Raw genomic sequence first — 72,089 nt, 5'->3', positions numbered from 1 at the left:
CACCTTCTTAGCTTTGGGGGCTGCGGCTTTCTTGGCGGGCTTCTTTGCCTCGACGGCCTTCTTGTTGATCTTGAAGGAGCCGGAAGCACCGGTGCCCTTAGTCTGGACCAGGGTGCCCTTGGTGACGAGGCTCTTGACGGCGATCTTGACACGGGAGTTGTTCTTCTCCACGTCGTAGCCGCCTGCCGCCAGAGACTTCTTGAGCGCGGCCAGGGACACGCCGCTCCTCTCCTTGGAGGCGGACACCGCCTTGACGATGAGCTCGCCTACGCTGGGTCCCGCTTTCTTGGGCTTGGCTGCTGCCTTCTTCTTGGGTGCCTTGGCCGGCGCGGCGGCGGCGGGTGCTGGTGCGACTTCTGCCATGTCTGTCGTTCGGTCCGGTAAACACACACACTTACAACACTACGGTAGTCTGTGAGGAGGAGTACTTTGCTGTAGACGCTGCTCTGCGCTATTGAAGCTCCACACCGTGCAGGGGGCTGGCCTTAAACGCGACATGAGAACCATGTAGACTCAAGCCACCCAGCTCGGCTTCTCCGGGCTGGCCAAATGCTCTTTCACTTGTGTTTTCTGGTCGCCAATATCGGGCCAAAAGTCACCGACGGAGCCGCGTTTTTGGCCCAAAAGCGAACGGCCCAGCGAGCAGACTTGTGTCCGTTCAGAATAAAGTCATGTGGGCTGCAGAAGCCCCGTGCATTTTGCTGCGACTCGCTCAAAACCTCACCGTTCGACTGTCGGGTGGAGCGGTGCGCACTGCTTTTCCTGTGCTATTTGTCTCCTAAATGGCCTAAAAGTGCATCCGATTGCGAGCACCATTGATTGTGGAGTGAGCCGAGATGTCTGGCAAGGGAATCAAATGGTTTGGCGTCCCCTGATGTGCTCCTTGGTGTTTTAAAGGAGAGCTCTTTTGGGGACCTTAAAACACATGCACTTGTGAGGCCTGGCTGAGACTAGTTTCACGTTGTATTCGTCATGTGTCCAGGAGGCAAACGAGAAATAATACACTGTCCAACGACATGCTTACTTGCACTTTGTGTGTGTGTGTGTGATGTTTTATTAGTATGAGTTTATTAGTTGGATTTGGAGCCTGTGTGTTTTCTTGTGCTAGGTAGTCTCTCTCTCTGTCTGTGTGTCTCTTTCAAAAGCGTGTCAGAGAGAGAGAGAGAGAGAGAGAGAGAGATAGGCTTGTGGCCTTCTCGCAGTCCTTCCTCGCTTGACTCCGCAGCGTGACTCACTCGTGCCGGTCTTTGTGTCTGTGGGTCTTGGTGTCTGGCTGTGCGGCCGGCGCTATGGAGGCTGGCGCCCCATGTGCTTGTCCGCCCTGATATAGGCCTAGAGAGAGAGAGATTTGGAGCCTCTTCTTCTCTCTCCTCCTCCCTCTTGTACAGGTGTGTGTAAGGGATGTGAAACGGCTAGTTTCAATCGGTGACGTCACTTGCTCTGAGACTGTTGTTGATGATGTGTGCAGAGGGTCCCTGGTTCGGCCTAAAGTTACACTGTTACACAGGCTCCAGTCATCGGAGCACGAGTGGAATCCCACTCACTGCGTTATACTGCCATGCACACATTCCTACCCTGTTCATGTCAGCATCATTTATTCCCTCTCCCCCCTTTTTGACATGTCCTCCACACACACACACACACACACACATATATGGATTTGCTTTTTTCACTGACAGGGTGGGTGGCTCTTAACCTTTTGAGGGCATGGCAGATTTACGCCCCCTTTGGAGAAATTGGGTACCCCTAGTAAACTGAAAAAAACTATATAAAAAATTGCTAATATATGCATATAATAATTATTATTGGATAGAAAACACTCTAAAGCTTCTAAAACCGTTGGAATTATGTCTGTAAGTATAGCAGAACTCACAGGGCATGCATTCTTCCAAACTAGTTTTTGTGGCCATGAAAGTTGGAGCAACTTTGACGTCATGCCCCCACCCTTCCCGACCACTTATGGATCTGGGGACACTTTCCATCTCTTCCACTAGATGTCCTCTTTCTTTGGAGCGTTCAATCGTTCAAATCGCGCGAGAATTGGCCCTATAGGAGTGATTGGAGTAAGTGTCGCAATAAAAAAACCTGTGCGTTAGGGCGCGAATTGGTCACAGCCATTCCTTTGTTCCAGCACTCCTGGGAAGAGCAAACGATGCCCGGTTGAATTGAAGTTTGTTTTGCACGTCTAAAACATCATAAAGCTTGCTTCTGCACTTAGTTTGACCTGTTTAGTCGACATATAATGTGTAATTTTGAAGTTTTGATGCGCAACTTATCCGGACCGGAGGACGTTTTGGGTGCATTTCAGCTGATGTTATTAGCAGTAGCTAATACAAAGACGCAAGACTTGAAACCAAACGATGTATTGGGTAAGTATGAACCCTTCCAGAACATTCTGAACGAAGACCATCGAAGGTAAGGGAATATTTATGCTTAAATCTGTGTTTCTGTTGACTCCAACATTACGTGGAAATGTAGCTTGGAACTGAGCGCTGCCTCAGCATATGAAATAGTGTGCGATTTCTGTAACGTTAAAAATAAATCTAACACAGCGGTTGCATAAAGAAGCAGTGTATCTTTCTAACTATATGTAGAACATGTATATTTAGCCAAAGTTTATGATGTCTATTTACGTTATCTTGCCGAGCTACCTAGGTTTCCTGCGGGCATTTTTGAGTAATTTCTGAACATGAGTACACTGTAAATGGACATTTATGGATATATATGGCATATTATTGAAAAAAAAAAAATGTACTGTGTAACATGTCCTATCACTGTCATCTGATGAAGATTTTCAAAAGGTTAGTGAGCGATTTATTTTTTAATCCTGCTTTTATAATTTTATATTTTCTGGGACAAAATGGCTGCCGCTTGTCTTTGTTTCGGTGGTGGTCTAATATAAATGTGTGGTGTGTTTTCGCCGTAAAACATTTTAAAAATCTGACATGCTGGGTAGATGAACAAGGTGTTTATCTTTCATTTGAGCTATTGGACTTGTTAATGTGTGGAGGTTAAATATTTTTAAGAATATTTTTGCGTTCCATGCGCCACCGTTTGAGCTGAACGGGGGGGAGGGTGTTCCTCCAGAGGAACTCCTGGCATCAAAATTAAGAGAGCCTAAAAGAGCCTTTGGGTTACTACAGCACTCCAAATGGGCTGTTTACTTGGAGCTGGTGTACTTGGTCACGGCCTTGGTGCCCTCGGACACTGCGTGCTTGGCCAGCTCTCCGGGGAGCAGCAGGCGCACTGCGGTCTGGATCTCCCTGGAGGTGATGGTGGAACGCTTGTTGTAGTGGGCCAGGCGAGACGACTCTCCGGCGATACGCTCGAAGATGTCGTTCACGAACGAGTTCATGATTCCCATGGCCTTGGAGGAGATGCCGGTATCGGGGTGGACCTGCTTCAGGACTTTGTACACGTAAATGGCGTAGCTCTCCTTCCTCGACTTTCGGCGTTTCTTGCCGCCTTTCCCTGCGGTCTTGGTGACGGCTTTCTTGGAGCCCTTCTTGGGCGCGGACTTTGCTGGCTCGGGCATGATGCTGATGTCTCGCTGCTTCTCACAAACGAATGAGGGGGTGGAGAGCCCTTTCCCTCTTATGAAGACGAAGCTAAGCTAATTCGCCGGCCGTGGACACACCCCTGCTTTCTCATAGGCGCCCCTGCCATTTGCCCAGTGGAGCTGAGCGCGCATAAGAGCCTTCCACTCAGAGGCTTGCTTCCCTAACAAAGACCATAGCCTATGCTCTGTCACTGGTGGGGAATGGTGTGTTTCCAAAAAAGTCCTACAATGGCCAAAAATAAGGCTCCCCTTTTTGGTACTTGGTGGGGATTTCCCAGCCGTGGTGCCTTTATTTCGGGTGTCTCGTAATACGACTGTACGCAAAGCCTGCACTGAACATAGCCTCCCTCCTGTCATGAACACTCCCTCCCTGTCCACTCAAGAGTGGCTCATGGTTTAATACGACTGTAGGCAAAGCCTGCACTGAACATAGCCTCCTGTCACGAATACTCCCTCCCTGTCCACTCAAGAGTGGCTCATGGTTTCCTACGATAATGGATTTGACCCTTTTGAAGCGGATGTGGGTGGCTCTTAAAAGAGCCTTTGGGTTCAAGTCGGGATGTTGACGTTCCGAGAAGAGTGCGTTTAACCGCCGAAACCGTACAGGGTGCGTCCCTGGCGTTTCAGAGCGTAGACCACGTCCATGGCCGTAACGGTCTTCCTCTTGGCGTGCTCGGTGTAGGTGACGGCGTCACGGATCACGTTCTCAAGGAACACCTTCAGGACACCGCGGGTCTCCTCGTAGATCAGCCCGGAGATACGCTTCACGCCGCCACGGCGAGCCAGACGGCGAATGGCGGGCTTGGTGATTCCCTGGATGTTATCGCGGAGAACCTTACGGTGACGCTTAGCGCCTCCTTTTCCGAGTCCCTTGCCGCCTTTACCTCTTCCAGACATCGTGTGTTCGCTAGCTGAGTTCAAGTGAATTAATGACGTAATTTTCGGTGCTCGGGTGCTCTTATTATCTGCGTTTGGTGGACCTGATTGAAGCCAGTGGCACAGAAAGCGCGCGCTTTTGCCTGGCCTCTGCTGCAAAGGGGAGGGCAGGGCGTTCGTTCTAGGGAACAATGGAGGAAGAAGAAATCAAAGCTACTTACTTACATGCGCGGGAAACACACTCAAATACTGAGCTATGTTGAACACAAGGCCCAACTGTGATGTCCCACTCTTCACATTGATTGGTGTTGTTCTACTTGTTGTTGTTGTTGCACCTGATTCAACTCTTTCAATCAGCTGTGCCTCTCCAGGGCTACCACAAAAAATGGCTACTCTACCCCTGCCTGGAGTTGGGAAACACTGAACTAGTAGGATTCAACCCACTGCAGTTGCCAGTCACACCTAATAGAGATAGGCGTTAAAACCTCAAATAGTGTCACAAGTACAAAGGAGAAACGAAGTGCAACATACGGGAAACAAATACACAAGGAATGCCACAAACCCTATAAGGGGTCCGTAATGTCACCTCAGCAGTCATGTAGCTCTTGAAGGCCATGTAATAACGTCATTCTTCTTTTTCTTCCCTAGACAGGATCCAGGTGGCCATGGGAAGGGTGGTGATACCTCTGCAAGCTGAAACGCAGTAAAACATTCCTCAGACACCCACCCAACACACACACAATAAAGGGATCATTTTCCTATGCGTACAGAGGTGATAGGGATGTGCAAATATTGTATGGTACTTTTTTCAAAAAACAATAACATAGCCTTATATTACGGAAATAGTGGTATGAGGTGGATCCTTTATAGGCCAGAGAGCCTCAGCTGTTGCATTGAATGATCTCAACAGGTCATTTCAAAGGGGACAAATGAGGCCCAAGGGCACATACTGGCGATTGACCAATCGGTGCAGTTGATTCACATCTCAGATGTGACTAGGTATCATCTTACAACTTATTGTTGCCATAATTGTCTCTTACGTGCACTTAGTGGCTGCCGGCCCTCGGTTTAGTACATCGAGCAACAGAGGTTGCCTTTTAGGAGAATGACTGACAAGCGTTCAACTAGCTGGGATGCAGCTAGTGTCATCAAAGCACTTTGTCATAGCAAGTTAGAAGAAATAGGTTAAGGTTACGAAAAGGCTTAGGCTTACCCCAAATGTCACGTCCGTTCGTAGCTGTACTCCGTGTAGGCACAACAAGTCATCACACAGAGAGCACACTTGAAGCACAACTGCACTGCCTGGAAGGCCGCAACGGACTGAATTGGAATCCCTCAAACAGCACGCTAACTACATTCCGCTTTATGATGTCACAGTCAGCCCCTCGGAACACTGGTCCTCAACAATCTCAAACACCTTGGATACCCAAGCCAAACATTCTCGAATCACTCACATTCACAAATCAACCAGGGCGAAGAAGGCTGCCAGGAATTGAATGCTGAAAAGCTAACCTCCTTCACAGAGCAACATCATAGGACTGGGAGTTTGTGTTCAACAGCTTGCGTTCCCCTATTATCAAGGGCTTAGTTCCTCTATAGGCTACAGTGCAGATACTTCACATGCAGAGTACAACAACAAATAACAGAGGGCCTGTTACCACACCCTATAGGCTAGGAGTTGAACTTGGACCACAATGACATTGGTAGTAATTAGCCTGCAGCATAAATGACAGCTCCCTAACGGGGACATAAAGTGGAAATGGAAGTGCGACACATAGAGGAAAAGTCCTAATCCTAATCAAATAGACACATTTTTTTAAATTTTTATTTTTATTTATTTCACCAGGTAGGCAAGTTGAGAACAAGTTCTCATTTACAATTGCGACCTGGCCAAGATTAAGCAAAGCAGTTCGACACATACAACGACACAGACTTACACATGGAGTAAAACAAACATACAGTCAATAATACAGTATAAACAAGTCTATATACGATGTGAGCAAATGAGGTGTCTTTTTCAGCACCACGGAGCTCCGCTATTACCTGTCTCATGAGTGAAGATGCAACAGCAGACAATTCCTGCTCTTTTGTCCTGAGATGACACACTTTAGCCGTGTCATTGCTGCATTTAACTGGCAGCCTGTATTTAGGGCCTTTACTTTGTCGTATCATTTGGTCAAGGGGTTTCGATTCCTCAGCAAATCTTCTTGGAAAAATGAACTAAATCCCACATCAGAAGTCGACTTCAAATCACGCCAAAGACACACGACTCTACTCTACTTTTTTTCGACCACCTTTCACTTGCGCCGGACAGAGATATATCATTTTACTTTCAATAGCTTAGTCAGTCGCATGAATTATGGGGTGCACACAGCTAACGTTGTAATGATCGGATCAAAACATGGATTTTTGGGGCCATCGAGGAATGTCACATGGGCCAGAAATCATTGAATGGCCATTTTCACAAAGGAATAGACAGACTCTAGCATGTTACATTCCAAGAGCAATTGGAATCGAAAAAACACAACGTGCCCCACTTGGGGACCCGAGGACCGAGTTTGGGAAACGCTGGCCTGAAGATCAAATACCAATAGGGAGCCACTATGACGTGCTCACACGCTGACAGTACCAGCGTTTAACCACTAGATGGCCTCCGTGCTCCACGGTAAACTTTTCCCATCTCATCAGCGGCACTTTCAAAGTCAGTTGTTCTTAGCTACATAGTGACCATTTTTGACACTTTTTGCCCTATATCATTACTATCACTCATTACTGCTAGTGTATTTTTCCCCTCTTCTACTCTAGGCATACATCTAATCACATATAGAGAGCGTTATTGAAACGACTCAAGTCAGTTAAGAACCAACTCTTATTTACAATCACGGCCGGTGGTGATACAGCCTGGAATCGAACCACGGTCTGTAGTGACTCGAGAACAGGGAACATACACGGTGGGAAAGGGGCGTGTACAAATGGAACAATTGTGCCTTTTTGACTGAAATATGGAGGTGGCTCTTAAAAGAGCCTTTGGGGGATTTTGGAGATCAGGTCATCGTTTATGCGCGCTCTCCGCGAATACGACGGGCCAGCTGGATGTCCTTGGGCATGATGGTCACCCTCTTGGCGTGGATGGCGCACAGGTTGGTGTCCTCGAACAGGCCGACCAGGTAAGCCTCGCTTGCCTCCTGCAGGGCCATCACTGCGGAACTCTGGAAGCGCAGGTCGGTCTTAAAGTCCTGGGCAATTTCTCGCACCAGGCGCTGGAAAGGCAGTTTGCGGATCAGCAGCTCAGTGGACTTCTGGTAACGACGGATCTCTCTAAGAGCCACGGTGCCGGGCCTGTAACGGTGAGGCTTCTTCACGCCGCCGGTGGCCGGGGCGCTCTTGCGCGCAGCCTTGGTGGCGAGCTGCTTCCTGGGTGCTTTGCCACCGGTGGATTTGCGAGCGGTTTGCTTGGTTCTGGCCATGGCGCTAGCTAGCTTCCTTCTTTCACAGTCGGAGTATAGCCTCAAAATGCCTATGTGAAGTTTATAAAGCCGGCAGCGGCGTCTGCTCATTGGTCACCATCTCCGCACCGCCCTGATTGGCCCGTTGCGGAGGCCTCCTCCGCCGCCCATTGGACGGGAGGCTCGGCCTCTCCGTGCCGCCCCAAAATGCAACCCCCACCCTCGCCGAGGCGCGCTTGGGTCTTTTGTTAGGGCCGCGAGCAACGTTACACTTGACGCGCAATAATGCTCTCATTCTAGCCTACTAGTTGTTATCCTTCATTTAGGCCTCATGTGGGCACTTGATACGGTGCCGTCTATATGTGTGTGTATCTAACACGCCAAATAATTGGCCAGGCATAGAAAGGACACTTTGCGCTTTTGTTGAGCTAGGTGGTTGGCTCTTAAAAGAGCCTTTGGGGGTTGAGTAGTCAAGTTGCAGCCGCACCAGCGATTTTACTTGGCTTTGACGGCCTTCTCAGTCTTCTTGGGGAGCAGCACTGCCTGGATGTTGGGCAGAACACCACCCTGAGCGATGGTCACGCCGCCAAGCAGTTTGTTCAGCTCCTCGTCGTTACGGACTGCCAGCTGCAGGTGACGGGGGATGATACGAGTCTTCTTGTTGTCACGGGCAGCGTTTCCGGCCAACTCCAGGATCTCAGCAGTCAGGTACTCGAGCACTGCGGCCAGGTACACTGGTGCGCCAGCGCCCACACGCTCGGCGTAGTTGCCTTTACGCAGCAGCCTGTGCACACGGCCCACGGGGAACTGGAGCCCGGCACGGGATGAACGTGTCTTTGCCTTCGCCCTGGCCTTGCCTCCGGTTTTGCCTCTTCCGCTCATATTGGTAGCTTCAGTATGTCACAGAAAGTCTGAATGAGCCGCTGGCCACCTCGAGAGTCTTACTTATACCTCGCCACAAAAGCCATCGATTGGCCACCGGACCGGTGTGGCCTTATCCAATTGGAGTGAGGGAGGGACAGACAGACAGGCAGTCAGCCCTAAGCCCGCCCCCACCCACCCGCCCGCAGGCAGGCAGGCAGGCAGCAGAGTGACGAGGGCTAGGCTACTCTGTTTCCCTCCGACTTTTGTTACTTTTTCACGTTGGCGGGAGCGCCAAAGTGACAACTCAAATCACTGAAACATGTATCAATCAATTCGAGAGTGGCTCATAATACAAATGGCTGCTGTCCAACCCACTATAGTATGTATGCTTATTATTATCAGGATCAATGTGACATGCCAATTCTAACACATCACAACAATGTTGACTGGTGAGGGTGCTGCACTCTTGAGTGACAAATGTAAAGCCATTTAGCCACTCCAAAATGTGGTGCGTAAAAGTCATTCATTTCATTTCTTTTGCACCACGGGTAGGTAGGTGGAATGGAATGACATGCGCTTTTATGGAAAGAGGTGGGTGGCTCTTAAAAGAGCCTTTTGTGGTAACAACGTGTCGAGTAGAAAGAACACTGTTTGTAATAGGTTTACTTCTTCTTGGGGGCTGCCTTCTTGGCCTTGGCCGCCTTGGGCTTGGCGGCTTTGGGCTTCGCTGCCTTGGTAGCCTTCTTGGGGCTCTTGGCCGCTTTCTTGGCCGCTGCGGCGGGCTTCTTCACCTTCTTTGGGCTCTTGGCGGCCTTTTTGGGTGTAGCGGGCTTCTTGGCCTTCTTGGGGGACTTCTTTGCGGCCACGGCCTTCTTGGCTGCTACCTTCTTGGGCTTCTTGGCGGCGGCGGGCTTCTTGGCGGCCACCTTCTTAGCTTTGGGGGCTGCGGCTTTCTTGGCGGGCTTCTTTGCCTCGACGGCCTTCTTGTTGAGCTTGAAGGAGCCGGAAGCACCGGTGCCCTTAGTCTGGACCAGGGTGCCCTTGGTGACGAGGCTCTTGACGGCGATCTTGACACGGGAGTTGTTCTTCTCCACGTCGTAGCCGCCTGCCGCCAGAGACTTCTTGAGCGCGGCCAGGGACACGCCGCTCCTCTCCTTGGAGGCGGACACCGCCTTGACGATGAGCTCGCCTACGCTGGGTCCCGCTTTCTTGGGCTTGGCTGCTGCCTTCTTCTTGGGTGCCTTGGCCGGCGCGGCGGCGGCGGGTGCTGGTGCGACTTCTGCCATGTCTGTCCTTCGGTCCGGTAAACACACACACTTACAACACTACGGTAGTCTGTGAGGAGGAGTACTTTGCTGTAGACGCTGCTCTGCGCTATTGAAGCTCCACACCGTGCAGGGGGCTGGCCTTAAACGCGACATGAGAACCATGTAGACTCAAGCCACCCAGCTCGGCTTCTCCGGGCTGGCCAAATGCTCTTTCACTTGTGTTTTCTGGTCGCCAATATCGGGCCAAAAGTCACCGACGGAGCCGCGTTTTTGGCCCAAAAGCGAACGGCCCAGCGAGCAGACTTGTGTCCGTTCAGAATAAAGTCATGTGGGCTGCAGAAGCCCCGTGCATTTTGCTGCGACTCGCTCAAAACCTCACCGTTCGACTGTCGGGTGGAGCGGTGCGCACTGCTTTTCCTGTGCTATTTGTCTCCTAAATGGCCTAAAAGTGCATCCGATTGCGAGCACCATTGATTGTGGAGTGAGCCGAGATGTCTGGCAAGGGAATCAAATGGTTTGGCGTCCCCTGATGTGCTCCTTGGTGTTTTAAAGGAGAGCTCTTTTGGGGACCTTAAAACACATGCACTTGTGAGGCCTGGCTGAGACTAGTTTCACGTTGTATTCGTCATGTGTCCAGGAGGCAAACGAGAAATAATACACTGTCCAACGACATGCTTACTTGCACTTTGTGTGTGTGTGTGTGTGTGTGTGTGTGATGTTTTATTAGTATGAGTTTATTAGTTGGATTTGGAGCCTGTGTGTTTTCTTGTGCTAGGTAGTCTCTCTCTCTGTCTGTGTGTCTCTTTCAAAAGCGTGTCAGAGAGAGAGAGAGAGAGAGAGAGAGATAGGCTTGTGGCCTTCTCGCAGTCCTTCCTCGCTTGACTCCGCAGCGTGACTCACTCGTGCCGGTCTTTGTGTCTGTGGGTCTTGGTGTCTGGCTGTGCGGCCGGCGCTATGGAGGCTGGCGCCCCATGTGCTTGTCCGCCCTGATATAGGCCTAGAGAGAGAGAGATTTGGAGCCTCTTCTTCTCTCTCCTCCTCCCTCTTGTACAGGTGTGTGTAAGGGATGTGAAACGGCTAGTTTCAATCGGTGACGTCACTTGCTCTGAGACTGTTGTTGATGATGTGTGCAGAGGGTCCCTGGTTCGGCCTAAAGTTATACTGTTACACAGGCTCCAGTCATCGGAGCACGAGTGGAATCCCACTCACTGTGTTATACTGCCATGCACACATTCCTACCCTGTTCATGTCAGCATCATTTATTCCCTCTCCCCCCTTTTTGACATGTCCTCCACACACACACACACATATGGATTTGCTTTTTTCACTGACAGGTTGGGTGGCTCTTAAAAGAGCCTTTGGGTTACTACAGCACTCCAAATGGGCTGTTTACTTGGAGCTGGTGTACTTGGTCACGGCCTTGGTGCCCTCGGACACTGCGTGCTTGGCCAGCTCTCCGGGGAGCAGCAGGCGCACTGCGGTCTGGATCTCCCTGGAGGTGATGGTGGAACGCTTGTTGTAGTGGGCCAGGCGAGACGACTCTCCGGCGATACGCTCGAAGATGTCGTTCACGAACGAGTTCATGATTCCCATGGCCTTGGAGGAGATGCCGGTATCGGGGTGGACCTGCTTCAGGACTTTGTACACGTAAATGGCGTAGCTCTCCTTCCTCGACTTTCGGCGTTTCTTGCCGCCTTTCCCTGCGGTCTTGGTGACGGCTTTCTTGGAGCCCTTCTTGGGCGCGGACTTTGCTGGCTCGGGCATGATGCTGATGTCTCGCTGCTTCTCACAAACGAATGAGGGGGTGGAGAGCCCTTTCCCTCTTATGAAGACGAAGCTAAGCTAATTCGCCGGCCGTGGACACACCCCTGCTTTCTCATAGGCGCCCCTGCCATTTGCCCAGTGGAGCTGAGCGCGCATAAGAGCCTTCCACTCAGAGGCTTGCTTCCCTAACAAAGACCATAGCCTATGCTCTGTCACTGGTGGGGAATGGTGTGTTTCCAAAAAAGTCCTACAATGGCCAAAAATAAGGCTCCCCTTTTTGGTACTTGGTGGGGATTTCTCAGCCGTGGTGCCTTTATTTCGGGTGTCTCGTAATACGACTGTACGCAAAGCCTGCACTGAACATAGCCTCCCTCCTGTCATGAACACTCCCTCCCTGTCCACTCAAGAGTGGCTCATGGTTTCCTACGATAATGGATTTGACCCTTTTGAAGCGGATGTGGGTGGCTCTTAAAAGAGCCTTTGGGTTCAAGTCGGGATGTTGACGTTCCGAGAAGAGTGCGTTTAACCGCCGAAACCGTACAGGGTGCGTCCCTGGCGTTTCAGAGCGTAGACCACGTCCATGGCCGTAACGGTCTTCCTCTTGGCGTGCTCGGTGTAGGTGACGGCGTCACGGATCACGTTCTCAAGGAACACCTTCAGGACACCGCGGGTCTCCTCGTAGATCAGCCCGGAGATACGCTTCACGCCGCCACGGCGAGCCAGACGGCGAATGGCAGGCTTGGTGATTCCCTGGATGTTATCGCGGAGAACCTTACGGTGACGCTTAGCGCCTCCTTTTCCGAGTCCCTTGCCTCCTTTTCCGAGTCCCTTGCCGCCTTTACCTCTTCCAGACATCGTGTGTTCGCTAGCTGAGTTCAAGTGAATTAATGACGTAATTTTCGGTGCTCGGGTGCTCTTATTATCTGCGTTTGGTGGACCTGATTGAAGCCAGTGGCACAGAAAGCGCGCGCTTTTGCCTGGCCTCTGCTGCAAAGGGGAGGGCAGGGCGTTCGTTCTAGGGAACTATGGAGGAAGAAGAAATCAAAGCTACTTACTTACATGCGCGGGAAACACACTCAAATACTGAGCTATGTTGAACACAAGGCCCAACTGTGATGTCCCACTCTTCACATTGATTGGTGTTGTTCTACTTGTTGTTGTTGTTGCACCTGATTCAACTCTTTCAATCAGCTGTGCCTCTCCAGGGCTACCACAAAAAATGGCTACTCTACCCCTGCCTGGAGTTGGGAAACACTGAACTAGTAGGATTCAACCCACTGCAGTTGCCAGTCACACCTAATAGAGATAGGCGTTAAAACCTCAAATAGTGTCACAAGTACAAAGGAGAAACGAAGTGCAACATACGGGAAACAAATACACAAGGAATGCCACAAACCCTATAAGGGGTCCGTAATGTCACCTCAGCAGTCATGTAGCTCTTGAAGGCCATGTAATAACGTCATTCTTCTTTTTCTTCCCTAGACAGGATCCAGGTGGCCATGGGAAGGGTGGTGATACCTCTGCAAGCTGAAACGCAGTAAAACATTCCTCAGACACCCACCCAACACACACACAATAAAGGGATCATTTTCCTATGCGTACAGAGGTGATAGGGATGTGCAAATATTGTATGGTACTTTTTTCAAAAAACAATAACATAGCCTTATATTACGGAAATAGTGGTATGAGGTGGATCCTTTATAGGCCAGAGAGCCTCAGATGTTGCATTGAATGATCTCAACAGGTCATTTCAAAGGGGACAAATGAGGCCCAAGGGCACATACTGGCGATTGACCAATCGGTGCAGTTGATTCACATCTCAGATGTGACTAGGTATCATCTTACAACTTATTGTTGCCATAATTGTCTCTTACGTGCACTTAGTGGCTGCCGGCCCTCGGTTTAGTACATCGAGCAACAGAGGTTGCCTTTTAGGAGAATGACTGACAAGCGTTCAACTAGCTGGGATGCAGCTAGTGTCATCAAAGCACTTTGTCATAGCAAGTTAGAAGAAATAGGTTAAGGTTACGAAAAGGCTTAGGCTTACCCCAAATGTCACGTCCGTTCGTAGCTGTACTCCGTGTAGGCACAACAAGTCATCACACAGAGAGCACACTTGAAGCACAACTGCACTGCCTGGAAGGCCGCAACGGACTGAATTGGAATCCCTCAAACAGCACGCTAACTACATTCCGCTTTATGATGTCACAGTCAGCCCCTCGGAACACTGGTCCTCAACAATCTCAAACACCTTGGATACCCAAGCCAAACATTCTCGAATCACTCACATTCACAAATCAACCAGGGCGAAGAAGGCTGCCAGGAATTGAATGCTGAAAAGCTAACCTCCTTCACAGAGCAACATCATAGGACTGGGAGTTTGTGTTCAACAGCTTGCGTTCCCCTATTATCAAGGGCTTAGTTCCTCTATAGGCTACAGTGCAGATACTTCACATGCAGAGTACAACAACAAATAACAGAGGGCCTGTTACCACACCCTATAGGCTAGGAGTTGAACTTGGACCACAATTGACATTGGTAGTAATTATCCTGCAGCATAAATGACAGCTCCCTAACGGGGACATAAAGTGGAAATGGAAGTGCGACACATAGAGGAAAAGTCCTAATCCTAATCAAATAGACACATTTTTTAAATTTTTATTTTTATTTATTTCACCAGGTAGGCAAGTTGAGAACAAGTTCTCATTTACAATTGCGACCTGGCCAAGATTAAGCAAAGCAGTTCGACACATACAACGACACAGACTTACACATGGAGTAAAACAAACATACAGTCAATAATACAGTATAAACAAGTCTATATACGATGTGAGCAAATGAGGTGAGATAAGGGAGGTAAAGGCAAAAAAAGCCCATGGTGGCAAAGTAAATACAATATAGCAAGTAAAACACTGGAATGGTACATTTGCAATGGAAAACATGTGCAAAGTAGAAATAAAAATAATGGGGTGCAAAGGAGCAAAATAAATAAATTCATTAAATACAGTAGGGAAAGAGGTAGTTGTTTGGCCTAAATTATAGGTGGGCTATGTACAGGTGCAGTAATCTGTGAGCTGCTCTGACAGTTGGTGCTTAAAGCTAGTGAGGGAGATAAGTGTTTCCAGTTTCAGAGATTTTTGTAGTTCGTTCCAGTCATTGGCAGCAGAGAACTGGAAGGAGAGGCGGCCAAAGAAAGAATTGGTTTTGGGGGTGACTAGAGAGATATACATACACCTGTTTAGCAGATGTCGGGAAATGCTTGTGTTACTAGCTCCAACAGCACAGTAAGATCTAACCATGTTCCAACATTCCACACAATACACCCAAATGCAATTGGAATACATCAATATATGGACGAGCAATGTCAGACCGTCCGTAGACTAACATACCTTACAATACAATACTTTATATATCCACATGACATGAGCTATGCAAACCACCTCCACGTTAGGAATGTGCCCAGTGATATCTAACAAAAACACACACCTCCGTGGAACCCACATGGCAAGACAGGAAGGAAGACATGCAGGAGTGCTCATGAAGAAGACCGGAATCATCTCCAATCAAGTGAACAATGTCAAAGGAATAGGGCAAGTCATATAGATAGGGAGGCATTTCACCGCCACCCGCTGGACCACAAGTCATTTTGCCAACACTGGCTCATCATTCAAAGCCACATAGGGAGGGATCTTAACACCACCTGCTGGATCAGAAGTGCCACTCACAATGGCCACACAGACCATTTCTCCCTCAACCTGATGCAATTGTCACAACAAGTATGTGCTCAAAATCAAACATTAACTACAACAGATCATCAAATAGGCAAACACATGCTCATGTAGAGTACCTCAAATTATACAGTTACTTTGTCACCAAAGCTAATCTGTCATTCATCTACAAATACATGCTCTTCTAAAGCCACAATGCAATGTTCACATGGTACATTTCATTTCTTACAATCTATGTCACTATTACTTCATTTGACTGCTCTTAAATCATATTCACTTAACCCTTTTCTTCACCTGCTGATTTTCTGCTGCTTTTGTCTCTTGCAGATTTGGACGTCATGTGAATCAATGTTTCTCAAGTATCAAAAGAGAGTAAGTTACATTGACCTACTTTATGAAAAACGGAATGGTACTTTTCTCTCTAGCCTAGTGCACTCTTTATCTGTAAGCTCCCCTACTGGTGTAGGTAGCTCAAAAAAAAAAGGTACAGATGCCAGTACCCCATGTAGCCTATAGAACTTGATCTCGACGACCACATTTTACACCAATGCACCCCGACAATCGGTTGGTGGTCGGGAATCAAGTGGATGATTCTGGGACCAATTACAGGATGAGGGGTGTACTGAACTGTGCCTATAGCATGTCAAAAATCCCTCCAACGGGAAATAGGCCTTGGCAAATGGCCAGGGGCGCTGTCTTTTTCAGCACCACGGAGCTCCGCTATTACCTGTCTCATGAGTGAAGATGCAACAGCAGACAATTCCTGCTCTTTTGTCCTGAGATGACACACTTTAGCCGTGTCATTGCTGCATTTAACTGGCAGCCTGTATTTAGGGCCTTTACTTTGTCGTATCATTTGGTCAAGGGGTTTCGATTCCTCAGCAAATCTTCTTGGAAAAATGAACTAAATCCCACATCAGAAGTCGACTTCAAATCACGCCAAAGACACACGACTCTACTCTACTTTTTTTCGACCACCTTTCACTTGCGCCGGACAGAGATATATCATTTTACTTTCAATAGCTTAGTCAGTCGCATGAATTATGGGGTGCACACAGCTAACGTTGTAATGATCGGATCAAAACATGGATTTTTGGGGCCATCGAGGAATGTCACATGGGCCAGAAATCATTGAATGGCCATTTTCACAAAGGAATAGACAGACTCTAGCATGTTACATTCCAAGAGCAATTGGAATCGAAAAAACACAACGTGCCCCACTTGGGGACCCGAGGACCGAGTTTGGGAAACGCTGGCCTGAAGATCAAATACCAATAGGGAGCCACTATGACGTGCTCACACGCTGACAGTACCAGCGTTTAACCACTAGATGGCCTCCGTGCTCCACGGTAAACTTTTCCCATCTCATCAGCGGCACTTTCAAAGTCAGTTGTTCTTAGCTACATAGTGACCATTTTTGACACTTTTTGCCCTATATCATTACTATCACTCATTACTGCTAGTGTATTTTTCCCCTCTTCTACTCTAGGCATACATCTAATCACATATAGAGAGCGTTATTGAAACGACTCAAGTCAGTTAATAAGAACCAACTCTTATTTACAATCACGGCCGGTGGTGATACAGCCTGGAATCGAACCACGGTCTGTAGTGACTCGAGAACAGGGAACATACACGGTGGGAAAGGGGCGTGTACAAATGGAACAATTGTGCCTTTTTGACTGAAATATGGAGGTGGCTCTTAAAAGAGCCTTTGGGGGATTTTGGAGATCAGGTCATCGTTTATGCGCGCTCTCCGCGAATACGACGGGCCAGCTGGATGTCCTTGGGCATGATGGTCACCCTCTTGGCGTGGATGGCGCACAGGTTGGTGTCCTCGAACAGGCCGACCAGGTAAGCCTCGCTTGCCTCCTGCAGGGCCATCACTGCGGAACTCTGGAAGCGCAGGTCGGTCTTAAAGTCCTGGGCAATTTCTCGCACCAGGCGCTGGAAAGGCAGTTTGCGGATCAGCAGCTCAGTGGACTTCTGGTAACGACGGATCTCTCTAAGAGCCACGGTGCCGGGCCTGTAACGGTGAGGCTTCTTCACGCCGCCGGTGGCCCGAGCTGCTTCCTGGGTGCTTTGCCACCGGTGGATTTGCGAGCGGTTTGCTTGGTTCTGGCCATGGCGCTAGCTAGCTAGCTTCCTTCTTTCACAGTCGGAGTATAGCCTCAAAATGCCTATGTGAAGTTTATAAAGCCGGCAGCGGCGTCTGCTCATTGGTCACCATCTCCGCACCGCCCTGATTGGCCCGTTGCGGAGGCCTCCTCCGCCGCCCATTGGACGGGAGGCTCGGCCTCTCCGTGCCGCCCCAAAATGCAACCCCCACCCTCGCCGAGGCGCGCTTGGGTCTTTTGTTAGGGCCGCGAGCAACGTTACACTTGACGCGCAATAATGCTCTCATTCTAGCCTACTAGTTGTTATCCTTCATTTAGGCCTCATGTGGGCACTTGATACGGTGCCGTCTATATGTGTGTGTATCTAACACGCCAAATAATTGGCCAGGCATAGAAAGGACACTTTGCGCTTTTGTTGAGCTAGGTGGTTGGCTCTTAAAAGAGCCTTTGGGGGTTGAGTAGTCAAGTTGCAGCCGCACCAGCGATTTTACTTGGCTTTGACGGCCTTCTCAGTCTTCTTGGGGAGCAGCACTGCCTGGATGTTGGGCAGAACACCACCCTGAGCGATGGTCACGCCGCCAAGCAGTTTGTTCAGCTCCTCGTCGTTACGGACTGCCAGCTGCAGGTGACGGGGGATGATACGAGTCTTCTTGTTGTCACGGGCAGCGTTTCCGGCCAACTCCAGGATCTCAGCAGTCAGGTACTCGAGCACTGCGGCCAGGTACACTGGTGCGCCAGCGCCCACACGCTCGGCGTAGTTGCCTTTACGCAGCAGCCTGTGCACACGGCCCACGGGGAACTGGAGCCCGGCACGGGATGAACGTGTCTTTGCCTTCGCCCTGGCCTTGCCTCCGGTTTTGCCAGCATGAAAAAGATCAGCCACACGCCATTGTTTCTGTTGGATGACAGAGTAGAGGAAACTAGGGTTACAGACGTTATTTGTAATTTGACAAAAAATACCATATTATGTAGGCCCACAGAAATTATAAAGGTAGAGTGGTAATTACTTGACTGTTATGATACAAAATGTGGGGGATTTAATTAAGCAAATTCTAGTCATTTCTGTAGGACTATGTGCAACCACTGGGGGAACCCTGGACGTCTGACTGACCTCAAGGTGAGCCCGCTAACCACAGTCCCTGAAGAGTTAACTCCCTTAGGGGAACTCGTAACACACTTCCAATCCAAAGGCTAACATAGCGGTTACATTACCATTTGGTGCAGAGAAGTAACCAAGTGTGTCACAGAAACTTGATACTGTATCTGAGGGCGCATTGTCAAAATGTGACGATGTCACCATACACACTGAACTCATAAAGGAGGCTGCTACTCACTTGTCTTTTGGCTCGTGGACGGTCATTATTTATCTTCAGTGATTACTATCACCCTTTTCCACACTTCAGCACCAAACCTGAAAGAAATGGGTTGGATTGAAAAACATTATGTTTTTTTCTCTTTAGTCATGTCGAGGAATACAAGAAAACAAACTCATAGAATTGCATTTTATTTTATCAAATACATTAGAGAGGGTTTTAGGAACTTAAACTGGGCTAGTGGAATAAAAAATTGTATTTGAATGAATATGGGGCTATGAGATCTGAAAACTAGGGTTAGACTACATTTCCACAGTGCTGAAACTTCAATTGAATGACTGAAATGAAGATCTGCTGACTCTTTGCATGCTATTCAGTAGCATACTGACTAATAGCCTAGGCTACAGTTGTTTTTGCTCCTGTACAATGTAAGATTGATATTCGTAATATTACCAAACATCAAGGCATTAGACAGAGAGAGCATCATGCAATGTGATAATGAGAGATCAAAAACTTACAGCAACAGACTCAGTATCATCAACTACCCATTTCCAGACAGTTGTCAAGATCTTCTTATTTTTTAAAGTTGAGAGGTAGGCTAATGGACATTCTAAGAACTCAGATGTTGACTCCTCCCAAAATCAGGGAAGCCCTCACTCCTCCCAGCACAACTATGTGTGCGTTTCAGAAGCTTATAGTGACTAACTGGCGCTATCTTAATGTCTACTCTGCCCCACAGCCTCCCGACACGCTTTTCCATATTCCCCACACTACTGGGAAGAGAGCTGTGATGTATCAAAAGAATAACAACTTAAAATGAATAAGCTACATTATTTTTCTCTATCTGCTTAATAACTGTACGGGCCTCATTACATTTTCTATTGGGATCTGTAGGCTATGACATCTCACAAGGTAGCCTACTGTGTTCAGTCTTAGGACAATACTGGTCAAAATGGATGGTCTGATTAGATTAATCATTCTAACAATATGCAATTCAAACTTATCAATAACTTCCTTACTTTAACTTTTTCATTGCCCTGTGTCTCTGGGGTGAAATAAATGAGAACCACACCTCCCTGTCTCTCTCTATCACTCTCTCTCTGTCCCTCCATCTCTCTTTCTGTCCCCCTTCTCTCTCTCTGTCCCTCCCTCCCTCTCTCTCTGTCCCTCCCTCACCCAGGCATGCACATTCACAGACCTTTTTTCTTTAAAAACCGTCTCCTTTTCTCAAATTTAGCCTAGGTCTTGTGTTCCTCTGGTTAGCAAATGCAACTCAGCAAGTGCTCTACTCCCTGCACTTAAGGGGCTTGAGTGTCAGCAGTAGAGCACTCACATATGCCACGCTACACATGTATCAAGACAATTATGTGTTGCACAAAAGTACTGTGCATGTACTAGGCTAGGCTATAATGATCAGTCAGACAGGGTGCAGATGTAAAAATCTAAACAAATAGTTTAGGTGTATAAATGCAATAACCCTACCTTCCAAGCCTCTAAACATTACACGGTAAGCAAATGAGTATAGAGCCCACTACCATTTGGTCAACCAATAGCCTATGTACAGCCTTGTCTACACTGTGCAAAATCAGGAAAACTCTCTCTTAAAAACACATGAACTGTGCACTAAAATCCAAATGCATTGTTGGTCTACAGCACACAGTACACTGTACCATGACGTGCAAGGCATCAATGTTGCATAATTCTACATACATTTTCCTGACGCAGTTGTATTTACACAGACCGTAGCTCCAAATCAAACATATACAACTATCTCAAGTCAGTAGGAGTAGTCATGTCTGACGCAACAGAATGGAATGATGTTGCTGGCAGGATTGAGTTGAGCGAAAGCTGTGTGATGTTAAGCAGGACCTAGGAGTTAGGCCTACAGTGTCTCCTGACCCCTCCTCTCTCAGCCTCCAGTATTTATGCTGCAGTAGTTCATGTGTCAGGGGGCTAGTCTGTCTGTTATATCTGGACTATTTCTCCTGTCTTATCCGGTGTCCTGTGTGAATTAAAGTATCCTCTCTCTAATTCGCTCTCTCTTCCTTTCTCTCTTTCTGAGGACCTGAGCCCTAGGACCATGTTTCAGGACTACCTGGTCTGATGACTCCTTGCTGTCCCCAGTCCACCTGGCCGTGCTGCTGCTCCAGTTTCAACTGTTCTGCCTGCGACTATGGAACCCTGACCTGTTCACCGGATGTGCTACCTGTCCCAGACCTGCTGTTTTCAACTCTCTAGAGACAACAGGAGCGGTAGAGATACTCTGAATAATCAACTATGAAAAGCCTGCTGACATTTACTCCTGAGGTGCTGACCTGTTGCACCCTCAACAACCACTGTGATTACCATTATTTGACCATGCTGGTCATTTATGAACATTTGAGCATCTTGGCCATGTTCTGTTATAATCTCCACCCGGCACAGCCAGAAGAGGACTGGCCAACCCTCATAGCCTGGTGCCTCTCTAGGTTTCTTCCTAGGTTTTGGCCTTTATAGGGAGTTTTTCCTAGCCACCGTGCTTCTACACCTGCATTGTTTGCTGTTTTGGGGTTTTAGGCTGGGTTTCTGTACAGCACTTTGATATATCAGCTGATGTAAGAAGGGCTATATAAATACATTTGATTTGATAAAGGATTTTAGCTCTGGATAAGATCCCATGTGATATCAGAAATAAATAGGTATGAGGGGTTGCTTTGCAAAGACGTGGCAGTCCTTGTGAAATATCAAAATGTGTTAGTGTAACAGTATAACTTTAGACCGTCCCCTCGCTCGTACCCGGGCGCGAACCAGGGACCCTCTGCACACATCAACAACAGTCACCCACGAAGCATCGTTACCCATCTATCCACAAAAGCCGCGGCCCTTGCAGAGCAAGGGGAACTACTACTTCAAGGTCTCAGAGCAAGTGACGTCACTGATTGAAACGCTATTTAGCGCGCACCGCTAACTAAGCTAGCCGTTTCACTAGCTCAACGATGGACGAATGCCACACCCAAGCAAAATAACATTTACCCTATTGAATACAAGGTACATGCGGTACAATTTTTTGTGAAAGTAAGTAGAGATTCTTTTTTAATCCAAACTGAGATGAATAGTAGCCTAATCATGGCTAGGATAACTCTTAGAGAATCTTAAGTGATGAGCAATTGTGGTTGATCTTGCCTATCCAAAGACTAATACAAAAAAGTAGGCCTAATATTTAATAAAGGGCCTCATTTTGTACATAATTTAAGTAGCCTAATCTTTAACAACAAAGGTGTTATTGCGTTCTGATGGTGTTGGAGTCGTGCTTGGCTACGTAGTCATGGGGAAACAGGGAGTACAGGAGGGGACTAAGCACACACCCCTGATGGGCCCAGGTGTTTTCAGTATCGGCGTGGCAGTTTTGTTGTTACATACCCTTACCACCTGGGTCAGGAAGTCCAGGATCCAGTTGCAGATGGAGGTGTTTAGTCCCAGGGTCAGCACTATGGTGTTGAACGCTGAGCTGTAGTCAATAAACAACAAGTCAGAATAAGATCGTCGGCTAAATTACCAAAATGTAAATGTACATTTGTGTATATAGGCCTGTTCTTTGTCATCTAGGTAATTGCATCAGTTTATACTTAGGCTCCAGATATGTCAGCAGATATGTCATACAATATTTAGACCCAGTTGAATTAAGATATTGTGCAAAAACACACTGTCACTCTTCTTTACAAAATATGATTGAGGGTTCAAATGAGAACCACTAAGCCTGAGCTCCAGCTGAAGAAGGTGGGGTTATTTTGAAGAATAATTTAAGCTACTGTCATGTTAGGCTAATTATTATTGCTGATGACAAGCATACCCATAACACCATGCAGTTACCACCATGATTGAAAATATGAAGAGTGGTGCTCAGGGATGTGTATCGTTGGATTTTCCCCAAACAAAATGATTTGTATTCAGGACAAAAAGCTTATTTCTTTTGGTAGCACTTATTTGTTTTTCCTTTGCCTCCAACCCCTTTCCATGCGTGGAACGGATGTGGGTGGGGCAGGGTCTACATAAGGATGCTAAATGTAAAAAATTCACAAAAGCTCTGACGAAGGCCGTGAGGCCGATACGTAAACTTATTAAATATCAGTGATACTACCAAGAGCAGTGTGCGGTTTCCTTTGTCCTTCATCTTATTCAACTGTTGCCATGCACCTGCAAAGAGATTGCTCAGATGTGTGAGTGCCTTTTGAATTTTATATTTGAGTGACTCGAAAATTACTACAAAATATGTGGGCTAAAAAAACTAGCAAAACAATGTTAGCTGACATGGGCTAGTTGTTCTGGACATTTCCATGAATAGCTCTCTAAAGGTATGACTGGTATGACTGACATGACAAGAGGAAAACTGATGATGCACTACCCAATTTCGAAATTGCACCTTGTGCATTCTACTATTACAACTTTTAAGCCGGACTAAGTTTAGGGGGGGGACCACTGCGCCACCCTGCCGACCACTCTCGCTCCACAGTTTGGGAGCCACTGTTCTAGAGAATACAGACCATTTCCAATGCATATTTTGAGATTTGTGGACATGCACCATATGATGACAAATTCTGAATCCAGATGCGTCTTTTAGATATTTATAATATTACTCAGAATATCACACATGGACATTTCTTGATATGGACTCAGAACTGATATTTGAAAATAACAGAAGCTTTAACCTGACAAAAAAATTAGATATTTGCAAAACAAACTAACAGTTAAAACTAGGTAAATAAATAAACAAACATATCTAGCAATGGCACAATGAAGTCACAGTCAATTGTGTGGCGACAACGGTTTCTCAGAATCGTATCCCTCTAACCCACAGTCCTCTCAGCACATTCAAGATATGAAACTTCTCTGGGCTGAGGTCCATATCCGGATCTTGAAAGCACATTTTGAAAGCACATTTTCTGGTGCATTTCTGAGTTTCCAGCACATGCTCAATAATTTAACAATGTGAAATCCATATTTTTCTTACATGCACAAATCATTTGTGGATTCCCTCCGGTTATCATACATTGTATGGCCGGATATTGACTCATTAGACATAAGCTTATGTGGACATCTTATTTTTTTTTTTAAATACTGACAGTAGGCCTACATAGTATATTTGTGACTCGTTTCAGGAAACTATGCATATGTCGCGAGTAATAGTCTGTAACTATTACATGAGCCCTCTGAGGTTGCCCTTATCTTGATTAGTATATGACCTAAGAGGCTCACTGTCTCAGTGAGCTTGTCCAGGAGGGAGTGTATTTGAGATGGGTGTATCTAGAATTGAAAATTGATATATGCCATTGGAGGTCATGTTTTGGTCCGAAGTGGTACCAAGAACGAGATAAGGAACTTAGTTTAGGAGACCAAACTGAACAATAATTTATAGCTAATGCTATCTAGCTATGGGATACTCCTCTTTCAAGTAAAATGTTCTTTGTGTAATGTTCCTAAGATCTGTTATTCGTCATGTGAGTTGAGATGGGTGTGTCTTGGCTATAAATGATACTAAGAACTGTTTTGTAAGCACTCTCAGATCAATTCATTTATAGACACTGAATTGATCTGAGAGTCACAGGGCTACGGTGAAGCTCATAATTAAATATGGACTTTATAATATGACTCTGACTTGTGTGTGGTTTGCTCTCTCCTTATTTGGTAATACAGGAAATTTCCACGACACTGTATTCACTTGGGATCTATCACATCCCACAACTATCCCAGAGTATGTTTAGAATATTTATTTCTCACACAGAAGGACAAGTTGACCATGAAGGCCTGATTCACACAGTCTTCTCTGAACAGTTGATGTTGAGATGTGTATGTTACTTGAACTTGTGAAGCATTTATTTGGGCTGCAATGCCAAGAGTGTGCAAAGCTGTCATCACGCAAAGGGTGGCCATTTGAAGAATCTCAAATATAAAATATATTTTGATTTGTTTAACACTTTTTGGTTACTACATTTCATAGTTTTGATGTCCTCACTATTATTTTACAATGTAGAAAATTGTAAAAAATAAAGAAAAACCCTTGAATGAGTAGGTGTTCTAAAACTTTTGACCGGTACACAAACTCTTCTAAACTGTTTTGGCTAGGAAGCATGCCGACGCCTTTAGAAGTAAAAGAGCCTGGAAGATCGTTTTGGAGTTTAAAAAAATTGTCACACTGGGAACCTTTCAAGATCAAAAAGGTTCCTTTAGGAACCCCTCTGAAAAATGGTCTTTGTTCATGGACCCCCCTTTTGTGATGGGAGGTGTTTCATTTGGAACTTTTAAAATATAATATTGTAGAGGTGGCAGCCTATCAGAAGATCAGAGGCTTTGCTTTCACAGGGTTCTTTTTGGCCACCAGTTAGAGTAAAAATAACTTCTGTTCATCATGTTATGGTTGTACACTGCAAATTTACATTTTCCTTGAATATTTGTGCATATTACACATTCTAATATCATGTCATAATTAACATTGCTGATTGCAAAGTGGTACTATTCCAACTTTGCAAAGGATCTTGAGGAACTCATACACCTCAGTAAGTCTCATTGAATCTACAAAACTGTCAGTTTTCAACCTTAACATATGATGACAATACAACAGAAAAGATGAACAGGAATGACATTTACTCCCATGGGTGACCTAAAAATATCTATCTGAAAGCCAAGGTTCTACTAAGCCATGCCTCCAGTCCAGGGTTCCTCCAGTTCCTCTATTATAGGTGTTTTGGTGTTACTCTGGACCCTGATCTCTCTTTTGATGAACATATCAAGACTGTTTCAAGGACAGCTTTTTTCCATATACGTAACATTGCAAAAATCTGAAACTTTCTGTCCAAAAATGATGCAGAAAAATGTATCCATGCTTTTGTCACTTCTAGGTTAGACAACTGCAACGCTCCCGGATAAGGCACTGAATAAACTTCAGGTAGTGCTAAACACAGCTGCTAGAATCTTGACCAGAACCTAAAAAATTATCATATTATTCCAGTGCTAGCCTCTCTACACTGGCCTCCTGTTGAGGCAAGGGCCGATTTCAAGGTTTTACTGCTAACCTACAAAACATTACATGGGGTTGCTCCTACCTATCTTTGCGATTTGGTCCTGCCGTACATACCTACACGTACGCTACGGTCACAAGATGCAGGCCTCCTAACTGTCCCTAAAATTTCTAAACAAACAGCTGGAGGCAGGGATTTTTCCCATTGAGCTTCATTTTAATGTCAGTCTGTTATATCTGGAGTATTTCTCCTGTCTTATCCGGTGTCCTGTGTGAATTTAAGTATGTTATCTCTAATTCTCACTCTCTCTTTCTTTCTCTCTTTCTGTCTCTCTCTCTCTGAGGACCTGATCCCTAGGACCATGCCTCAGGACTACCTGGCCTGATGACTCCTTGCTGTCCCCAGTCCACCTGGCCGTGCTGCTGCTCCAGTTTCAACTGTTCTGCCTGCGGCTATGGAACCCTGACCTGTTCACCGGACGTGCTACCTGTACCAGACGTGCTGTTTAGAACTCTCTGGAGACAGCAGGAGCGGTAGAGATACTCTGAACTATGAAAAGCCAACTGACATTTACTCCTGAGGTGCTGACCTATTGCACCCTCGACAACCACTGTGATTATTATTATTTGACCCTGCTGGTCATCTATGAACATTTGAACATCTTTGCCATGTTCTGCTATAATCTCCACCCGGCATAACCAGACTCCACCCGGCATAACCATAACCAGGACTGGCCACCTCTCGTAGTCTGCTTCCTCTCTAGGTTTCTTCTGATGTTCTGGCCTTTCTAGGAGTTTTTCCAAGCCACCATGCTTCTTCACCTGCATTGCTTGCTGTTTGGGGTTTTAGGCTGGGTTTCTGTACAGCACTTTGAGATATCAGCTGATGTAGAAGGGCTTTATAAATACATGTGATTTGATTTCTCCTCACTGAACAGGCACATTCCTTTTTGTAGAAATGTGTCACTGACCTCTGCATTTCTGGTCACATTTCTTTTGTCAAGTTGGATGTTATCATTTGATTTACGAGGAGATAAGTAGGAAACAGAGTTAAAAGGTACTAAAGTACTCATATCAGACAATATCCATCCTACTCTTTTTTAACTTCAGTGGCTAGTTGGCCAGCATGAAAGCAGACCAGACAAAACCACTGTCATATATTTAAATGCTGAGCTTTTAATCACATGCTGAGAGTGCACCAAAAAGGGGAAATGAAATGTGGCCAATTGACAAGAAACAAAAGTAGTTTCAAACATAATATAACGTGTGTGAGTAACAGACAATGCCAACTGTGAGCTTTTGAATTCGCTACTGTTAGAGGGAATTTGTCATGTTCAGCCAAAGTACAATTGGTATTGCTTTTCCCTTCACCTGCATTGCAGAGTGGAGGGAAACATTTAAGTTATATTAATAAACTAGCTAACATGGAAACCATTTAAAATCTACTCGTACTCTTATGATAGTTAAGACATTATAGTGTTTACTATTATAAAAATAGTAACATCAATCACCTTGCAGAGTAAAGTACATTTTACAGTATTTGTTGCACAGCTCAGTGCTATTTTGTGTGAGCAAAATTGAGCCCATTACATTTGTATACGTAAATCTGGAACCCTCAAATTAGTATGATATGTTACATTTGGTATGACAGTAGGTCATACCAAACATACACAAATGCCTAGCAACCCAAAAGTTCAGTGTTTGAATCTCATTTTGGCAAATTAGCAACTTTGGACTACTTACCACTTTTTAGCTACCTTGCAACCCTTCTCTATAACCTTAACACTTTAACCTTTCTCCTAACCTTAACCCCTAATCTAACATGGCACATGATACTAAAGCAGTCAAACGTAATATATCATACTAAAGTGGCCAAACATAATATATCATACTAAAGTGGTCAAACATAATATATCATACTAAAGTGGTCAAACGTAATATATCAAATTAAAGGAGTCAAATGCAATATATCATACTAAAGCAGTCGAATGTAATATATCATAGAAAACGGTCAAATCAAACTGGTGTATGTAATACACTGCATCGCAGTGCTAGAGACATCACTACAGACCCTGGTTCGGTCCTGGGCTGTATCACAACCGGTCGTGATCTGGAGTCTCATAGGGCGTCATACAATTGGCCCAGCGCTGTCCGGGTTATGGGAAGGTTTGGCAAGAGTAGGCCGTCATTGGAAATAAGAATTTGTTCTTTAACTGACTTTCATAAGTCATAAGTTAAAATCTTTTTTAAAAAATTAAAAAATACTACGCACAGCCATTGAAGAGGAGTGGGACAACATTCCACAGGCCACAATCAACAGCCTGATCAATTCTATGTGAAGGAGATGTGTTACGCTGCACGAGGCAAATGATGATCACACCAGATACTGACTGGTTTAATGATCCACACCCCTACCTCTTTTGTTAAGGTATCTGTGACCAACATATCATATCTGTATTCCCAGTGAAATCAATCGATGAGGGCATAATGAATTTATTTAAATTGACCGATTTCCTTATATGAACTGTAACTCAGCTAAATCTTTGAAATTGTTTATATTTTTGTTCAGTATAGAAAAGGCATCCAGAAAAACCAACATTGGGTATGGGAATTTATACAATCAAAAAACATCATAACATACCTGGTTTAGTTCATGACAGCTTTAGTTTTTACTTAGTTTATGCCTGTGAGACAGCAGCCTGTAGGCTTTTGTTAGATTCCTGCACTGAATCATATAATCCAATAGTCATGACTGTCACTCTGAAAAAATATTTGTGTAGTTAATAAGACATGGTACATTTGCCCTCCATAATGGAAGAACAGCCCTGGTTTAAGATTATAGTCCAATACTGTGGTAAATACAGCACATAGCCATCTTCAGATGCAGAATCAATATGACTTACTGTATGTGACGTGAGCTGTTTTATTAAGATGGATTATTCCTTGCATCCATGAGCAGGTTTGTTAAACATAGATTGTATCTACTTACAAAGCTTAGCTACTCCGTAGTTGTGCTGTCCTCATCTCACCTGTTGTTGGTCATACACTGAAGTCATGGAATTATTATATTGTTTCTCTCTTCCAATTCAACCACTACACATGTACTCGTATCCCCTTCTCTGAAATACCTCTTTGAACAACCTTAGTCTAACCAATGATACCCTAGAGAAACTGCAGCGCAAGCAAGCAAGCAACAAGGACTTCTCCAAGAGCTGAAGAGCTCTGGGAGAAGTCCTTGTTGCTTGCGCTGCAGTTTCTCTATTACGCAATTGATTATTCCTGTGCTAGTTGGTTTTTACACAATCATGTCACATTTCTTCTTCCCCCTTAAAGAGACAAGTGTATTTTTCAATGACTAGTTATAGGAGAGAATGTAATGCATATTATTGCTGGCTAAAAAGGTGTTGTTTGCATACACTAGAAACGTTCCATTAGCATGCCTAGTTTACAACTACTATGAGTTTTCTTTTACATAATCAGGCTGTGAAATATTTTCTGATACTCTTGCTGTTGAAGTGCACAAGAAGCGAGAGTCAGATTTGAATTATCACTGTTAAAATGAAATGTGTGACTTGATTTTAAGGAATATTTGATGATATTTCAACATGCAACAAAATATTATGTAAGGCTCTATGCATGCCAGCACAATGCATCACCGGGGGCAAACTACCTGCCCTCCAGGACACCGACTCCACCTGATGTCACAGGAAGGCCATAAAGATCATCATGGACAACAACCACCCGAGCCACTGCCTGTTCACCTCGCTATCATCCAGAAGGCGAGGTCAGTTCAGGTGCGTCAAAGCAGGGACAGAGAGACTGAAAAACAGCTTCTATCTCAAGGCCATCAGACTGTTAAACAGCCACCACTAACATTGAGTGGCTGCTGCCAACATAGTGACTCAACTCCAGCCACTTTAAGAATGGAAATTGATGGAAATTGATGTAAAAAAATGTATCACTAGCCACTTTAAACTATGCCACATAATATAATGTTTACATACCCTATATTACTCATCTCATATGTATATGTATATACTGTACTCTATACCACCTACTGCATCTTTATGTAATACATGTATCACTAGCCACTTTAAACTATGCCACTTTGTTTACATACCCTACATTACTCATCTCATATGTATATACTGTACTCGATACCATCTACTGCTTCTTGCCTATGCCGTTCTGTACCATCACTCATTCATATATCTTTATGTACATATTCTTTATCCCTTTACACTTGTGTGTATAAGGTAGTAGTTGTGGAATTGTTAGGTTAGATTACTCGTTGGTTATTACTGCATTGTCGGAACTAGAAGCACAAGCATTTCGCTACACTCGCATTAACATCTGCTAACCATGTGTATGTGACAAGTAAAATTGGATTTGATTTGATTTAGTACACATGAGCATTCCGAGTGGAAATCATTAACTGGATTGATAAAGATATTGACCATGAGTTTTTGCCCTGGATGAAATAGCTGAAGGACTTCAACGTGCAAACAGGAAAACCTTTATTGTACTTCCCTTGAATGAAATGTAAAAAAGCTCATTAAAAGCTCTTACTTCCCAAACATTAGCTATATCAATATTGTGTCATAAAACAATATGTGTCATTATAGAGTGATCAGACAAGTCTTAAGTGTTAACTGTTATTAACTGAACAATTGTTTATCCCATGTGTAACTCTGTTGTTTTTGTCGCACTGCTTTGCTTAATCTTGTCGCAGTTGTAGTTGTAAATGAGAACTTGTTCTCAACTGACCTACCTGGTTAAATAAAAGTTTTATTAAGTATTGTTGTGAAAATGTAATTCATGGAGGAAGGATAGAGCTTTATCTTGTTGTATACAACATGTTGCCATATTTTTGATACTTGCTTTAGCTCTCTGTCAAAGTCTACTAATGTGCAATCATTAATACAATAAATCCATGTAGATGTCAGCTGCAGTTAAACGATATTCAACAATGTATGCTGTGTATAATTACTTGTCCACTGTCACTCACAATAACAGGCGACAATAATTACACATAACCAAACAATAAGACACTACAGTAGAGGAAAAGTTGCTGAAACATGCAGAATGGAGCTAATTGTCCATATTATTGATCATTGCTGGACTGACAAATGTGTCCACATGGTGTGAGAAAAGCTAAACGGTCTAGTTGTGCTTTACTTTGTACTGTTATTCTAAGATAGGTGTTGGTGAGTGTGTGGTCTTTCTAAATATGGCAAACTGAGGAAAGATTATGTCTCTAAATTATACAAATCATTTGACTAAAAGTAAATAAACTAAAGGAAAGGTGTAAACACTTACTTGCAATCGTCTGTCAGAACTATGTTCACCGGCGAGCGATGTCTCAACAGCTGAAGTTCAAAGACCAATAGGGACTTATCTGAAGTGATCTGTGTTCAATGGGAGTGGTAAAAAAGACAACAACCTCAATAATGACTAATGACTGAAATATTTGCATTACATTATATTTAATCTACCTAGTATGGAATAAATAGAATAGCCCCAAAATTGCAAGCATCAAGTTAAATCAAATGCACCTTGAACACAAACATTGGAAGTTGTTTTAAATATTTAACCAGGTCGGCTAGGTACTCTTCTACTGCATGTCATGCAATCACTAAAACATTCCATTCAACATCTGTCACTCTTTCTCACTTTGTTTTACCAAATCCTTATTGATGTCAACAAAACATGATTTAAATTAAAGTCAAAGTTGTGCATAAATATATCAAGTTAGGTTTTGGGCTCTCATTTAAAGTCACAATATGGATTTTTTTGTTTCAGCCCAATATGCTGGGAAAATGAATCACATGGCCACTTTCCTGCCAATCATTTTTGTCCCACGAGCACAAGTAGCCAAGAGAGTTAGCTCATTAGATTAGTCGTAACAGGAAAAACTGATGCATTGTGGCATACTAGGAAATCAGCTGGTGGACGAGCCCATTGCCAAATGTGTAGATAGGGTTTGTCATTTTAAAAAAAATCCAACTTCTTAATGACAGGCATCTGTTTTACCCGAGAACTCACAAGTTCATGGAGCCCGACATTGTGAGGAAAATAATATTACGCTAAGGCTGTTCTTCTTCGTCGGTGGCACTATCGTTCCGATTCATGGCAGTTAAAATGCTTTTGTATTCAAAGGCTTTTTTTCAACAATCTGTGCTTAGGAAGTCACATAATAAATTGCATGGACTCACTCTGTGTGGAATAATAGTGTTTAACATGATTTTTGAATGACTACCTCATCTCTCTGTACCCCACACAGACAATGAATTATCTGTAAGGTCCCTCAGTCGAGCAGTGAATTTCAAACACATTCAACCACTAAGATCAGGGAGGTTTTCCAATGCCTCACAAAGAAGGGCACCTATTGGTAGACGGGCAAAAAAAAGCAGGCATTGAATATCCCTTTGAGCATATTGAAGTGAAGTTATTAATTACACTTCAGATGGTGTATCAATAAACCCAGTCACTACAAAGATACAGGCGTTCTTCCTAACTCAGTTGCCGGAAAGGAAGGAAACCACTCAGGGATTTCACCATGAGGCCAATAGTGACTTGAAAACAGTTACATAGTTTAATGGTTGTGAAGTTGTCAGAAAAAAACGCATCTAACAACGCAATTAAGATATTCCACGAGTGGTCTGAGGCAGTCGGTAAATAACGAGTTTTCAAGTGCAACTTCAGTAATGATAGTTTTGGGACACAGCTTGGATATTTAACAATGCTTAAAATTCAAATAGTTCTGAGCCTTGACAGTGAGCGCATGCTAGGTTCGATTAAGGTTTCACTTGCTTTCTATGATCCATATAACACTAGTCTCGTGCATTAATGTTTGATCATTGCCGTACGGCTCTTTTTCTGATAGTCTTCTATTTACTTGTCGATAACAACCCTAAATTATTTGTATTATTTAATTCATTCATTTGAAGTGGTGGCTGCATGCATGCTATGCTGGGTCAGTTTGTAATTCAAGCCTATTTTGTAAAATTGCTACAGTATATTAATCCAAGTCCAGATCTCCCCATTATTGTTGAAATGTCTTCCGCCATCAAATCCCCTCATGCAGGCCTATACCCTAACCCCCTTATATATTATAGAGAACAACAATCTTTGATGTCTGAAAGTAGCCTACTTGTTTATTGATTAGTTCAATTTATTTTAAGCAATTTGGCGTCACAGTATCTTTCAGTATTTTTTATATTTGCATTATTATTTAAAAACGTGTAGATGAATGAAATGTGCAACTAGTGGATGTCAACTGTGTTCTCTCGCTTGAGAATCCCGTTCGAGAACCCATTGACTTCTCCAAAGTGTTAAGCTTTGTCATGAGACGCAAGGTGGATGGATCATTCAGTGATTTAATTTCACATAACTTTACTTACATTGCCAACTCATCTCTTCAGATTTATAATCTACACAGCGCAGTAGAGGTGGCCACTTGATTTATGATTTGCTGAATTGACACCTGTGGTTTTCCATGGTTGCATTAAGGATTCCTTCTCTAGTAAGGCACCTGCGTAGTGGTAAGTGACTCCCTGCTCTGCGTCTCATTAACCTCTCCTTTTTTCCTGCTGTGTGCTTTTTTAAATTCCTCCCGAGAAAAGTATAAATCTTATCTATATGCTACCTCTAATCCTGTCTCTCCATCTGTCTCTCCCTCTCATTTTATATGCTTTAATGGCATGAATGACAAGGTCAATGTTGCCAAGTGATCAATTATGAACAGCGAAAATAACAATAAGTATAGTAGATATAGGGCTAATTTAAAATAATATGTGTTATATATATATATAAGACATAAGCCTACATATCTAATACAGAAATGTAATAATTATTATATATAATAACATTTGTTGTTTTTGCTCTATTTTGTTACTATTAAGCTACTTGTTGCTAATAATGGCGCTGGGAGCGGAGACCCTTCGGCTATAGACTCTATTCAAACGTGATTTACATCTGTTAACATGATTGTTAGTCCCGCTTCTTCTGAAAAATAAGGTGGTTTATTGGACCTTAGAATTACTTTGTTCTGTTTACTGATTGACTGGGTCAGCGGAGAGACAATGACCTTAACCAATCAACTATCCCATACACAACAACTAGGATGGGTTTCTAAAATGACTTGTGCCATTTTTAAACACAATTGCATTTACAATTGTTATTTGTTGCACAATGACTGGGTTCAGGGCCAGCCCTCCCACTAGGCTAGATTAGGTAGCCGCATATGACGGCATTTGTATCTGTTCCTCCGACTTTTAGGTGAGAAAAGTTCAAGTTCAAACCGATTGCCAACCCCTGCTGTACATAATTTAGCGGAGAGGGGGGTGGCAGGTTTTTTTGTCTCATCCAGGGCCGGCCCTAACTGGGCTAACAAAAACACATGCTTGATCCAGTACTAGCTTTTTGAGAAGCTGCTCTTGCGCTCTCTGAGAGGTGATAGGCTATTCCACTTCTCAAATTAGGCTCTAAATGCTAACAAAAATATACACAGGCCAATTTAATTTGACAAAATTATGCAAATTAACCTCTCTGCGCACAGGGAACCCGGTAGCAGGCTGAAATTCCACAACATTTGGTGATCGCTACATAAATAGTTATATTAAACATTCATGAAAATACAGTGTCTCCCATGTATCGAAAGCCTAGAATCTTGATAATCCAACTGCGTTGTCAGGTTTAAAAAAGGATTTACTGCTAAAGAATACAATGCGATTATCTGAGGATAGAGCCCCATAAAAAAACTATTTCAACCAGCACAGGAGTAATAAAATCACAAACTGCATTAAAATAAAATCCTTTTTTTAGCCTAACACAAAACATTTTGTGAACCGCTTGTGTCGTGAATTCCGTCTCATTCCATTTTCGACGACACATTCCAGGGTAAATACCCACACAGAACGTGACTTTTCCAGTCATGTTTGGTTTCATTGCAATCAACTGGTTTGTTTGTAACACAACCAAATGTGATGGGCCATTTCGCGGGACGTATTGACTCAAAGAAACCGATTTGAAGACAACAAGTAATGACATCACTGTGCACCAATGATATGACCACTGTTTCGTTGATTGACTGTATTTTAACCCAATGACCACTGATTGTCTTGAAATCTAGCCGGGTAGATAGCCAATGAGCTGAGGTAAACGGCAATATGCAATGGTTATGTGTTGGTCTTGTAGTCAATGTAGTAAACTCCGGTGTAATTAGAGTCATTCGCTATTTCTACCGGAAGGAGCTATGCATATTACACACAGCATTGTTTGGTAAACGCGCAGATTCAGCTGTTTATATATCAATCATTATGGCGACTAAGTGAGGGAAAGCTAAATCTAAGTCTAGATATACAGATGTACACACAATTTAAGAAGAAATTGATCGGAAAAGTGAGACAGAGATGGTTGTAGGACGATTCATTTAGTGATTCCCAAGTGGAGGAATATTGTTTGAACGGAGAGGACAAGTTTTGGACTGGTAAGTTCTTCTCATGCTAATGCCCTTGTTTGAAATTAATAATCTAAAATATTATTTGTGATTTTTTTTTATTTTAGAAGCAATATATAAAAATGTAATGTAATGAAATGTGAGATGCGTGTGTCTGCCGCCCCACCCCAACCCACATGAAATAGCCTATTTGAGGCTGTTGAGGGGAGGGCAGGCCCACAACAATGGCCAAAGTGAAATGGAGACAGTAGATACAGCTGGTCTGTTGTAATATAATAAAGACAGTAGATCTAGCTGGTCTGTAGCCATTGCTGACTTTCTCTAGAAGTTCACTCCCACTATCATTGGTAGCTATGGTGATGTGTGTGTTTCTATGGGATTCGCATTAATAAAAATGATTCTGACAATTCAATTATTGTATAGTTTTTTCTGTTTGTCTGTGACGACGACGGTCAGTGATTAATGCAGTAGCTTAACCTAGCCTGTTAATGTTAGCTAGTTACAAGTGAAAAATATTTCAGCTAAAAGTAAACTATAGAGATTTGCAACAACATGTGCTACCATGTCTAAGAGACAAAAAATTAAGCTAATATGTAAAATTTAAGAAATTAGAAAAGAGGCACAATCTCTAAGCCAAAGAAAATCACTGCTGAAATGTATCAGCGTGCAGCAATGTCCATCAGCCAGTGTGGAGAACGACAACCCCCAGAGGACAGGCCGTTCATTTGCTGAGATGGACGAGTCCCTGTTAGCTGGTACTAGCAGCGGTGTGCTTGAGATTCCCGGATGTATTGTAATGTACTGAACAAGACTGGTTACTCGCATCAATGCCTCTGTCTCGTCATTTAACATTCAAACATGGTGTCAGAGTCGGATAACTAACCATGCTTTCCGCAAGTTTGAGTCACCTGTTCTGGTTTACCAAACAAATGCTTATTTGAGTAAAATTTCGCCGGAATTGGCATTAGCTAGCGTGAGTTTGCTAGTTTGCTAGCTCAGTGTTGTTAGCACCGGTTATACATGGCAGCGAAAATTCCCCCTCCCGCCATTATGAAGCTCAGCGGGGATTGGAGCACGAACTGGGATACGTTTAGAGGTGAATGGGAGGACTATGCGCTAGCAACGGGACTTCTGGAAAAGGACGATGAGGTAGTGGCTGCCACCTTGAGGACTATAATGGGAACTGAATGCCAACACGTATACAAACACAACCTGAACCTAACAGCAGCTCAGCAAGGTAACGCTGCAGCTATTCTTGATGCTCTTGAACATTACTTTAAGCCAGCAAAGAACGTCATCTACGAGCGTTATGTTTTCGGTTGTTGCAAACAGGAGGACGAGGAGTCCATTGACAGCTTTGTCACTAGGTTAAGGGAAAAGGCAGCTACATGTGACTAGGGTGCTTTAAGAGATTAACTGATCAGAGATAAGATTGTGCTTGGCATAACTGATGAGGGCACCCGCAGACGTTTGCAGAGAGAACGTGACCTGACGCTGGTCTTGGCAGTGGAGACATGCCGTGCAGCAGAGCTTACTGATATACGGATAAGGTCCATGGAGCTAGAAAGGCAACATATGGACAATGTCAATGATACAGTCAGGCAGCCAGTAAAGAAATTCCCCTTTGCCACAGCTAATGCTAATACTACAGCCAACTCTGCATTAGACAACCCCAATACATGCCGATATTGTGGTATTTCTTATGGACGAGGAAAAGAACACTGCCCAGCCTATGGAAAAATATGCAAATCCTGTGGTACAGCTAATCACTTCGCCAGGGTCTGCATGAAAAGCAAGAGAAAGGAGGGTAAAAGTGCACTCCATGGAAACAAACACAGATGAAGGGAACGATAGCACAGAGGATGTATATGCTAGTGAGTACATATGGGCAGTGAGGGCAAAAGGACAAAAGTGGTTTGTCACTCTGCTACTTAATAATAAACCACAGCAGTGCCTGCTAGATTCAGGGGGCACATGCAACGTTATGAGCCTTAAAGACAAAAGAAGGCTCGCACCCAGAGACAAACTCACACAGAGTAGCACCAATCTGAAACTGTATTCAGGCCAGTTCATGACCTCTTTAGGCCTGTTTGTGACAGAGTGTGTTTTACGTGGCCAAAAACACACCCTTGAGTTTGAAATAGTTGAGGCTAGTCAACAGCCATTAGTGTCAGCTTCTACATGTGAATGCCTTGGGCTTATTAACTTCACCATCCCAGCTGATCTTAACATTATAGACAAAGTCCAGGCTGGGCCCATGAGCAAGGGGACACTCCTAAGCAAGTACCATGATGTCTTCAACGCACCGGTCGAGTCAGTTCCCGGGGAAGTCCACTTTGAGTTGGACGCAGCAATCCAGCCTGTCCAGTGTGCACCCCACAATGTACCAGTGGCCATGAAAGCAGCTATGAAGGCTCAGCTTGACAAATACGAAGCAGATGGCCACATCATATCCGTCACCGAGCCTACAGACTGGATAAGTAATATGGTTATCGTCAAGAAACCAGACAAGCTACAGATATGCAATGATCCTAAACACCTCAACCTGGGGCTCTGCGACGTTCACATTACATTATGCCCACGTTGGAGGATGTTCTTTACAAGCTCCCAAAGGCCAGAGTCTTCACTCTCGTGGATGGCAGAGATGCCTTCCTGCAGTGCAAGCTCGGTGAGCCCAGCAGCTACATGACCACCTTTTGGACACCCTGGGGCTGGAAGAGGTGGTTGAAGCTTCCGTTTGGTGTTTCCGTGGCTCCAGAGGTGTATCAGCAGAAAAAGCATGAGCTGTTGATGGGACCCAGTGGCGTGGAACCCATAGCAGATGACATTCTCGTAGTGGGCTGTGGGGACAGTGATGAGGAGGCAGAATGTGACCATGACACCAAGCTGTTGGCCCTGATGGTCAGTTTCAGACAGGTCAAGCTAAGGCTAAGCATAAAAAAGCTTCAGTTTAAAGTGCCAGAGGTCCGCTTTCATGGGCACATCTTGTCCTCCACCGGATTGAAGGCGGATCCTGAAAAAGTGAAGGCTGTCTTGGAAATGCCCCACCCATCTGACGTGAAGGGAGTGCAGCGCTTCATCGGATTCGTCACCTACCTGGCCAAATTCCTACCGCGGCTCTCTGATGTGTGTGAGCCACTAAGGAGGCTCAATGACAAGGACACTATCTGGCATTGGCTCCCAAAACATGACGCAGCGGTGAGGGAAATAAAACAACTGCTCATCCAGACACCTGTACTGCCATACTACAATGTGTCAAAACCTGTCACGATTCAGAGTGACTCAAGCCAGTATGGACTTGGCTGTTGCCTCATGCAGGAGGGCCAGCCTGTGGCATTCGCCTCTAGGGCACTCACCCCAACAGAGCAGAACTATGCCCAGATAGAGAAGGAGTGCCTCAGCATTGTGTTTGCATGCCAACGCTTCCACCACTACCTGTACATCAAAAGCCCCTTATTGCTATATTCAGCAAGCCTCTTCTGAATGCCACAAAATGACTGCAGAGCATGCTACTGGCCCTACAAAACTACAACCTCAAGGTGGTGTATAAGCCAGGGCTAGAGATGTATGTGAGTGACACGCTCAACAGGGCTACTGCATCAGGCACTCACACACGCTCCATGCATGAACAACGCGCAGTGTGCAGCTTACAAACAGAGCAAGTGGATGTTGAACACATCAACCAGACTGACTACCTCAATGTTACGGACCAGCGCCTTATACAAATCAGACAGCACACAGACAGGGACGAGCAACTCCAGGCATTGAGGTCTGCGATTCTGATGGGCTGGCCCGACTGCAAGGAAGAAACTGCTTTAGCCTTCAGAGAATTTTGGCCAGTGTTCAAAACTGAGTAATATTCAAGTGTCAGGGAGTCGTTATTCCCCGGTCTCTGCGCCCTGAGATGTTGGCGCGTGTGCACTCAAGTCACATAGGAGGTGAGGCATGTTACAAGTCACATAGGAGGTGAGGCATGTTACAGACAAGCACGTGACACACTGTATTGGCCAGGAATGCAGAGTGAATTCAAAGACTATGTCAGTAAATGCACAATCTGCAATGAATATGCCATTGAGCAACAGAGAGAGACGATGATGTCCCACGAGCTACCGATGCGCCCCTGGCAGATAGTAAGTCTAGATCTCTTCCAGCACAGTGGCAAAGACTTTCTGCTGGTAGTCGATCATTACTCAGACTTTTGGGAGATTGACCTCCTCCCCGACCTCTCAGCAGAGACAACGATCAAACGCTGCAAGGCTCAGTTTGCCTGCTATGGCCAGCCAGATAGGGTAATTTCATACAATGGACCCCAATTCTCCAGAGTTGCGTTCCGAAAATGTGCTGCAGGATGGGAATTCGTGACACCCAAAAGCTAATGGGAAGGCGGAGTCCGCAGTAAAAATCGCAAAGAACCTCTGCAAAATAGCTCTGCGAGAGGGCAAAGATGCCTGGAAAGCAATCCTGTGTACAGAAAGTGGCACCACGCTCCTACTTTGTCGAAGTGAATGGATCATAGTTTAGTGGGGACGGGGACAGCAGTTGTTTTTGTCTCACCTAAGGCATGAAAACGTCCAGGGCCGGCCCTAACTGGGCTTACAAAAGCACATGCTTTCACTCCAGTACCAGCTTTTTGAGAAGCTGCTCTTGTGCTCTCTGACAGTTGATAGGCTTTTCCGCTCCTCAATATAGGCTGTGTATGCTAAAGAAAATACACACAGGGCAAATTAATTTAACTAAATTATGCAAATTAACATCCCTAATCTTAGTACCTACAATCAAAAATGTTAGCTAATTTGGTCAGTAGCCAGTAGGGCTAGCTAGCTAGGCTTGATAAGGGGAAAAAGCTAACTGGTAGCCTAGCTAACAAATGGCTAACTAACTAGTAACTTGGCTAGGTTGCTAGTTCCAGTTAGTTTTCTCATCGTGAATTAAGCAGGTAGAGTTTTCACGACCTTGTGGTATAGTTATGTGAAATTACAATATTTTCTTGCAATAGACACAATTTTGATTCATGATTTATGCATTGAAAGTTTGAAATGGATCACAGACCAACACTCTACCACCATGTCAGGTCTGGACTGTGAGGGACTGCCACTTACGACCCAATCTGCATCCATAATAACAAACAGGGCAGGCAGGGGTTTTGAGGGTGTGCAACTTTTATTTTCTGTTAAAAAATTGTTTTTAAATTCGCAAAGATTGGCCACATTTGCATCTTTCTTGTGATTGAAGCTCTGGGTTTGCTGCGCAAATCAAATACTCCTCTTATGGGTCTTCAAAAGGGTTATACTTAGCACCAAAACAAGTTCCCCTACAGGGACAAATCAATTAAAGATTGGATTATTATTCTGTTTTGTAAATATTGCAAGCGATTTGTTTGTGGAAAATGCTCAAGGAAAGTTTAGCAGATTTGTGTTGACTGATTAGGATTAGAGTGGTTGCCAAAGGTGGCATCACAGGTTCAAAAGGGGTGGGTCCAAATTTTGACGTGTCTTTTCTGGGGCCTGGAGTTTTTCCTGATCTCATGACCTGGTCATTATTATTATTATAGATAGCTTCCTTTTTCATCAGTGCTATGACTATTAGACTGGGGGGTTTTCTTTTCGGGTCATGTGAATTGGAAACACTCCTGGCCTAAGGTGGATCAAACCCTTTTAAACTACCACAAACTTTGTTCTTTTTCATTTCAACTTCAATGGACAACATACTCTGTAGCGTAGCGAACTACAATAGCAGGGCTGAGCGTTATGCAAAGAATGGTTACAATGTCTTTAAATATGAATTTCACTTTATAAACAAACAATGTTAAGCATGTGACTTTGACATTTTTTTAAAGACAGACATGTTTCAATGTAGAAAAGTATTTTACACTGTACACAGTAGACTTTGTAACAATGTTTTTTTGAAATGTTTCATAAAACCTATTCTTTCATAATCTGACCTAGTGTTCTTCTGTAATTATTCATCATTTTAAGTCTTACCCCAGTGTTCTTTTCACCTCATTTAACACCTGATTTACTTAACGAAAGGCACATCTCAATAGGTCCAGGTATCCTCATGATCTGGCACAAGTGGGGGGTGAGCCTTTCCTCTTTTGTTCTCTATTGCGCTTCTATTGTTGAATTTGTAGTTTTTTTTTTGTTACCAGAAACATTTGTGAATAATCACCAGCAGTGGAAATAAAATAAATTACAACATTACTGGACCAACAAACTGGTTGACTAACCTTTTCAGGAACTTCTGTATCTCTTGGCCTTGGATAGCAGCAGCAGATCGTTTAATCTTTCTGTGCCAAACACATATATTCAGTGAGTCTAAATTATTATTGTTAGCTGCCGGCTCATCAATCTAGCTAGCTAATGTCAACTGAAGATAACGTTAGTAGTTTTGTTGGTTTTAGAGGAAGACCAACCTATAGCTATCAGCTACAGCTAAACTGATTTTATTAGCACACACCTTGTTTTCCAGGAAAATTTGTGTTCACTCTCTCGTGAGGCAGGCAACCAGGCAGGCAGGAAAGGAGTGTTGTCAGTAGTTACCAAAGCCACAAAGTCAAAATTGTCTATATCGTTACAATTAGGCTCTGTAGCAGTCTGTAGCTAGTGATTGACAAATGACTGTGACTGACAAGTGAATCTACTTGTTGCAGCGAGTGTGTGGATTACCACGTGTAATCTCAGGGACAGGGTTGTATTCACTAGACACAGAGGCACACGGGCGAAAATTGGTGGGGAAGTACTATGTCAACTTGTCCAATAAGAAAAACCTACTTTCTTTTGTTGCAAAACATTTATATATCTATACCATATTTTTTTGAATGGAAATATTGGTGGGGCAAACTCAGTCAAAAAAGAGAATATACATCGAAACCACGACACTACACACTGAATGCACCATAATTGTAACGTGTGTGCTGGGAGTCGGGAAGCAAGTTCAGGGAGTGAATAATTTAATAAATGAACGAAACATAATACGAAACAAGAAACACAAACAACGCACAGACATGAAACTGAAACAGAAACAATAATGCTTGGGGAAGGAATCAAAGGGAGTGACATAAATAGGGCAGATGATCAAGGAGGTGATGGAGTCCAGGTGAGTGTCATTAAGTGCTGATGTGCATAACACTGTGTGCAATAATCAGCAGCCTAGTGACCTAGAGGCCAGAGAGGGAGCACACGTGACAGTCCCCCCTCACGACGCCGACCAAAATGACGATCCCGGGGATCAGGAGCGGACCGGGAACCTGTCAATCCGGCTGAAGCGTGGGAGCATGGCAACCCAGAGCGCCGGAGAGAGAACATACGTGACAGTACCCCCCCCCCCCCCCCCCCCCCCGGCACGCTGGTCCAGCAGCAGGACGCCAACCAAAGGGACAATCCCGGGGATCAGGAGCGAACTGGTCATCTCCGCTGAGGCGCAGGAACCTGACAAACCGGCTGAGGTGTGAAAGCCTGATGAGCCGGCTGAGACCTCCCCGGTTGCTTCGGTCGAGGCACGGGAACCTGTTCACCCAGCTGAGGCATGTGAGCCTATCAAACCCGCTGAGGCAAGGGAGCCTGTCGAGTCAGCTGAGGCATGGGAGCCTGTCGATCCCGCTAAGGTATGGAAACCTGTCGAGCCAGCTGAGGCAGGGGATCCCGTCAAACCAGCCGAGGCATGGGAACCTGTCAAGCCAGCTGAGGCATGAGAGTCTGACAAAACCGGCTGAGGCCTTTCTGGTAGCTGTGGTACTGACACCCAGACCCGACATTACCTTCAACATAACAACAAAAAAACACCCCCTGATGTTTCCCTTTGGTGAGGCGTTATTCTGCTGGGATTCGGGAAGCAAGTTCAGGGAGTGAAAAATGTAATAAATAAACGAAACATAATACGAAACAAGAAACATAAACAACGCATAGACATGAAACTGAAACAGAAACAATAATGACTGGGGAAGGAACCAAAGGGAGTGACATAAATAGGGAAGATAATCAAGGAGGTGATGGAGTCAAGGTGAGCGTCATTGGGCGCTGATGCGCGTGACGCTTTGCGCAATAATAAGCAACCTGGTGACCTAGAGGCCAGAGAGGGAGCACACGTCACAATAATAACCAACCCCATAATAATTTTGAGCAACACACACAAATGTTATAACATTTGCACCATGATCAGTTTTTGGGCCACTTCCCATATTTTGTATTTATTGCATGGGAAACCTTGAGCCTACTTTTGTAGAGTAAAGTTTATTTGACTTCAGAATCAGTTTCAGCATCCGTCTACAGCATTGCTAATCACAGTGCCATCCGTTTTGACCTGTATGCTGTCATCAGCTGGCCCTCGCTACATATTCGTCGCCAGACCCACTGGCTCCAGGTCATCTACAAGTCTTTGCTAGGTAATGCTCCGCCTTATCTCAGCTCACTGGTCACCATAACAACACCCACCCGTAGCACGTGCTCCAGCAGGTATATCTCACTGGTCATCCCCAAAGCCAACACCTCTTTGGGCACCTTTCCTACCAGTTCTCTGCTGCCAATGACTGGAACGAATTGCAAAAATCGCTGAAGTTGGAGACTTATATCTCCCTCACAAACTTTAATAAGCATCAGCTATCTGAGCAGCTTACCGATCGCTGCAGCTGTACTCATCCCATCTGTAAATAGCCCATCCAACTACCTACCTCATTCCCATATTGTTTTTATTTACTTTTTTTGTTATTTTGCACACCAGTATTTCTACTTGCACATCATCATTGGCACATCTATCAAGCCAGTGTTAATTTGCTAACTTGTAAGTACTTCGCTACTATGGCCTATTTATTGCCTTACACATCCTTACGCCATTTGCACACACTGTATATCAACTTTTTCTATTGTGTTATTGACTGTACGTTTGTTTATTCCTTTGTAACTCTGTGTTGTTGTTTGTGTCGCACTGCTTTGCTTTATGTTGGCCAGGTCACAGTTGTAAACAAAAACCTGCTCTCAACTGGCCTACCTGGTTAAATAAAGGTGAAATAAAAAAATAAAAAATGGTTAAGAGTGTTGGGATGCAGCCCATACATGTTCTTGGTGCAGTTGCATTAACACGATTCTCTGGATAATAATAAAGCAACAGTCTATAAAGCTAGTCCCTTCTTTCATCCATTACATAGCTACAGTTCCATTGGGTTATTACAGTCTGAAGTCAAACAAGCTAAATCAACATTTATGGAGACAGACACTATGTCTGTGCGACACAAACAACAACACAGAGTTACAAAGGAATAAACAAACGTACAGTCAATAACACAATAGAAAAAGTCGATATACAGTGTGTGCAAATGGCGTAAGGATGTGTAAGGCAATAAATAGGCCATCTGTAACACCCAACAAAATTAAGTTATGATTTATTCCAAAACTAACTAACTTATTATGAAATTCATATCAATTTACTATTCATATTCTGGTCAAAATAGAAGAAAAACACTGCAAATACCGCTGGAACATTTGGTTGGTTATTCTGTTTATGTTATTTTTCGACAACACAGCCCTCAAAACAAATAAGGGGGAGAAAAATATATTAATTCAAAAATAACAAATCATAGTTGTTATGCTGGAAAGTGGATGGTTGATGTTCGTTCTTCCCTGTTCTTGTTGTTTCTTCATTGAACAAAGAGACAGGATGTAGTTTATACCAAAACCTAGCTTGTGGTTAATAACCAATTAGAATTTGTTGCAGTAAAATTGGCCAAATACAAAGGATCCCGTTTCAGGCTTTATTAATGTGTAGATAGTTTGGACCAATGTGAACTTGCCACGTGTAGCTATGAGTCCAAACTGGAACCCCTACACAGATTCTAAACAGATGCTGAACTGAAAAACAACTAGTTGCATTGATCTCTAGTTCTCTGCGTTATAAATGTATCTTTGAGTATTATTACAGAAGGTTTAGGCCTACTGTAGACATGAGCAACATTGTTCTATTTCAATCTTCTGAATATGCTCATTCTGCATTGGATCTGGAAATTTCAACTCCCTACTTGCAGTAAATATCATATTTTAACTTAGCCCCCAGTTTAGTGTGAGCCAGGTGCTTCTCAAACTTCTCATCCATCTGTTTACTTTGGGCTTCACTTAGATGGTTCTTCCAATCTCCAACTTCACCTAGGCAGAAAGGCAAGGGGGGGGGGGGGACAAATCAAAGGCGAAGATCAACTTTTTGGACCTGTGAAAACATCAACAACTGACATCACCAATATCCTTGTATATTAATTTTAAATGTTTTAAACAGCCTTTACTACAACCCTTTTCAGTTGTTGTTTGTTTTGGGTGGTTTCAGTCTCCTCTTCACCAATTGAAATGTTTCCTTGATATTACTAAGGGTGTCCCAAAGGGGTTGATTTTGGCCCTGTACTTTGACTTTTCTATAAATACAAACAACATTGGTTGGTCTGTAGGTAATTGTAACTTCCACTTGTATGTAGATTATTCGGTTGTGCATTCTGTTGACAAGGCTGTCTTGGAGCTACAATCTGCCTTTTTGCTTTGCAGAAAGCCCTTGTTAAACTGAAATTGGTACCTGCAGGTAAAACTAAGCTCTGGTAATTTATGCATTTGTACCTCAGATGGTGCCCACATTTATTGTGTTCCCGCTAAAAATATCTGGGTATCTGGATTGACGAGAAGCTATCTATCAGAAAGCATATTGATGAATTAGTAAAAAAGCAAAGAATTAAAATGGGCTTCCTTCATAGGAGTAGGGCAAGCCTTTCATTAAATAGCAGAAAACAAATCATTCAATCAACATTCACATGGTCCCGTGTGGCTCTGTTGGTATAGCATGCCAGGGTTGTGGGTTTGATTCCTACAAAGGACCAGTATGAACTCACTACTTTCAATTCAGCAGACTGAATTAAAGTATTTCCTTGTTTACCACAGATAACCTACAGTAGCAATTTACTCTACACATTTTATGAATGGAAGCTCATGTTGGTGTACTTATTTTCTCATTTCCAATTAATGTAATCCATGAAGAACTAATACAGTACTGTCATTTCTTATTTAAAAAAATATATCTCTGAACTGTCCACATCTAAAATTGGTATCTAAATCAAGCCAATCATGATTGAGTTAATGTAATCTATGTTTTAATTCAATTATAGTTTAATCAAGGTATTTCAAGTGACAAATTATATTGTAATGTGTCACATTTATATTTTAATCATGTCTACATTTAAGATTAAACGTTTGTATGAATGTTTAATCCTATATTCTTACAATAATCAGTTTAGATCAATTACCTGCCTTGCAATTTCTAATGTTACTTATAGGTCAATATATCATTGGCAAGGATCCATGCCAAATCTTTTTCCTGTAGTCCACAATCATCTCCTTTGTCTTGATCATGTTGAGGGAGAGGTTGTTGTCCTGGCACCACACGGCCAGGTCTCTGACCACCTCCCTATAGGCTGTCTCGTCGTTGTCGGTGAACTTAATAATGTTGTTGGAGCTGTGCCTGGCCATGCAGTCGTGGGTGAACAGGGAGTACAGGAGGGGACTGAGCATGCACGCCTGAGGGGCCCCTGTGTTGAGGATCAGCGTGGCGGATGTGTTGTTACCTACCCTTACCACCTGGGAGGCGGCCCTTCAGGAAGCCCAGGATCCAGTTGCAGAGGGAGGTGTTTAGTCCCAGCGTCCTTAGCTTAGTGATGAACTTTGAGGGCACCATGGTGTTGAATGCTGAGCTGTAGTCAATGAACAGCATTCTCACATAGGGTTTCCTTTTGTCTACGTGAAAAAAGGTCAGTGTGGAATGCAATCGAGATTGCATGATCTGTTAGAGCGGTATGCAAATTGGAGTGGGTCTAGGGTTTCTGGGATAATGGTGTTTACGTGAGCCATGACCAGCCTTTCAAAGCACTTCTTGGCTACAGATTTGAGTGCTACGGGTCGGTGGTCATTTAAGCAGGTTACTTTAGTGTTCTTGGACACAGGCACTATGGTGGTCTCCTTAAAACATGTTGGTATTACAGACTCGGACAGGGAGAGGTTGAAAATGTCAGTGAAGACACTTGCCAGTTGGTCAACGCATGCTCGCAGTACACATCCTGGTAATCCGTCTGGCCCTGCGGCCTTGTGAATGTTGACCTGTTTAAATGTCTTATTCACATTGGCTGCGGAGAGCGTGATCACACAGTCTTCCGGAACAGCTGGTGCTCTCATGCATGGTTCAGTGTTATTTGCCTCGAAGATAGCATAGAAGTAGTTTAGCTCGTCTGGTAGGCTCGTGTCACTGGGCAGCTCTCGGCAGTGCTTCCCTTTGTAGTCTGTAATGGTTTACAAGTCCTGCTGGATTTAAGTTTCCTTGCATTAAAGTCCCCGGCTACTAGGAACGCCGCCTCTGGGTGAGCGTTTTCTTGTTTGCTTATGGGAGAATAAAGCTCATTCAATGCTATCTTAGTCCCAGGCTCCATCTGTGGTGGTATGTAAACAGCTACAAAACAATACAGATGAAAACTCTCTAGGTAGATAGTGTTGTCTACAGCTTATCGTGAGATACTCTACCTCAGGCGAGCAATAGCTTGAGACTTCCTAAGATATCGTGCACCAGCTGTTATTTACAAAAATACATACTCTGCCACCCCTTCTTACCAGACGCCGCTGTTTTATCCTGCCGGGACAGCGTATAACCAGCCAGCTGTATTTTAATAGTGTCATTGTTTAGCCACGACTCCGTGAAGCATAAGATATACAGTTTTGAATGTCCTGTTGGTAGTTTAATCATCCGCGTAGGTCATCAATTTTATTCTCCAAAGATTGCACGTTTGCTAGCAGAATAGAAGGAAGTTGGGGTTTATTCGATTGCCTACGAATTCTACAACTATGTGTGTTAACCTCTCTGAACCACCCATACCGGATCCGGGATAATTGTCATCAGCAACGCTGAATAGCATTGCGCCACAGTCAAATAATATTACTAGAAAATATTCATATTCATGAAATCACAAGTGCAATATTGCAAAACACAGCTTAGCCTTTTGTTAATCCACCTGTCATCTCAGATTTTGAAATGATGCTTTACAGCGAAAGCAATACAAGCGTTTGTGTTAGTTTATCGATCGCTCGACAAAACAATAAGTACACTTAGCATCAGGTAACTTGGTCACGAAAATCAGAAAAGCAATCAAATTAATCATTTTCCTTTCACGATCTTCGGAAGTTTTCACCCACAAGACTCCCAGTTAGACAACTTTTTTTATATCCAAATACCTCCGTTAGTTTGGTGCGTTATGCCCAGGAATCCACCGGAAAGAGCGGTCACGACAACGCAGACAAAAATTCCAAATTATATCCATAATGTCCACAGAAACATGTCAGACATTTTTTCTAATCAATCCTCAGGGTGTTTTTCAAATATCTGTTTGATTATATGTCACCCGGGACAGTTGGCTTTTCACTAGGACCGGGAGTAACAATGGCCGCCTTTCTCTTTTGCGCACAATTCACTCTGAGAGCCCCCACCTATCCACTTACGCAATGTGGTCGTTCACGCTCATTCTTCAAAATAAAAGCCTGAAACTATGTCTGAAGACTGTTGGCACCTTGAGGAAGCGATAGGAAAAGGAATATGGTTGATATCCCTTTAAATGGAGCAATGGGAGGCTATGGAACATGGAGTTTTCAAAATAGAAGCCACTTCCTGGTTTGATTTTTCTCAGGGTTTTGCCTGCAATATCAGTAAACTTCTTTTTTGCCTGTCAAATTCAATGGGTGTTGCACTTTCGTAAATTCATATTTCATCTTCTCTCTGGCACACTCTGAAATCAGAGTAGAAAGCCAAAGTTAATTTATGAATTTATGAACGCATCCGTTAATGAACAGAGCATTTGATCACCCTCACAGCTATCCTCCAATCAAGGATTATGTAAATGTTGGAACCGTTTTTTGTTTGTCCAGTCTTTCAAAAGTTCCTAGCTCATGTCTAAATTCTTAAAGTAAATGCATACTGCATTTCCAACTACTAATTTTGATAATGATTTGATTTTAAGCCTCAAAGTACAACAACTTGACTAGCTAACAAAAAAAATTATGTTTTTGTCTTTGTTATAAATTCTAATTCTATTTTCGCGGCGCCACATGTTGTCATGGAAAACATTAATGGTATTTTCAACAACCAATGAGCAACTCTGCCATAAATCCAGCACATATTGAACATTGAGATGGCCTAAAGGCCAATCTCTTTGTCAATAACAAGGAGTGGCAAAGAGTGGAATTTTAGCTAAAGAGACTGGTACTCAGTCTAGAATGCAGTCAGGTGGCAAGATCGGGCGACCCAACACAATGCACATAATGGGAGTTATCGATCTGTCATTCTCATTGAAAATAAGTCTAAGAAGCGGTAGATCTTTTCTATTTGCGCTATTTCTATACTTCCAGTTTTTACATTTAGTTTTTGCGTCTTTTATTTTCTTTTTTTTTTTACACAAGCTTCAAAAATATGAAAATACAATATGTTAGGTTATGGAAAAGATATTTCACAGCGGTTCAGATGGTACAATGATTCTCTACACAATGACGGCTTGTTTTGTCACATAAACTGAAATTAGGCAAACTATTAGAATTTTAGTAACCAGGAAATCAATAATGAGAGGAATAAAGTAAAGTTTCATCGTGGGGGACAATAATGAGAGGAATAAAGTAAAGTGAATACAATTTATTTGAATTATTATGAACTTACCTTTTCGGAAAAACACATTGCCATGTTTTCCATGGGTGTTCTTGGAACTTTCCTTCATAGCATTGAAGGTGCTCTGCCCTGCAATTGTCTGGACTTGCTCTTCAGTCAATGGGAAATCAAAGAACTTGGATATCTGCTGCACCCCCTGACCTAGATTCTGAAGAATAAACAGAGTGGAGTTTAAACTTGTACATCCAACTTTGTGCATTCCACAACTCTCAAAAAAGCCAGGAGGACATCAATATGATGTAAGACAATGATAAAAGTGAATATTAATGACATATAAATGTACATTACTCAGACATAATTAGGATTGTAAAACTCCCAGTAATTTACCACATCGGTAATGTTGGTAAAAATCCTTAGTGTCGATTGATGCACCCGTGAGTCAATTTAATTAACATAATACAAAAATCTGTCTTAAAATATATATATTTTTTCTTTATCTGTGTCTAGTAGTTAGACCATGTGGTTCAAGAGAGCCTAATTACTGAAAAAATGTAATTTCCAATTATTTCTGGAACTATTTCTGGACTTCTCAGAACTGCCGACTGGTTCGGCCCAAAAACATTTACAGCAAAGATATATTGGCATAGTAAAAGAAAATATAAAGGATATTCCATGCTGAAACCCTCATGGTAAACAACGGTATTCAGTAAATTGATTGGTTATATTTAGGATTATGTTATACAGCTTTGTGAATCAATGATTTTATATTAAAAACGTTTCATTGTATTATTTTTTTTAAATCTGTTAGTTTACTGGTACATTTCAAAAGTTAGGCCTAATATTTTCACGTCTACATCCGCTCCACCTCTCCGGCGCGGTTTACTCATCACTGGCTCTGATTACCATCATTATGCACACCTGGCACCATCGTTACGCGCACCTGCGCCTCATCATGAGACACACCTGGACTCCATCACTTCACTTATTACCTCCCCTATATCTGTCACTCCCTTAGTTCCATTTCCCAGGCAGTATTAGTTATGTGTTTCATGTCCTGATGCTACTCTTGTTTTGTATTGAGCCAGCACACCAGTCCGTTCAGCAGTCTGCCAAGGTCAGCGATGCCAGTTTGTTTCTCCCGGACAAATATGACGGAACCCCATCTAAATGCAGTGGCTACCTACTCCAGTGCTCCCTCTATTTTGCACACCAGATGGGAATTCCCACCACTGAGAGGTCCAAGGTTGCTACGGTTATTTCTCTGCTGACTGGGCGGGTGTGGGCTACGGCAGTCTGGGAGAGAGGTGAGGAGTCGCTGGCTTCATATGAGGGGTTCATGGCTCTGTTCAGAGGTATCGTTGACCATCCACTGGAGGACAGAGAGGGGAGTGAGCGCCTATTTCAACTACGGAAGGATGATCAGACTGCCGAGTAAGCGCTCACCTTCCGGACAGTAGCAGCATTCAGCAGATGGAATGAGCCTGCACTCCATACGCTATTCAGAAGAGGACTGCGTGAGGAAGTCCAGAAGAACTGGCATGTAGAGATGACAGCCTCTCCTTGGTCGCACTCATCACGATGGCCATCCATCTGGCTAACCTACTTCGGGAGCGTTGGTACCCTCATCGCTTCTCTCCCTCCCTCAGTGATGACTCTGTAGCAGAGCCTGAACCGATGGGCTGAGCGACGCAGACGGAAACTGCTGGGGCTCTGTCCTTATTGTGGTCAAGGAGGCCCTCAATTTCAGCAGTGTCCGTTATGTTCCAACTCGGGATCCACAAGAGCAGATGGACAGTCACATGATTTTCCACCTCCTGGGGAAGGTGTGAGTATCCAATCTTCATAATTTTCTGCCAAACCCTTTTCAGTGTTGATCACACTAGCTGGCTGTCCCTCACGTACTGTTTCTACAATGCTAGTGGATTCCGGTGCCGTGGGGAACTTTATTGACCAGACCGTTGCCTCCTCTCTGAACATCACCTCATACCCGCTCTCCTCTCCGTTTCCTGTCCAAGCCCTAAATTGGCCACTAGGATCCAGAACCATCACACACAACTCACCGTAGTCCATTAATCTGACAAACATTCCCTTCATTAGTGCATCAATATTCACTATTTTTGCAACACTATACATAATATGGGTTTTACCTCCTTCATTTGCTCATAAGTGACCATCAATATGTTAGGATTGTCCATTAGTTTCTCCCAGGCGAGGGCATGGTTGAAGTAAGAGCCCCAAGCCACTGTAAAGAATAAATAAAAATAGCATAAGGTGAATCCATTCAGCAGTCATGTACATAATGTTTTTGTAGTGCGCTGTATTGTACCATAACTATAGTGTGATTATCCATTTGTTAGTGCAATACTGTGGAAAGAATTTCATTTTCATTAATTGCATTTATCTGACAGGGATCTGACATCAGTGAAGACTTCTGTACCAGATGTAGCCAGCCAGATGTAGCCAGCTAAAAAAAACATTTACACAGAGCAGCTCAAAGGTTTAAAAACGGAAATGTCTGTAAACATTGTGCTGATTGGCCTTCAGCCACACTCTGGGTTCAAATACATGTGTATTTAGATATTAGTATTTTTGTGGTAAATATAATTATTTATATTTCAAAGTATTTCAAAAATAATTTTTGAAACCTGTCTGCCAACAGCTAGTTTTCAGCTAGTTTTTCAACAAAAATGCATCACTCTTCCTGGGGTGTATATGAACAAGATTTAATTTTGCTAAAACGCTGTCAGTTCCACTTTAATTGTTACTCAAGTGATTTGATATTGTTATAAAAACAGCTTCATTGAGCTTAAGTTGGAATGTGAAGCTAACTGAAGCTAGCTAGCTTTAGAAAATCCCAAATAGATATAGCTAGTTTTGTAGTATATGTCTCAGCACTCAATGTTATTAATGTGCTTGTTGAAAGCCAGACCACTTTAGAACTCTTACATACTCTTATTAGGTGTGCTTGCAAAGCAAAGCACAATTCTAGATTTCTTACTTGCTCATACTGTTATTTGATTTTAGTCAGCTTTAGAGCTAAACAATTTACGTAATTAACAAAAAACGAACCATGTGTCTAGACTGCCCCAACTCGGATTGCTTGAGAAATGCTTTTTATAGCAGTCATACTTTAACTACACTGAACAAAAATGTAAAGTGTTGGTCCTATGTTTCATGTGTTAACATCCCGGTTTGTGAGCATTTCTCCTTTACCAAAAGAATCCATCCACCTGACAGATGTGGCATATCAAGAAGCTAATTAAACAGCATGATCATTACACAGGTGCATCTTGTGCTGGGGACAATAAAAGGCCACACTAAAATGTGCAGTTTTGTCAAACACAATACAATGCCACAGATGTCTCAAGTTTTGAGGCCGTGTGCAATTGGCGTGCTGACTGCAGGAATGTCTACCAGAGCTGTTGCTAGAGAATGTAATATTCATTTGAGGCGGCTTATGAAAAGCTGTAATTTTAAAGAATTTTGCAGTATGTCCAACACGCCACAACCACAGACCAAGTGTATGGCGTTGTGTGGATGAGCAGTTTGCTGATGTCAACGTTGTGAACAGAGTGCCCCATGGTGGCGGTGGAGTTATGGTATGAGCAGGCATAAGCTATGGACAACGAATTGCATTTTATCGATGGCAATTTGAATGTACAGAGATACTGTGAGATCTTGAGAACCATTGTTGTGCCATTCACCCGCCACCATCACCTCATGTTTCAGCATGATAATGCACAGCCCCATGTCCCAAGCATCTATACACAATTCCTGGCAGCTGAAAATGTCCCGTTTTTTCCATGGCCTGCATACTCACCAAACATGTCACCCATTGAGTAACGTTCTCATGTTCAGGCTATCTTCACATTCTTAATAAAGTTTATAAACAGTGGTAATTACCATAAATTAGCATAACACTTAATTAATGGATTCAATGCCAAAAATAAGACCACAGTAGTAGACATTTTAAAAGCTACCACTAACCATTTCAGCTACAAACATTAAAACAATATTACAATTTTCTAAACTTTGTTATAAAGTATTTATGAAAATCTGTCACGTTCGTCATATGAAGGAGACCAAAGTGAAGCGTGGTATGCGTACATTCTTCTTTTATTATTCAAACTAACAAAACAACAAAACGAACGAAACGTGAAGCTAATACGAATAGTGCAGACAGGCAACTAAACATAGCATAAGAACCCACAAACACAAAAGGGAAAATGGCCACCTAAATATAATCCCCAATCAGAGACAACGATAAACAGCTGCCTCTGATTGGGAACCATATCAGGCCACCATAGACATATAAATACCTAGACCTACAAAACCCCTAGACAATACAAAAACTAACATACCCACCCTCGTCACACCTTGACCTAACCAAAATATAAAGAAAACAGAGATATTAAAGTTCAGAGCGTGACACAATCTAGCACCACACCATATTTTCTTCAGGAAATGTACTTTTCTAGTTATTATTATTTGATTTATTTGGCTGGCAATCTTTCCCTCTACCAATTTATTAAACCATAACCAGTCACTGCCATTACTACAGCTACTACTACTACCAGTCACTACCACTATTAAAACTTATTTCACAACCATAAATAATTTAAGACCAGCTAGAAAGCAGACATTTTATTTAAGAAATGTAATTTTCTAGTTGTGCTATTCATTACATCCAGCCTATCCAACATGACACTGCATTTCTTTCAAACAATACGAATGTGTTGAGTTGTTCTTTAAATCGGCAGGTAATCTAGTGGTATGATCATTGGACCTTGTCAGCTCGAATCACCGAGCTGACAAGGTAAACATTTGTTGTTCTGCCCCTGAACAAGAATGTTAACCCTCTGTTCCTAGGCCGTCATTGAAAATAATAATTTGTTCTTATCTGACATGCCTAGTTAAATAAAGGTAAAATAAAATAAATAAAACATCTCACCTTCACCCTCCATGAAGTCTGTGAAAAATGAATCCCAGGATTTGGCATTAGGCAAAACAGGGTTTGTGTTCATGAAGTGGTAGTATGATACGACTGTATCTTTTGGGTTTCGGAACACAACCAGCATCTGAAAGTCAAAGTTACCACAGATAATTGTTATACTATTGGTGCAATAGAGTTGTAAAGTTTGATATAAAACCACAACATATTTCAGATGAACATGGACAGAATATTTTCAGGCATTTCACAGGAAAAATATTTTGCAGTGAACATGTTGGTTAGTTAGTTGCCTACAATAGCAGATGACTAACATTATTAGCTTACTTATCTACCGCAAGTGCAGTCACTTGGAATCTGCATCCTAAGATGGAATCCGCAGTAGGGGAAAACAGCCACTGTCCGCCCCACCGAGGTGAGGAGCATTGTGTAACATGCAGTACATATTTTCTGTTCTATCACGTGTGCAATGATGTTCGGGAAAAAATATACACTGCTCAAAAAAATAAAGAGAACACTAAAATAACACATCCTAGATCTGAATGAATGAAATATTCTTATTAAATACTTTTTTCTTTACGTAGTTGAATGTGCTGACAACAAAGTCACATAAAAATGATCAATGGAAATCAAATTTATCAACCCATGGAGGTCTGGATTTGGAGTCACACTCAAAATTAAAGTGGAAAACCACACTACAGGCTGATACAACTTTGATGTAATGTCCTTAAAACAAGTCAAAATGAGGCTCAGTAGTGTGTGTGGCCTCCACGTGCCTGTATGACCTCCCTACAACGCCTGGGCATGCTCCTGATGAGGTCGCGGATGGTCTCCTGAGGGATCTCCTCCCAGACCTGGACTAAAGCATCCGCCAACTCCTGGACAGTCTGTGGTGCAACGTGGCGTTGGTGGATGGAGCGAGACATGATGTCCCAGATGTGCTCAATTGGATTCAGGTCTGGGGAACGGGCGGGCCAGTCCATAGCATCAATTCCTTCCTCTTGCAGGAACTGCTGACACACTCCAGCCACATGAGGTCTAGCATTGTCTTGCATTAGGAGGAACCCAGGGCCAACCGCACCAGCATATGGTCTCACAAGGGGTCTGAGGATCTCATCTCAGTACCTAATGTCAGTCAGGCTACCTCTGGCGAGCACATGGAGGGCTGTGCAGCCCCCCAAAGAAATGCCACCCCACACCAGGACTGACCCACCGCCAAAACGGTCATGCTGGAGGATGTTACAGGCAGCAGAACGTTCTCCACGGCGTCTCCAGACTCTGTCACGTCTGTCACATGTGCTCAGTGTGAACCTGCTTTCATCTGTGAAGAGCACAGGGCGCCAGTGGCGATTTTGCCAATCTTGGTGTTCTCTGGCAAATGCCAAACGTCCTGCACGGTGTTGGGCTGTAAGCACAACCCCAACCTGTGGACGTCGGGCCCCCATACCACCCTCATGGAGTCTGTTTCTGACCGTTTGAGCAGACACATGCACATTTGTGGCCTGCTGGAGGTCATTTTGCAGGGCTCTGGCAGTGCTCCTCCTGCTCCTCCTTGCACAAAGGCGGAGGTAGCGGTCCTGCTGCTGGGTTGTTGCCCTTCTACGCCCTCCTCCACGTCTCCTGATGTACTGGCCTGTCTCCTGGTAGCGCTTCCATGCTCTGGACACAACGCTGACAGACACAGCAAACCTTCTTGCCACAGCTCTCATTGATGTGCCATCCTGGATGAGCTGCACTACGTGAGCCACTTGTGTGGGTTGTAGACTCCGTCTCATGCTACCACTAGAGTGAAAGCACCGCCAGCATTCAAAAGTGACCAGAACATCAGCCAGGAAGCATAGGAACTGAGAAGTGGTCTGTGGTCCCCACCTGCAGAACCACTCCTTTATTGGGGGTGTCTTGCTAATTGCCTATAATTTCCACCTGTTGCCTATTCCATTTGCACAACAGCATGTGACATTTATGGTCAATCAGTGTTGCTTCCTAAGTGGACAGTTTGATTTCACAGAAGTGTGATTGACTTGGAGTTACATTGTGTTGTTTAAGTGTTCCCTTTATTTTTTGAGCAGTGTATATATATTGTTTTTGCAGGAACTTCTTTGTTGTTGTAATATCGCAAATGGAAATGGCAGTTTCACCATTAAGGATTCCAGCTTTAACCTACAAATATGTGTTTAATTATGAAGTCCAACACTCATAATACAAAAGTGCCACAGTGTCTCCTAACCCCTCCTGTCTCAACCTCCAGTATTTATGCTGCAGTAGTTTGTGTCGGGGGGCTAGGGTCAGTTTGTTATATCTGGAGTACTTCTCCTGTCCTATTCGGTGTCCTGTGTGAATCTAAGTGTGCGTTCTCTAATTCTCTCCTTCTCTCTTTCTTTCTCTCTCTCGGAGGACCTGAGCCCTAGGACCATGCCCCAGGACTACCTGACATGATGACTCCTTGCTGTCCCCAGTCCACCTGACCGTGCTGCTGCTCCAGTTTCAACTGTTCTGCCTTATTATTATTCGACCATGCTGGTCATTTATGAACATTTGAACATCTTGGGCATGTTATGTTATAATATATATAGCCTGATGTGCTGGATTTATTCCACATTACTTTGAAGTATTTATTTTACACATTTCAGGATCATTTGCATATTTTTAGGAATGCTCACTCTACCTTCCAAACTTTTATTTATTCTAGAATTGAGATAAATTGCTCTATAATTCCAACGCAAGACTTCAATTTCAATTGAAAGTGTCAACAGGATGTTTAATTGACATCTGTATTGGAATACGAGGAATACAATAGTTCAAATGAAAATGTGTCATTCATTCTACGCAGGGGCCAACTTTGGTTTTAGACGTAGGGGGAAGATATATTTTTTAATCCAGACGCATAAACACTCAACAGCCTAACCGACCGCTTGTAGGTGTCCGCATGGGCCTAAAGCACACCATTGCCTAATTTTGTATCACATTCCAATGATAAAACTGGAGGGGTGGGCAAAAATGCATTTTCAGAATGTGGGGGGTCCCCGACAGTCTCTGAGATACTTATTTATACTTAAAAAATATATATATATATTTATGAAGTACTGGGATATCATTTGTTTGTGTATTTGAATTCATCCCCCCTCTCCAGTGGAAGTTGCACCCCTGATTCTACACATCACAATACATTAATTAAACAAATTTGACATATTTCATAATTCCAAATACTATGAACCACACTATGTGTGGTTCAAACATTTAATTTTAAAACTCATTATCCTATTAAAGGCCCAGTGCAGCCATTTTAATCTCAATTTCAAATCATTTCTGGGTAACAATGAATGTATTTACTGTAACAGTTTTCCATAAAAAAATACAAATAAAAAAATATATTTCTCAAGCAAGAATTTTGCCCAAGACTGTCTGGGTGGGGTCTGAGTAATGTGGGGGAGGGCACCTAAGCAGTCCATTACCATAGGTTGTGTTCAGCTGTTCAGATGTTGCATGCATCAACCAATGGTTGCATGCCACATCATCATCTGTGCCATCGGGTACCAGATTGCTATAACATATGATGTGGTAAAATACCTATCCAGGCATTTGTAATATATGGCATGCTTCCGCAACGTCTGAGCAGAGGAACACGACTGTTGTGTGGATCAATCCACTAGACAGGAGGGGCCTAATGAGAGGGATATGTAACCTGAAAACTAGCTGTTATTGGTAGAGGAGTTTAGAACTCTTTGTAATTGGTCTATAAAAGTTTGGACACCTACTCATTCAAGGGATTTTCTTTATTTTTACTATTTTCTACAATGTAGAATAATAGTGAAGACAAACTGTGAAACAGCACATTTGGAATCATGTAGTAACTAAAAAAGTGTTAAACAAATCAAACTATATTTTATATTTGAGATTCTTCAAAGTAGCCATCCTTTGCCCTGATGACAGCTTTACACACTCGGCATTCTCTAAACCAGTTTCATGAGCTAGTCACCTGGAATCTATTTCAATGAACAAGTGTGCTTTGTTAAGTTCATTTGTGGAATTTCTTTCCTTCTTAATGTGTTTGAGCCAATCAATTGTTGTGACAAGGGAGGGGTGGTAGCCCTATTTTGTAAAATACCAATTCCTTATTATGGCAAGAACAGCTCAAACAAGCAAAGAGAAACAACAGTCCATCATTACCTCAAGACATGAAGGTCAGTCAATCTGGGAAATTTCAGGAATTTTGAACGTTTCTTCAAGTGCAGTCGCAAAAACCATATACGCGCTGATGAAACTGGCTCTCATAAGGACCGCCACAGGAATGGAGACCCAGAATAACCTCTGCTGTAGAGGATGAGTTCATTTGAGTTACCAGCCTCAGAAATTAAACCCAAATAAATACTTCAGAGTTCAAGTAACAGACACATCAACATCAACTGTTCAGAGGAGACTGCGTGAATCAGGCCTTAATGGTCGAATTGCTGAAAAGAAACCACTACTAAAAGGACACCAATAAGAAGAGACTTGAAACACGAGCAATGGACATTAGACCGGTGGAAATCTGTCCTTTGGTCTGATGAGTCCAAATTTGAGATTAATGGTTCCAACGGCCATGTCTTTGTGAGATGCAGAGTAGGTGAACGGATTATCTCTGCATGTGTAGTTCCCACCGTGAAGTATGGAGGAGGAGGTGTGATGGTGTAGGGGTGCTTTGCGGGTGACATAGCCAATGAATTATTTAGAATTCAAGGCACACTTAACCAGCATGGCTACCACAGCCTTCTGCAGCAATACGCCATCACATCTGGTTTGTGCTTAGTGGGACTATCATTTGTTTTTCAACAGGATAATGACCCAACACACCGCCAGGCTGTGTAAGGGCTATTTTACCAATAATGAGAGCGATGGAGTGCTGCATCAGATGACCTGGCCTCCACAATCACCAGACCTAAACCAATTGAGATGATTTGGGATGAGTTGGACTCTTGGAAAAGCATTCCAGGTGAAGCTTCTACCCCCAAGCTATAAGACTGATGAGCAATTAATCAAATGGCTACCCGGACTATTAACATTGACCCCCCCCCTTTGATTTTGCGGATTACCGGGGCGTATACTCAAAGCATGCGTGTACCGACTGTCAAGGGTCTTCACTGACATTTTCAACCTCTCCCTGACCAAGTCTGTAATACCTACATGTTTCAAGTAGACCACCATAGTCCCTGTGCCCAAGGAAGTGAAGGTAACCTGCCTAAATGATTTCTGCCCCGTGGCACTCAAGTTGGTAGACATAAAGTGCTTTGAAAGGCTGGTCATGGCTCACATCAACAGCATCCTCTCGGACACTCTAGACCAAGGCTGCCCAACACTCTTCCAGGAGATCTACCCTCCTGTGGCTTCAGTCCTACCCTAATTTAAATTAACATCTGATTATACTAATTAGCTGCTCAACAAGACCTTAACTAGCTTAATCAGATATGCTAAACTAGGGTTGGACTGAAAACCTAGTAGATCTCCAGGAAGAGGGTTGGGCAGCCCTGCCCCAGACCCACTCCAATTCGCATACCACCCCAACAGATCCACAGGTGACGGAATCTCAATCGCACTCCACATTGCCCTTTCTCACCTGGACAAAAGGAACATCTATGTGAGAATTCTGTTCATTGACTACAGCTCAGCTTTCAACACCATAGTGCCCACGAAGCTCATCACTTTGGACTCTGGGACTAAACACTTCCCTCTGCAACTGGATCCTGGACTTCCTGATGGGCCGCCCCCAGGTGGTGAGAGTAGGCAACAACACGTCTGTATTCCCTTTACACACACAACAGCGTTGCCAAACACGACTCCAACACCATCAAGTTTGCTGATGACACAACAGTGGTCACCGACAGCGATGAGACGGCCTATAGGGAGGGGGTCCGATAACTGGCAATGTGGTGCCAGGACAACAACCTCTCCCTCAATGTGAGCATGACAAAGGAGCTGCTCGTGGACTACAGGAAAAGGCGGGCCGAACAGGCCCCCATTAACATTGATGGGGCTGTAGTGGAGCTGCTCGAGAGTTTCATGTTCCTTGTTGTCCACATTACCAACAAACTATCATGGTCCAAACATACCAAGACAGTCATGAAGAGGGCACGACAAAACCTTTTCCCCCTCAGGAGACTGAAAAGATTTGGCATGGGTCCCCAGATCCTCAAAAAGTTCTACAGTTGTATCATCGAGAGCATCCTGACCGGTTGTATCACTGCATGGTATGGCAACTGCTCGTCATCTGACCGTAATGTGCTACAGAGGGTAGTGCGAACGGCCCAGTAAATCACTGGGGCCAAGCTTCCTGCCATCCAGGACATATCTAATAGGTGGTGCCACATGAAAGCCCCCCCCCCCCCACCCCCTCAACTAACCTGTACCTCCACACACTGACTCGGTACCAGTGCCCCCTTGTATATAGCCTCACTATTGTTATTCTTATTGTGTTACTTTTAATTATTACTTTTTATTTTAGTCTACTTGGCAAATATTTTCTTAACTCTTCTTGAACTGCATTGTTAGGGCATGTAAGTAGGCATTCCACAGTTAAGTCTACACTTGTTGTATAATCGGCGCACGTTACAAATAAAGTTTGATTTGATATAGCCTCATTATTGTGATGTAATTTCATTGTGTTACTTTTAATTTTTTACTTTAGTTTATTTAGTAAATATTTTCTTAGCACCATTTCTTGAACTATATTGTTATTGATGCTTACCCATCCCTTTAGCGGGATAATTGTCATCAACAACCGCTAAATATTAAAATAATATTACAAAAAATATTTATATTCATGAAATCACAAGTGCAATATAGCAAAACACAGCTTAGCCTTTTGTTAATCCACCTGTCGTGTCAGATTTTGAAAATATGCTTTACAGCGAAAGCAATCCAAGCGTTTGTAAGTTTATTGATCGCTCGACAAAACATTATGTACACCTAGCATCAAGTAGCTTGGTCACGAAAATCAAAAAGCAATCAAATGAATCGTTTACCTTTGATGATCTTCGGATGTTTTCACTCACAAGATTCCCAGTTACTCAATAAATGCTCCTTTTGTTCCATAAATATTATTTTTATATCCAAAATACCTCCGTTTGTTTGGCGCGTTATGTTCAGAAATCCACAGGAAAGAACGGTCACGACAACGCAGACAAATTTCAAATAGTATCCGTAATGTCCACAGAAACATGTCAAACGTTTTTATAATCAACCCCCATGTTGTTTTTAAAATATATAATCGATAATATATCAACTGCAACTGTCTTTCTCAGTAGGAGAGGGGAAGGTAATGGCTGCCCAAACTCTGTTGCGCCAAGCAAAATGCTGCTGGCACCCGGCCATACAATGACGCGATGTTGTCTTTCTCGCTCATTTTTCAAAATAAAAGCCGGAAACTATATCTAAAGACAGTTGACATCTTGAGGAAGCGATAGGAAAAGGAATCTGGTTGATATCCCTTTAAATGGAGCAATGGCAGGCTATGGAACATGGAGTTTTCAAAATAGATGCCACTTCCTGGTTTGATTTTCCTCAGGGTTTCACCTGCAATATCAGTTCTGTTATACTCACAGACAATATTTTGACAGTTTTGAGTGTTTTCTATCCTAATCTGTAAATTATATGCATATTCTAGCATCTGGTCCTGAGAAATAGGCTGTTTACTTTGGGAACATTATTTTTTCCCCCTAGCTTCAAGAGGTTGGGCTTGTAAGTAAGTGGTTCACAGTAAGGGCTACACCTGAGAAAATGACAAGAGTGTGCAAAGCTGTCATCAAGGCAAAGGGTGGTTACTTTGAAGATTCTAAAATATAAAGTATATTTTGATATGTTTAACACTTCTTTGGTTACTACATGATTCCATATGTGTTATTTCATAGTTTTGATGTCTTCACTATTATTCTACAATGTAGAAAATAGTAAAAATAAAGAAAAACCCTTGAATGAATTTGGCAATACATCCATCCTGCTTCACAAACACAGACCACGTGTAACCACCCCAGGCCAGGACCTCCACATGTGGCATCTTCACCTGCGGGATCATCTGAGACCAGCCACCCGGACAGCTGATGAAACTGATTTGCATTTCTGTCTGTACTAAAGCCCTTTTGTGGGGAAAAATTCATTCTAATTGGCTTGGCCTGGCTCTCAAGTGGGTGGGCATATGCCATCCCAGGCCCACCCATGGTTGCTCCCCTGCAGAGAAATACATGTGAAATCCATAGATTAGGGCCTAATGATTTTATTTCAGTTGACTGATTTCCTTATATGAACTGTAGCTCGGTAAAAATCATTGAAATTGTTGCATGTTGCATTTTTGTTCAGTATAATTACAAAATGATAAAAAATATGAATAATATTCCATTCCATTGTCTGCAGGAAAAGGCTACGTACCTTACTGCGATTGTTTTCAATTAAAATGGTCAAAAAGTGACAAAATAGCTTCTTAGTAAAGAACAATCTGGGAGTGGTCTGAGCGAGAGGCGTTATTGGACAAGTCTAATGGGAAGAATATGTAGTGGAAGAAAGAGAGAAGGTGATACTCGCAACTGGCGACTTACTGGCGTGGGAGCACAACGTGATGACTCAATCACAGTTTATGACATTGTTTGAATGGCAGACCATTTGTAGGCTATCACAGTGATCAAACACATCTTATCTGTGGCTTTCTCCGGGAAGGGACGTTCCCCCAGAACCCTGGGAGCATGGACACCATTAGCGATGTGAAGACGAAAATGATGAAAATGTAATGAATGTTTCTGCTTGAATTAAATTTATGTTTGGATTACTTCAAGAGTTTATAAAGAGCTATACATTTTGCCATGTTGTACTGTATGTTTATTGTACTGTAAGTTCTATGCATTTATTGTTACAGGGAAACAGTGTTATTTTATTTGTCGGACGGTGGATAGTTCAAAGAGGATCGACACAGGGGTCCGTTCCTGTCATTTGAATTGGAATGATTAGATTATAATCTGGTTGTGTTTTCCTGTCTTTTGTTTTTACTAGCAAAGTGCAAATAAACTCAGCCAAAAAATAAATGTCCTCTCACTTTCAACTGCGTTCATGTTCAGCAAACTTTCCATGTGTGAACATTTGTATGAACATAACAAGATTCATCAACTGAGACAAAAACTGAACAAGTTCCACAGACACGTGACTAACAGAAATGGAATAATGCGTCCTTGAACAAAGGGCATCTTTAGTGTCAAAAGTTTTTATAACTGTGACCTTAATTGCCTACCGTCTGTAAACTGTTTGTGTCTTAACGACCGTTCCACAGGTGCATGTTCAATAATTGTTTATGATCAATTGAAAAATCATGGGAAACAGTGTTTCAACCCTTTACACTGAAGATCTGTGAAGTTATTTGGATTTTTATGAATTCTCTCTGGAAGACAGGGTCCTGAAAAAGGGCCATTTTTTTTTGCTGAGTTTAAATGCTAATTCATGTTGGGGGCGAGTTTCTGCTTGAATTTGGTTAAAAGGGAAGCAGTGCATTGTTTTATACTTTGAGAACTTGCTACCACGCTCCTGTGTGTACCACACACAACGTTTATCCTCTTAGAGATTATTCTGAACTGAAGACACATTACATGATACTGTGACAAGAGCCAAAAAGAATCTGCCCACTCCATCAAGAAATGGGGACAACAACACAGGGCATCCATGGGACCTCCTGGAACCATGGACCACACCTGCAGAAACTGGACAACAGGGGGAAGCAGAGGAGATACCTATCATAGACTTCTCCCAGCTGACGCTTGACACGGCACATACGCCACCTCCAGTGGTAGAAACAACCAGCTGGTATCATCGAGTAGAATCAGCCAACAGTAACACGGAAGCAGCAATGTGGGAGTTCGTATTGCATGACCTAGATTTGGAATAGGAAGCTTCTGTTTAGACACAGGTCTAAGATTACATAATAGTGGTCTACCGTTTAGACACAGGTCTAAGAGTACGTAATAGTGGTCTACCGTTTAGACACAGCTCCAGAAACTTGCGAACTTCCCCTGTAAAAAGGTATATAAAGAGAGCAGAGATCATGAGAGAGCCATGATCCTCACTGACATATGAGACAGACTTCATATGGAGAATCATCATAGGTAAATTTACTATTGCCCTATACGCTTTTTGTTAGACTAGAACAATGTTTGAGAAATTGATAATTTTGCCAAAGTACTTATTGGATCACTATCTGAAGCTACCTGGTTGAACTTTGTGAACCCGAAACTGAGTCTCTGAAACACAGGGGTCTAGACACCTCTTGATCACAGACAAAGCGGCAATCACACAGTGATACATCATGACCAGAAGTGATTAGCAATACAAGGAAACAGCCAAATACCAGTTACAATATATTGAGTCTATACACAGAGTTGGAAGTGTATTAAGATATTGGAATTCGGAATCTAGCATTATTGCTGGGAAAATACCAATTATAGGAAAGTGACCAAGGGGCTGAGCATTTAAGGTAATTGAGCTCTTTTTGCTATTTTAGTCAATATTGTTAGAAGTGTTAACGCATTTAAAGTTTTGCAATATTATCTGGCATAGCTTAAAGCAATAAGGATTGATTGAGCATTATTGTTGCATTAAGAAACTGTATAACCATTGAATTGTAATAATGTGTATAAGACAAAAACAAAGTGACTTAATAAAAGCTTGAAACTTTGACAACTAGGCCAGATTAACGATCTGGAGAGCAAACGCCTTTGACACTCTCACTGAACAGAAAGTGACCCTGGTTATAGGTGAAAGTGATTGCACTAAAGAATATTTTATTGTGTGGACAATAATATATTTTTAGGAGAGTCAAAACATATACCAATACTAGTTTCCAAGTGACTACTAGCTGACGAGCATAATAACTAATAGACTAAGTTATTAGGTATTGATATATACATAGGTAAAGAAACTTAAAAGTAAGGAAATATAGGAGGAATCCATAACACTTAGAATATTTAAATAGGCGTATATCTATCCAAGACCTCATACTAGACCGGAAAATAAGGGAGTGACAACGTGAACGAGGGAACAAACTAAACTCACGCGAAGGGCCATTACGAATAAATAGAAGGGTTGGTAGGGCCGCACGGCTAGGCCCTTGTTATACCGAAGTAACTAAAATCCTAAAGTACTCTGCCCAGCCAGAGGACGGGGTAGAGGCTTTTGCTGCAGGTATTGGGCAAAAGTCAGCACCGTGACAATACATTACAGAATAACACAGACATGCTAAGATGCATCATGTATTTCATGTGCAATGTAATTGTTTGAGTGTCAATTATTTTGGGACTAATAAATTATATTAGCGGAATTTAGTAAATGCATCAGTTTTACAGAGTCATTATTCAATTGACTATACGTTTATCATTTAGTAGGTCTATTGGTAGTTGTCTATATGCTTGCCTCAATAAAATAATGCTAGAACATTGGTCGGCAGAATTAGCTATTTGTATCTAGTCTCTTAATAATTGCATTAAGGTGCAAGTTAGACACATTCATGTTCACAATCATACTGAGTGGTGATACAAGGTTCGCTACCTTGACTAGATTCCTCCAGAGACAGACAAGGCCTGTTGCATTTATTCACACAATATTCAGATTGATGAATGCAGTTTATTGTCACAATGCCTTCCGAAAGTATTCAAGTATTCCACATTTTGTTACGTTACAGCCTTATTCTAAAATGTATGAAATAAAACATTTTTTTCTCAACAATCTACACACAATACCCCATAATGACAAAGTGATTACAGGTTTTTGAATTTGAGCAAATTTACATATATTCAGACACTCTGCTATGAGACTCGAAATTGAGCTCAGGTGCATCCTGTTTCCATTGCTCATCCTTGAGATGTTTCTACAACTTGATTGGAGTCCACTTGTGGTAAATTCAATTCATTCGACATGATTTGTTAAGGCACACAACTATCTTTAAAAGGTCCCACAGTTGACAGTGCATGTCAGAGCAAATACCAAGCCATGAGGTCGAACGAATTGTCCGTAGAGCTCCGAGACAGTATTGTGTCGAGGCACAGATATGGGGAAGGGTACCAAAACATTTCTGCAGCATTAAAGGTCCTCAAGAACACAGTTGCCTCCATCATTCTTAAATGGAAGACGTTTGGAATCAGCAAGACTCTTCCTAGAGCTGGCCGACTGGCCAAACTGAGCAATCGGGGGAGAAGGAACTTGGTCAGGGAGGTGACCAAGAACCCGATGGTCACTCTGACAGAGCTCTAGAGTTCCTCTGTGGAGATGGGAGAACTTACCAGAAGGACAACCATCTCTGCAGCACTCCACCAATCAGGCCTTTATGGTAGAGTGACCAGACGGAAGCCACTCCTCAGTAAAAGGCACATGATAGCCCACTTGGAGTTTGCCAAAAGGCACCTAAAGGCTCTCAGACCATGAGAAACAAGATTCTCTGGTGTGATGAAACCAAGATTGAACTCTTTAGCCAGAATGCCAAGCATCACATCTGGAGGAAACCAGACACCATCCATACGGTGAAGCATGGTGGTGGCAGCATCATGCTGTGGGGATATTTTTCAGCGGCAGGGACTTGGAGACTAGCCAGGATTGAGGGAAAGATGAACAGAGCAAAGTACAGAGAGATCCTTGATGAAAACCTGCTCCAGAAAAAAACAGGACCTCAGACTGTGGCGAAGGTTCACCTTCCAACAGGATAAAGACCATAAGTACACAGCCAAGAGACCGCAGGAGTTGCTTCGAAGACAAGTCTCTGAATGGCCTTGAGTGGCCCAGCCAGACCCCGTACTTGAACCTGATCGAACATCTCTGGAGAGACCTGAAAATTGCTGTGCAGCGACGCTCCCCATCTAACCTGACAGAACTTGAGAGGATCTGCAGAGAAGAATGTGAGAAACTCCCCAAATACAGGTGTGCCAAGCTTGTAGCGTCATACCCAAGAAGGCCCGAGTCTGTAATCGCTGCCAAAAGTGCTTCAACAAAGTACTGAGTAAATTAACAAACATTTCTAAAAAACAGCTTTTCTTTAGCATTATGGGGTGTTGTGTGTAGAGTGATGAGGTGAATAAAACAATACAATACATTTTAGAATAAGGTTGTAACGTAAACAAAATGTGGAAAAAGTTAAGGGGTCTGAATACTTTCCGAATGCACTGTATATACATATATATTGATAGCTGTGGATTAATTTACTTATATTGATGCCTTTTATAAAAATATTTAACGCTCAAGAAGTAAGACATGTCGCCAAAAGTTTAAAAATTCTTATTTGAACTAGCATGCTGGAGCGTGCCTACTTGAGCCGAGGACCCACAGGACTAAGAACCCACTTGATACAGGCCGTTTTATGCGTTTTATATTAGATTTCGTAGTTTTTTATCTGAACGTCGCCAGCCAGTACTTTCTGAAAAACGTAAATAAAAATACAAATGGCAAGCTGTCGAAAGAGAGGCATTGCACAGCTGCTGGGAGTTGTAGTTCATGTGTGTAGTTGAAATTAAACAGTTGAAACTTTTCGGCTCTGTGCTTCTTCTTGGCCATCAAACACATTGAAAAAGTAAATTCACCCATAAATATAAGTATACATTTTATATCTTAAATTACTGCGTTTTCATTGACGATACAAATTTGAGGCTGATTCATAGTCTACAAAAAGATACTGAGGTGAAATTGATGTCACTTTCATATCGTATTCATTTCCTGTTATTCAAAAAAGAAAAATAAACATTCCCAGACTGCATTAGATTGAGCACTCCACAATGGAAGGGAGGCTAGATTCAAGTTATTGTGACATGTTCTTTAGTAAAGTTATTAACACTGACCTTTGTTTTCTTCGCAATAAAAGTGCCAGGGATGTTATCAGGGTGCAAATGTGTGCCCAGTAACCGCGGAGAGGGCATTTCTCCCACCACCTTGAAAATAAACAGAGGGAAAGGACAAAGGTTTTAGGAGCTTATCATATGGCATACCAAAATGCAGCAGAAAACCACAAGGTACATAATTTGTAACAAATTACATGAAAATAAATGGTCATTTAGCAGCCAATCTTATCCAGAGCAACTTACAGGAGCAATTAGGGTTAAGTGCCTTGCTCAGGGTCACATTGATAGATTCTTCACCTTGTAGGCTTGGTGATTCGAACCAGCGATCCTTTGGTTACTGAACCAATGCTCTTAACCAGCGGCAGAATGATAACAATCAAAAGGCAGGAGCATGAGAAATACAAAAATAAAATGTTTGATTTGACTTGCCTAGTTAAATAAAAATTCCTTTGAACAGGTCAATTACAAATAGTTTGAAATGCACTAAAGGCACTAGCGCATCCTATTGTAGGTTATTCTGAAAATGTTCAGTGTGTGTGGCGGGTAAAAACTAAAGGCTGATTTACCTTAATCGGTAGCGACAAAAGTAAATTCAAGAATTAACAATTCCAGTGAGCGATTAATAAAACATTTAAAAATACCTTTTGGGTATGTCTATTAGGCAGAGTTTTTACATCACATTTAATTTAAAGATCTGTCAGTGTCATTGAAAGCAAGTCTGATAAAGAGAGGGATTTTGATTGACTAGGTATGGACTTAGTTCTGTTATTGGAAACTGTTACAGTATACATACCTTCTGCATGTCCGGAGAGAAAAACTCCATCAGTGGAGGTATTTGAGACAGTTCTTGTTGCCCAGAGGCTGCAGCCATGATTTTGCGTAGCACAGCAACCATCCAGTTGAACCCTGGAAAAGCACACTAAATTAGAGCTTTGCTGGCAAAAGCAGTATAGGACAGACTATACAATTTACACAAAAGTGTGTGTACAATGTGAGCCTGTGTCCAATGTAGTATATGTTTTTAAGGCTAACTAAATCGTTTGAGTATCTTCATGGGTGGCAGTTGGGACACATTGATTCTGCAAAGAATGCTCATGATGTGGTTTCAGGAGACATATTCCAATGCACATGCTCCTGTGGGCTCTTGATCCATTTGTTAATATTCAACAACCAACTGCTGGCTTCTTAGATCTAGAAGGATTTTGTATTAAGTCCTATACACATGTTGTCATGCCCAGTACTATATAACAGCAGTACTGTGTCCGGCACTTTATTTGAAGGCAAAAGATATTTCCACTATCTAATCCAGTTCACACTAACTACCACAACAGCAGGGATGGTTTCACTTACCACATTTTGGGTAGGCCACCAGTAAAATGTCATTGGGTCTGCCCTCCAGCTCCTTCAGGCCTTTAAGATTTTCTAGGGGACTCATGATTGTAGAGTAGAGGATCCCCTCGTGCAAGTACAGCTTATTCTCATCCTTCACATTCTTTGCCTTGTCCATTTTGGACATGCCTTGCGAAGACATTGGTTTGCTCATTTTGTATCCTGGTGACTTAATGACAGCCTATTTATGTATTCAGTCCACAATGGAGCAGCAAAAAAAAGGTGTTAGTATTTGTTTTCCCAGCCCATACAGTAAAACAGGACTTTCCAGTTCTCTGGCGTGATATTGTTGAAGGGAGGGACTACGCACAGTGACCTATGCACAGTGACTGATTTGGAGAGAGTCACTTGCTCATAAAATGGGTGAGAGTTCAACTCCAGTCAAGGTTAGATTTGTCTCAGTAAATTGGAATACTCTTGAAAGAAAAAGAAACACAGGACAACACACGTGGAATGTTAATGACGTACACACTAACACTGACTTACACTCATACTTGCTCTTACTCAAACAATGCATCAATGCTCAGCCAACTCAAACATGCAAATAGCGTTGTCACTGTGACTACACTCTCTCTTGTTGAGGGTTATCTAAGTTTAAGCATATGGAGGTGTGCCCGTTGAAAGAGATTTTCAAAGATTACATTCCATTTTCCAGTCACAAATGTATGAAGCTTGTATCCTTCACATAACTACATCAGCTTGACAAAGCTTGTTCAATGCCAGATTCAAAAGATACTTAAAACATAAAAGTGTTTTCCATTCAAAATGTCTTCCTATTAAAAGGTCCTATGCCTAACTTTGCTTTCCTCTTGAGAAAACTAGGCGAGTTGCAGCAACATAAACAACTCTACCCCCTCCCCCTCATCCTATTTGACGTAATGGCTATGGGATCTTGTGGAAGCCAGCGGAGAGCATGCACCTAGATTATTTTACTTTCCGTTTGGTCGACCAGCCTCAAACAGCTGAAAATGTTATATTTGAGATGCACATTTTAGATGATTCTCTACCCTCTCAACTGTTTGCGACTTCTGTATGTTGGGGACATTGGGTTGGGCACTTGCCCAGTCTGCCATTGCTAGTTTTTCTATTTATTATGGATCCCCATTAGCTGCTGCCAAAGCAGCAGCTATTCTTCCTGGGGTCCAGCAAAATTAAGGTAGTTATACAATTTTAAAAACATTACAAAACATTCACAACAGATTTCATAACACATTAAGTGTGTGCCCTCAGGCCACTACTCTACTACCACATATCTACAACACAAAATCCAAGTGTATGTGTGTGTATAGCGCATATGTTATCGTGTGTGTGAATGCATGTGTCTGTGTTTGTGTCTCTTCACTGTCCTAGCTGTTCCATAAGGTTCTTTTTAAAATGTAATTTTACTGCTTGCATGAGTGACTTGATGTGGAATAGAGGTCCATGTTCATGGCTCTATGTAGTACTATGCGCCTCCCAAAGTCTGTTCTGGACTTGGGGACTGTGAAGAGACCTATAGGCTGTGTGCCAGTAGTTCAAACATACAGCTCGGTGCATTCAACATGTCAATACCTCTCACAAATGCAAGTAGTGATGAAATCAATATCTCCTCCAATTTGAGCCAAGAGAGATTTACATGCATATTATTCATGTTAGCTCTCTGTGTACATCCAAGGGCCAGCCGTGCTGCCCTCTTCTGAGCCAATTGCAATTTGTGGCACCTGACCACACGACTGAACAGTAGTCCAGGTGCGACAAAACTAGGGCCTGTTGGACCTGCCTTGTTGATAGTGCTGTTGAAAAGGCAGAGCAACACTTTATTTTGGACAGACTTCTGATCTTAGCTACTGTTGTATCAATATGTTTGACCAGTTTACAATCCAGGGTTACTCCAAGTAGTTTAGTCACATCAACT

General features: G+C 43.1%; 5 protein-coding genes across 5 annotated transcripts in view; all 5 read right to left on the bottom strand.

The window, feature by feature from the left end:
- LOC118940461 (histone H1-like) overlaps positions 1–532 on the bottom strand; it is a 1,880-nt gene extending 1,348 nt beyond the window's left edge. Inside the window, exon 1 of the mRNA XM_036949944.1 lies at positions 1–532. This exon is cut by the window's left edge and continues 1,348 nt beyond it. Within this exon, the coding sequence (XP_036805839.1) occupies positions 1–363 (363 nt within the window). The 5' untranslated portion in view covers positions 364–532.
- A 2,592-nt stretch (positions 533–3,124) lies between these two features.
- Positions 3,125–3,591, bottom strand: LOC118940463 (histone H2B). Its single transcript, XM_036949946.1, has one exon. It carries the CDS (start codon positions 3,533–3,535, stop codon positions 3,161–3,163), a length of 375 nt encoding a protein of 124 aa, XP_036805841.1. The 5' UTR covers positions 3,536–3,591; the 3' UTR covers positions 3,125–3,160.
- A 492-nt stretch (positions 3,592–4,083) lies between these two features.
- On the bottom strand, positions 4,084–12,695 carry LOC110493837. Its single transcript, XM_036949949.1, has 5 exons — positions 12,319–12,695; positions 11,640–11,650; positions 10,592–10,598; positions 7,572–7,921; positions 4,084–4,470 (listed from the first exon to the last, which is right to left on the bottom strand). Exons 1-5 carry the CDS (start codon positions 12,630–12,632, stop codon positions 4,145–4,147), a joined length of 1,008 nt encoding a protein of 335 aa, XP_036805844.1. The 5' UTR covers positions 12,633–12,695; the 3' UTR covers positions 4,084–4,144.
- Positions 12,696–18,047: 5,352 nt separating this feature from the next.
- On the bottom strand, positions 18,048–19,695 carry LOC118940145 (histone H2A-like). Its single transcript, XM_036948409.1, has 2 exons — positions 19,642–19,695; positions 18,048–18,517 (listed from the first exon to the last, which is right to left on the bottom strand). Exons 1-2 carry the CDS (start codon positions 19,693–19,695, stop codon positions 18,110–18,112), a joined length of 462 nt encoding a protein of 153 aa, XP_036804304.1. The 3' UTR covers positions 18,048–18,109.
- A 25,163-nt stretch (positions 19,696–44,858) lies between these two features.
- Positions 44,859–70,473, bottom strand: LOC110493838 (sulfotransferase 6B1). The gene is made up of 7 exons (XM_021568346.2): positions 70,157–70,473; positions 69,600–69,712; positions 68,807–68,896; positions 54,990–55,116; positions 52,186–52,280; positions 50,090–50,246; positions 44,859–45,516 (listed from the first exon to the last, which is right to left on the bottom strand). The coding sequence occupies exons 1-7, from the start codon at positions 70,347–70,349 to the stop codon at positions 45,389–45,391; spliced, it is 903 nt and encodes a 300-aa protein (XP_021424021.2). The 5' UTR covers positions 70,350–70,473; the 3' UTR covers positions 44,859–45,388.
- Between the last annotated feature and the right edge of the window lie 1,616 nt (positions 70,474–72,089).

Source organism: Oncorhynchus mykiss, chromosome 17, assembly GCF_013265735.2.
Source record: "Oncorhynchus mykiss isolate Arlee chromosome 17, USDA_OmykA_1.1, whole genome shotgun sequence".
NCBI classification, from domain to species: Eukaryota; Metazoa; Chordata; class Actinopteri; order Salmoniformes; family Salmonidae; genus Oncorhynchus; species Oncorhynchus mykiss.
This window is presented reverse-complemented; position numbering and strand designations above follow the sequence as displayed.

Bases quoted from the DNA above. Each gene is read 5' to 3' on its own strand.
- LOC110493837 (XM_036949949.1), bottom strand. From the start codon at position 12,632: ATGTCTGGAAGAGGTAAAGGCGGCAAGGGACTCGGAAAAGGAGGCAAG. The intron at 4,471-7,571 runs GCGCCATCCACG...ACTTGAACTCAG, and splicing joins GTTCGAGGACACCAACCTGT to CTAGCGAACACACGATGTCT.
- LOC110493838 (XM_021568346.2), bottom strand. From the start codon at position 70,349: ATGAGCAAACCAATGTCTTCGCAAGGCATGTCCAAAATGGACAAGGCA. The intron at 69,713-70,156 runs GTAAGTGAAACC...GTGCTTTTCCAG, and splicing joins GGTGGCCTACCCAAAATGTG to GGTTCAACTGGATGGTTGCT. The intron at 50,247-52,185 runs GTAAAACCCATA...TTTATTCTTCAG, and splicing joins CTTATGAGCAAATGAAGGAG to AATCTAGGTCAGGGGGTGCA.
- LOC118940463 (XM_036949946.1), bottom strand. From the start codon at position 3,535: ATGCCCGAGCCAGCAAAGTCCGCGCCCAAGAAGGGCTCCAAGAAAGCC.
- LOC118940145 (XM_036948409.1), bottom strand. From the start codon at position 19,695: ATGGAAAAGCGTGTCGGGAGGCTGTGGGGCAGAGTAGACATTAAGATA. The intron at 18,518-19,641 runs GTTAGTCACTAT...GTCATCCAACAG, and splicing joins TAGACATTAAGATAGCGCCA to AAACAATGGCGTGTGGCTGA.